This window comes from Ranitomeya variabilis, chromosome 8 (genome assembly GCF_051348905.1).
Source record: "Ranitomeya variabilis isolate aRanVar5 chromosome 8, aRanVar5.hap1, whole genome shotgun sequence".
Classification (NCBI taxonomy): domain Eukaryota; kingdom Metazoa; phylum Chordata; class Amphibia; order Anura; family Dendrobatidae; genus Ranitomeya; species Ranitomeya variabilis.
The window spans coordinates 8,424,082-8,496,170 of record NC_135239.1 but is presented as its reverse complement, the minus strand read 5'-3'; the positions used below and the strand labels follow the sequence as shown (position 1 = coordinate 8,496,170).

Sequence of the window (72,089 nt, the reverse complement as noted above, 5' to 3'; positions counted from 1 at the left end):
GTTATATCAGCATGCTCTAAACGCCTAACAAGGGTTGTTAGTCCTGTCGCCATTGGTAATTTGCAACCTAAATTTATTTTGTCTGTGACTTTAATTTGCTCATTGTCTTCCTACCCTGTTATGGCGTTTGTGGATTCAGGTGCTGCCCTGAGTCTTATGGATCTGTCATTTGCCAGGCGCTGTGGTTTTGTTCTTGAGCCGTTGGTAAATCCTATCCCTCTTAGGGGTATTGATGCTACGCCATTGGCGGAAAATAAACCGCAGTTTTGGACACAGGTAACCATGTGCATGACTCCTGAACATCGGGAGGTGATTCGTTTTCTTGTTCTGCATAAAATGCATGATTTGGTCGTTTTGGGTCTACCATGGTTACAGACCCATAATCCAGTCTTGGATTGGAAGGCAATGTCTGTGTCAAGTTGGGGCTGTCAGGGAATTCATGGTGATTCCCCGCCGGTGTCTATTGCTTCCTCTACTCCTTCGGAAGTTCCTGAGTATTTGTCTGATTTTCAGGATGTATTCAGCGAGTCCAGGTCCAGTGCTCTGCCTCCTCATAGGGACTGTGACTGCGCTATAGATTTGATTCCAGGTAGTAAATTTCCTAATTGAAGACTATTTAATCTGTCTGTACCTGAGCATACCGCAATGCGTTCGTATATCAAGGAATCTCTGGAGAAGGGGCATATCCGTCCATCCTCTTCCCCTCTTGGTGCGGGATTCTTTTTTGTGGCCAAGAAGGACGGGTCTTTGAGACCTTGTATTGACTATCGGCTTCTGAATAAAATCACTGTTAAATTTCAGTATTCTTTGCCTCTGTTGTCGGACTTGTTTGCCCGGATTAAAGGTGCCAAGTGGTTCACCAAGATAGATCTTCGTAGTGCGTACAACCTTGTGCGCATTAAGCAAGGAGATGAATGGAAAACTGCATTTAATACGCCCGAAGGTCATTTTGAGTACTTGGTGATGCCTTTTGGGCTCTCTAATGCTCCTTCAGTGTTTCAGTCCTTTATGCATGATATTTTCCGGAAGTATCTGGATAAATTTATGATTGTTTATCTGGATGATATTCTGGTTTTTTCTGATGATTGGGACTCTCATGTAGAGCAGGTCAGGATGGTGTTTCAGGTTTTGCGTGAGAATGCTTTATTTGTTAAGGGCTCAAAGTGTCTCTTTGGAGTACAGAAGGTTCCCTTTTTGGGTTTTATTTTTTCCCCTTCTGCGGTGGAGATGGACCCAGTCAAGGTCCGAGATATTCATGATTGGACTCAACCCACGTCAGTTAAGAGTCTTCAGAAGTTCTTGGGCTTTGCTAACTTCTACCGTCGTTTTATCGCTAATTTTTCTAGCGTTGTTAAACCTTTGACGGATATGACCAAGAAAGGTTCTGATGTTGCTAACTGGGCTCCTGCAGCCGTGGAGGCTTTCCAAGAGTTGAAGCGCCGGTTTACTTCAGCGCCTGTTTTGTGCCAGCCTGATGTCTCACTTCCCTTTCAGGTTGAAGTGGATGCTTCTGAGATTGGGGCAGGGGCCGTTTTGTCGCAGAGAGGCCCTGGTTGCTCTGTAATGAGACCATGTGCTTTTTTCTCTAGGAAGTTTTCGCCTGCTGGGCGGAATTATGATGTTGGCAATCGGGAGTTGCTGGCCATGAAGTGGGCATTGGAGGAGTGGCGTCACTGGCTCGAGGGTGCTAAGCATCGTGTGGTGGTCTTGACTGATCACAAAAATCTGATGTATCTCGAGTCTGCTAAACGCCTGAATCCTAGACAGGCCCGTTGGTCATTGTTTTTCTCCCATTTTGACTTTGTGGTCTCGAATTTACCAGGTTTAAAGAATGTGAAGGCTGATGCTCTTTCAAGGAGCTTTGTGCCTGACTCTCCTGGAGTCGCAGAACCAGTTGGTATTCTTAAAGAGGGAGTAATCTTGTCAGCCATTTCTCCGGATTTGCGACGTGTGTTGCAGAGATTTCAGGCTGGTAGACCTGACTCTTGTCCACCTGACAGACTGTTTGTTCCTGATAAGTGGACCAGCAGAGTCATTTCCGAGGTTCATTCCTCGGTGTTGGCAGGGCATCCGGGAATTTTTGGCACCAGAGATTTGGTGGCTAGGTTCTTTTGGTGGCCTTCCTTGTCACGGGATGTGCGGTCATTTGTGCAGTCCTGTGGGACTTGTGCTCGAGCTAAGCCTTGCTGTTCTCGTGCCAGCGGGTTGCTCTTGCCCTTGCCTGTCCCGAAGAGGCCTTGGACACACATTTCCATGGATTTCATTTCAGATCTTCCGGTGTCTCAGGGCATGTCTGTGATCTGGGTGGTATGTGATCGCTTTTCCAAGATGGTCCATTTGGTATCTTTGCCTAAACTGCCTTCCTCTTCCGATCTGGTTCCTTTGTTCTTTCAGAATGTGGTTCGTTTGCACGGCATTCCTGAGAATATCGTGTCTGATAGAGGATCCCAGTTTGTTTCCAGGTTCTGGCGATCCTTTTGTGCTAAGATGGGCATTGATTTGTCGTTTTCATCTGCCTTTCATCCTCAGACTAATGGACAAACGGAGCGAACTAATCAGACTCTGGAGGCTTATTTGAGGTGTTTTGTTTCTGCAGATCAGGATGATTGGGTGACCTTCTTGCCGTTGGCTGAGTTTGCCCTTAATAATCTGGCTAGTTCCGCTACTTTGGTTTCGCCATTTTTCTGCAACTCTGGTTTCCATCCTCGTTTTTCCTCGGGACATGTGGAGCCTTCTGACTGTCCTGGGGTAGATTCTGTGGTGGATAGGTTGCAGCGGATTTGGAATCATGTGGTGGACAACTTAAAGTTGTCACAGGAGAAGGCTCAGCGTTTTGCCAACCGCCGCCGCGGTGTGCGTCCCCGACTTCGTGTTGGGGATTTGGTATGGCTGTCTTCTCGATTTGTTCCTATGAAGGTCTCCTCTCCTAAATTTAAGCCTCGCTTCATCGGTCCTTACAAGATATTGGAAATCCTTAATCCTGTGTCCTTTCGCTTGGATCTTCCGGTGTCGTTTGCCATTCACAACGTGTTCCATAGGTCTTTGTTGCGGCGGTACGTTGTACCTGTGGTTCCTTCTGTTGAGCCTCCTGCTCCGGTGTTGGTTGAGGGTGAGTTGGAGTACGTGGTGGAGAAGATCTTGGATTCTCGTCTCTCCAGGCGGAGGCTTCAGTATCTGGTCAAGTGGAAGGGCTATGGTCAGGAGGATAATTCCTGGGTGGTTGCCTCTGATGTGCATGCGGCCGATTTAGTTCGTGCCTTTCACGCTGCTCATCCTGATCGCCCTGGTGGTCTTGGTGAGGGTTCGGTGACCCCTCCTTAAAGGGGGAGTACTGTTGTGAATTAGACTTTTTTGGCTCCCTCTTGTGGTCACTAGTGATATGACTCTGGGATTGTCTTTCCTCAGTTTGGCACCACCTGGGTCGTTAGTCCAGGGGTGTTGCTATATGAACTTCCTGAATTCTCAGTCTGGTGCTTGGCATCGTTGTAATCAGTCCTTTCTGTTTGCTCCTGTCTGCTGGTCTTGGTTCTTGCAAAATTAAGCTAAGTCCTGCTTCCTTGTTTTTTGGTTATTTGTATTGCTCTTATTTTTTGTCCAGCTTGTACTAAATGTGATTTCTGATTTTGCTGGAAGCTCTAGGGGGCTGGTATTCTCCCCCCGGGCCGTTAGACGGTTTGGAGGTTCTTGAATATCCAGCGTGGATATTTTTGATAGGGTTTTTGCTGACCGTATAAGTCATCTTACTATATTCTGCTATTAGTCAGTGGGCCTCTCTTTGCTAAATACCTAGTTCATTCTTACGTTTGTCTTTTCTTCTTACCTCACCGTTATTATTTGTTGGGGGCTTGTATCCAACTTTTGGGGTCTTTTCTCTGGAGGCAAGAAAGGTCTATCTTTTCCCTTCTAGGGTTAGTTAGTTCTCCGGCTGGCGCGAGACGTCTAGACCCAACGTAGGCACGTTCCCCGGCTGCTGCTATTTGTGGTGCTAGGATTAGATATACGGTCAGCCCAGTTACCACTGCCCTATGAGCTGGTTTTTTGTGTGTGCAGACTTGGTATTTATTTCTGAGACCCTCTGCCATTGGGGTCATAACAGCACAGCAGCCTACAAATGTAACAAGATGAACGCTGGGGGCGGCCTACTAGTGATGGCGCACAACAGCCTACAAATGTAACAAGATGAATGCCGGGGCCGGCCTACTAGTGATGGCGCACATCAGATTACAAATGTAACAAGATGAACACCGGGGCGGCCTACTGGTGATGGCGCATAGCAGCCTACAAATGTAATAAGATGAACGCTGGCGGCAGCCTACTAGTGATGGCGCACAGCAGCCTACAAATGTAATAAGATGAACGCTGGGGGCGGCCTACTAGTGATGGCGCACATCAGATTACAAATGTAACAAGATGAACACCGGGGCGGCCTACTGGTGATGGCGCACAACAGATTACAAATGTAATAAGATGAACGCTGGGGGCGGCCTACTGGTGATGGCGCACAGCAGCCTACAAATGTAACAAGATGAACACTGGGGGCGGCCTACTGGTGATGGCACACAGCATATTACAAATGTAACAAGATGAACACTGGGGGCGGCCTACTAGTGATGGCGCACATCAGATTACAAATGTAACAAGATGAACACCGGGGCGGCTTACTGGTGATGGCGCACATCAGATTACAAATGTAATAAGATTAACGCTGGGGGCGGCCTACTGGTGATGGCACACAGCATATTACAAATGTAACAAGATGAACACCGGGGGCGGCCTACTGGTGATGGCACACAACAGATTACAAATGTAACAAGATGAATGCTGGCGGCGGACTATTGGTGATGCAGCACAACAGATTACAAATGTAACAAGATGAATGCCGGCGTCGGACTATTGGTGATGCAGCACAACAGCTTACATACTTAACAAGATGACTCTAAACCCCCAAGGTAGAACCAAGTTGTGGAATTATACACCGTCATGTTCACTTTAAGGATCGTGTGAGTGCAGTGGGCGGCTCCTTGGATCATCTCTGTAGACTTCGATAGATCCCCTGTAATACTGTCATCTCTGTCAGTCTCTAGTGGTTCAACATGGAATAAATGGCACAATAATAATAAATAATAATAATAACATGCAGAGTCTGATGGGCACGGAGGTCTTCTTATGCTTGTATCTGACTGTCTAAGTGTGGCTCCAAACTAACTGTGTACGTGCACTCACCCACCGTAATCTGTTATGGTTCTCAATGGCAAGAGAACATAGCCCAGCATACATAGGAACTAGCTCTTGGAAGGATGGAAACTTAAACTGACCATGAACTAAACCTGCCGCACAACTAACAGTAGCCGGGTAGCGTAGCCTGCGTTTTATCCCTAGACGCCCAGCGCCGGCCGGAGGACTAACTAATCCTGGCAGAGGAAAATATAGTCCTGGCTCACCTCTAGAGAAATTTCCCCGAAAGGCAGACAGAGGCCCCCACATATATTGGCGGTGATTTAAGATGAAAATGACAAACGTAGTATGAAAATAGGTTTAGCAAAATCGAGGTCCGCTTACTAGATAGCAGGAAGACAGAAAGGGTACTTTCATGGTCAGCTGAAAACCCTATCGATACACCATCCTGAAATTACTTTAAGACTCTAGTATTAACTCATAACATCAGAGTGGCAATTTCAGATCACAAGAGCTTTCCAGACACAGAAACGAAACTGCAGCTGTGAACTGGAACAAAATGCAAAAAACAAACAAGGACAAAAGTCCGACTTAGCTGGAAGTTGTCTGGTAGCAGGAACATGCACAGAAAGGCTTCTGATTACAATGTTGACCGGCATGGAAGTGACAGAGGAGCAAGGTTAAATAGCGACTCCCACATCCTGATGGGAACAGGTGAACAGAGGGGATGATGCACACAAGTTCAATTCCACCAGTGGACACCGGGGGAGCCCAAAATCCAATTTCACAACAGTACCCCCCCCTCAAGGAGGGGGCACCGAACCCTCACCAGAACCACCAGGGCGATCAGGATGAGCCCTATGAAAGGCACGGACCAGATCGGAGGCATGAACATCAGAGGCAGTCACCCAAGAATTATCCTCCTGACCGTATCCCTTCCATTTGACCAGATACTGGAGTTTCCGTCTGGAAACACGGGAGTCCAAGATTTTTTCCACAACGTACTCCAACTCGCCCTCAACCAACACCGGAGCAGGAGGCTCAACGGAAGGCACAACCGGTACCTCATACCTGCGCAACAATGACCGATGAAAAACATTATGAATAGAAAAAGATGCAGGGAGGTCCAAACGGAAGGACACAGGGTTAAGAATCTCCAATATCTTGTACGGGCCGATGAACCGAGGCTTAAACTTAGGAGAAGAAACCCTCATAGGGACAAAACGAGAAGACAACCACACCAAGTCCCCGACACAAAGCCGAGGACCAACCCGACGCCGGCGGTTGGCAAAAAGCTGAGTCTTCTCCTGGGACAACTTCAAATTGTCCACCACCTGCCCCCAAATCTGATGCAACCTCTCCACCACAGCATCCACTCCAGGACAATCCGAAGATTCCACCTGACCGGAGGAAAATCGAGGATGAAACCCCGAATTACAGAAAAAAGGAGACACCAAGGTGGCAGAGCTGGCCCGATTATTGAGGGCAAACTCCGCTAAAGGCAAAAAAGCAACCCAATCATCCTGATCTGCAGACACAAAACACCTCAAATATGTCTCCAAAGTCTGATTCGTCCGCTCGGTCTGGCCATTAGTCTGAGGATGGAAAGCAGACGAGAAAGACAAATCTATGCCCATCCTAGCACAGAATGCCCGCCAAAATCTAGACACGAATTGGGTTCCTCTGTCAGAAACGATATTCTCCGGAATACCATGCAAACGAACCACATTTTGAAAAAACAGAGGAACCAACTCGGAAGAAGAAGGCAACTTAGGCAGGGGAACCAAATGGACCATCTTAGAGAAACGGTCACACACCACCCAGATGACAGACATCTTCTGAGAAACAGGAAGATCCGAAATAAAATCCATCGAGATGTGCGTCCAAGGCCTCTTCGGGATAGGCAAGGGCAACAACAATCCACTAGCCCGAGAACAACAAGGCTTGGCCCGAGCACAAACGTCACAAGACTGCACAAAGCCTCGTACATCTCGTGACAGGGAAGGCCACCAGAAGGACCTTGCCACCAAATCCCTGGTACCAAAGATTCCAGGATGACCTGCCAACGCAGAAGAATGAACCTCAGAAATGACTTTACTGGTCCAATCATCAGGAACAAACAGTCTACCAGGTGGGCAACGATCAGGTCTATCCGCCTGAAAATCCTGCAAGGCCCGCCGCAGGTCTGGAGAAACGGCAGACAATATCACTCCATCCTTAAGGATACCTGTAGGTTCAGAATTACCAGGGGAGTCAGGCTCAAAACTCCTAGAAAGGGCATCCGCCTTAACATTCTTAGAACCCGGTAGGTATGACACCACAAAATTAAACCGAGAGAAAAACAACGACCAGCGCGCCTGTCTAGGATTCAGGCGTCTGGCGGACTCAAGATAAATCAAATTCTTGTGGTCGGTCAATACCACCACCTGATGTCTAGCCCCCTCAAGCCAATGACGCCACTCCTCAAAAGCCCACTTCATGGCCAAAAGCTCCCGATTCCCAATATCATAATTCCGCTCGGCGGGCGAAAATTTACGAGAAAAAAAAGCACAAGGTTTCATCACGGAGCAGTCGGAACTTCTTTGCGACAAAACCGCCCCAGCTCCGATTTCAGAAGCGTCGACCTCAACCTGAAAAGGAAGAGCAACATCAGGCTGACGCAACACAGGGGCGGAAGAAAAGCGGCGCTTAAGCTCCCGAAAGGCCTCCACAGCAGCAGGGGACCAATCAGCAACATCAGCACCCTTCTTAGTCAAATCAGTCAATGGTTTAACAACATCAGAAAAACCAGCAATAAATCGACGATAAAAGTTAGCAAAGCCCAAAAATTTCTGAAGACTCTTAAGAGAAGAGGGTTGCGTCCAATCACAAATAGCCCGAACCTTGACAGGATCCATCTCGATGGAAGAGGGGGAAAAAATGTATCCCAAGAAGGAAATCTTTTGAACCCCAAAAACGCACTTAGAACCCTTCACACACAAGGAATTAGACCGCAAAACCTGAAAAACCCTCCTGACCTGCTGGACATGAGAGTCCCAGTCATCCGAAAAAATCAGAATATCATCCAGATACACGATCATAAATTTATCCAAATAATCACGGAAAATGTCATGCATAAAGGACTGAAAGACTGAAGGGGCATTTGAAAGGCCAAAAGGCATCACCAAATACTCAAAGTGGCCCTCGGGCGTATTAAATGCGGTTTTCCACTCATCCCCCTGCTTAATTCGCACCAAATTATACGCCCCACGGAGATCTATCTTAGAGAACCACTTGGCCCCCTTTATGCGAGCAAACAAATCAGTCAGCAGTGGCAACGGATATTGATATTTAACCGTGATTTTATTCAAAAGCCGATAATCAATGCACGGCCTCAAAGAGCCATCTTTCTTAGACACAAAGAAAAAACCGGCTCCTAAGGGAGATGACGAAGGACGAATATGTCCCTTTTCCAAGGACTCCTTTATATATTCTCGCATAGCAGCATGTTCAGGCACAGACAGATTAAATAAACGACCCTTAGGGTATTTACTACCCGGAATCAAATCTATGGCACAATCGCACTCCCGGTGCGGAGGTAATGAACCAAGCTTAGGTTCTTCAAAAACGTCACGATAGTCAGACAAGAATTCAGGAATCTCAGAGGGAATAGATGACGAAATGGAAACCAAAGGTACGTCCCCATGCATCCCCTTACATCCCCAGCTTAACACAGACATAGCGTTCCAGTCGAGGACTGGGTTATGAGATTGCAGCCATGGCAATCCAAGCACCAACACATCATGTAGATTATACAGCACAAGAAAGCGAATAATCTCCTGATGATCCGGATTAATTCGCATAGTTACTTGTGTCCAGTATTGTGGTTTATTACTAGCCAATGGGGTGGAGTCAATCCCCTTCAGAGGTATAGGAGTTTCAAGAGGCTCTAAATCATACCCACAGCGTTTGGCAAAGGACCAATCCATAAGACTCAAAGCGGCGCCAGAGTCGACATAGGCATCCGCGGTAATAGATGATAAAGAACAAATCAGGGTCACAGATAGAATAAACTTAGACTGAAAAGTGCCAATTGAAACTGACTTATCAAGCTTCTTAGTACGCTTAGAGCATGCTGATATAACATGAGTTGAATCACCACAATAAAAGCACAACCCATTTTTTCGTCTAAAATTCTGCCGTTCGCTTCTGGACAGAATTCTATCACATTGCATATTCTCTGGCGTCTTCTCAGTAGACACCGCCAAATGGTGCACAGGTTTGCGCTCCCGCAGACGTCTATCGATCTGGATAGCCATTGTCATGGACTCATTCAGACCCGCAGGCACAGGGAACCCCACCATAACATCCTTAACGGCATCAGAGAGACCCTCTCTGAAATTCGCCGCCAGGGTGCACTCATTCCACTGAGTAAGCACAGACCATTTACGGAATTTTTGGCAGTATATTTCAGCTTCATCTTGCCCCTGAGATAGGGACATCAAGGCTTTTTCCGCCTGAAGCTCTAAATGAGGTTCCTCATAAAGCAACCCCAAGGCCAGAAAAAACGCATCCACATTGAGCAACGCAGGATCCCCTGGAGCCAATGCAAAAGCCCAATCTTGAGGGTCGCCCCGGAGCAAGGAAATCACAATCCTGACCTGCTGAGCAGGATCTCCAGCAGAGCGAGATTTCAGGGACAAAAACAACTTGCAATTATTTTTGAAATTTTGAAAGCAAGATCTATTCCCCGAGAAAAATTCAGGCAAAGGAATTCTAGGTTCAGATATAGGAACATGAACAACAAAATCTTGTAAATTTTGAACTTTCGTGGTGAGATTATTCAAACCTGCAGCCAAACTCTGAATATCCATTTTAAACAGGTGAACACAGAGCCATTCCAGGATTAGAAGGAGAGAGAGAGAGGAAGGCTGCAATATAGGCAGACTTGCAAGTGATTCAATTGAAAGCACACTCAGAACTGAAGGAAAAAAAAAAAAAAAAAAAAAAAATTTCAGCAGACTTCTTTTTTCTCTCCTTTCTCTGCCAATTAATTTAACCCTTTGTGGGCCGGTCAAACTGTTATGGTTCTCAATGGCAAGAGAACATAGCCCAGCATACATAGGAACTAGCTCTTGGAAGGATGGAAACTTAAACTGACCATGAACTAAACCTGCCGCACAACTAACAGTAGCCGGGTAGCGTAGCCTGCGTTTTATCCCTAGACGCCCAGCGCCGGCCGGAGGACTAACTAATCCTGGCAGAGGAAAATATAGTCCTGGCTCACCTCTAGAGAAATTTCCCCGAAAGGCAGACAGAGGCCCCCACATATATTGGCGGTGATTTAAGATGAAAATGACAAACGTAGTATGAAAATAGGTTTAGCAAAATCGAGGTCCGCTTACTAGATAGCAGGAAGACAGAAAGGGTACTTTCATGGTCAGCTGAAAACCCTATCGATACACCATCCTGAAATTACTTTAAGACTCTAGTATTAACTCATAACATCAGAGTGGCAATTTCAGATCACAAGAGCTTTCCAGACACAGAAACGAAACTGCAGCTGTGAACTGGAACAAAATGCAAAAAACAAACAAGGACAAAAGTCCGACTTAGCTGGAAGTTGTCTGGTAGCAGGAACATGCACAGAAAGGCTTCTGATTACAATGTTGATCGGCATGGAAGTGACAGAGGAGCAAGGTTAAATAGCGACTCCCACATCCTGATGGGAACAGGTGAACAGAGGGGATGATGCACACAAGTTCAATTCCACCAGTGGCCACCGGGGGAGCCCAAAATCCAATTTCACAACAGTAATCCTTATGGTGGGCCTGAACTCAGGACTTACCAATCTGCGTCTGGTCTGTGTGTGTGTGCATGCTCCCACCGTAATCCTCATGGTGGGCCTGAGCTCAGAGCTTACCGACCTGTGTCTAGTCACTCTGTCGCTGCCAAGAGGAGCCCATGTGGACGATGGCTGTTTAACCAAGGGATGATGAGTTTCTAACAGTCCGTGGTGCCACAGCTGACTTACTGGAGGGCAAGTAAGTCAATGTCCTGGGGATTTCAGCTCCGAGGATGGCGCTCGATGGAGACGTTACATGTACTCCTCCTTTCAGCTCTCTTCATCAGGTCCACGCAACTGCTGCTCCCGGGTTGCAGATGACTCAAGAATTATTGGATCCTGTAGTCATGTATTAATCATTTGTCATTTGCTGTGCTACTATGGAGCATCCAGTAGGCTCCCAGAAGTGTTGGCAAATCTCCAAGCCAAAAGCTTTTGGAAATCAGCAGTTTTAGAAGTTTTTTTGTATGGGGGCATCTTGGAGAGATGTCAATATGGAGATGAGGGCATAAAATGGGTGCGGATTGGAGATGAGTCATTGAGGAACATTACCGTTAAAAGCCATGGCTCGTGTCAAAAATGTCCGCCAAGATTCTACACCACCTTGATACCAATAGAATTTAGCATCAGCCAAAGAAGGATTATGGGTGCAAGTGGACAGGCTTACCCATAACACCTTGCAGCTATCACTTCATAGGGTAGGATCCAATGAGGAGAGACTATCATTGTCTGTATAAAAGCACAGGCAGGGATTGCAGCAGCCATTATTCATCAATGACTTGTTTTTTGTGTGATGAGCTGACATTTATTTTTGACATTTTTATACCAATATTATATTCACGACGTTTATATATCCATATTTTGTTTACAACATTTATATACCAATTGTGGATAAAAATGATGCTTTGATTGCTTTTTATTGCATCTTTTAGGGAGATGAGGTGACTGAAAACCGCAATTCTGGCATTTATGGCATTTCCCATAGAGGTTAATTAATTTTGTATTTTGATAGACCGGGCTTTTATAGATGCAGCAATGCCAATTGTGTTTACTTATTTATTTTCTTTTTATTTATTGGGGAAAAGGGAAGGGATCTGAATGTTTGGACTGCACAAATACAACCTCCTACTAATGCCACCTAGTATATTATTAGGTTCTTCAGACACTGTTAGTTGTATCTCTTCCTGGGAAATCTAGGACTTTCAGCTTTCCCAGGAACATATGAGAATAACAGCAATTGAAGATCCTTTTAACGGAACAAGAGGCATTAGAGGGGAGGAAATATAGTTTGGGCCCCCCCAACTCCGCCCTGGTCACCACTCACCAGTACTTGCAGTGATCTGAGTGGAGCAGTCATATCAGTTGAGTTTGGTATCAACATGTAGCAGGGGCCCACCTGGATCCGATGGCACCAGAATCGCCTCCCTAGAACCGTCTAATAAGGAGTTATGACCCATCTTAGGTTTGGGAGGTTTTAGCCGCTAGAGGCAAAGGGAGGGGGTATAGGTTCAGCCCAGAGGGCAACGGAGGGTTACCTAAGGGTGATAAAGGCTCCTGTAAGGCCATGTGGCCTCTCTGTTATGCTTGTGGTTCACTTCGAAAGTGGTGGCTATGTCCAGTAACGTGCTGTGCAGGAACTACAAACCAGCTGGCAGTCCATGCCCCTGTGGCCAGGCATACACATGGTCATACATCAAAACAGTAATTGACATAATCCATCTGCTTATATCTTTTGTCCTACCACTATTTGTGTTTACATACATGACCATGATATATACTGTTTATAACAATTGTGTATATAGTGTATTGTCTAGTGTGCTCTTAAGGCGATTAAATACATAGTTTATCCCTTGGCTGCTATTTTATATCAATCCACGAATCCACACATGTGTATTCTCAGTTTAATTTTCCATGCTACCGAGGCTGGTTTCTGGCCCAGAATAATCCCCAGGGGGTGGGGAATGTCATATTGGTGCAAGTGGGGAGACCGCACTACGTGATTCTTCTGACGTAATGGTGATATCAGGTTTGGTGTTGAAGTGCAGGTCCATCACAGGCATGATCTGGGCAGAGGTCATTATATAAGGGGCAGGAGGAGAGCAGCTGTGTCCATTATCTGCTTCTATGGCAGCATGGTATGGACTGTGTGACAGATAAATAATTCCTTATGGAAGAATGGGGAGAAGGTAAGTGATGACATTACCAAATGTGCAGGAAATAAGGGTATAACCTGCACAGCGGTAATTGTGCATGGAGGGGATAAGTGAGCTGTGATCATCACCAATTGGTTTTATGGGACAGTGTTGTGGGCATTCTCTGTGACCTATGCAGAGGTCATTGTGCAGGAAGGGAGGAGGTGAGTTGTGTCTTCATCTTTTGTGAACGGTGGATCCTGTGTTGCCTACACATAGATGTAACTTGTCATTGTGACCTGCCTGTGATGGTAATGAGACTGCTGTGAAGTGATCTGTACAGAGCAGAAGGTGTCGGCAAACTACAAGATTGCAAAATATCATTTGTAACATACAAAACACAAAAGTAAAATATCAGAAAGTATAAAAATTATACACTAAATTTAAAGAAAAGGAGATTTTCTGTGAACAAATTCTCTTTAATTAAAACCAAATTTGAAATATTAAAAAAAAGCTAAAAACCCTACAATGTGCATTCTTTCTTCTTTTTCTTACGTATTCGTTTCCCTGCTCCGGAATATGAGCCTGACGTTTCCCGTTGTGTGTACTGCTGGAGGATTATTCAAAAATAGCTAACATTGAGAAACATAGCAGTAAAACGTGTAAAATGCTGTCACTTCTGTCACACAGTGTTCAATCATCCTCCATTTTACCTAGACGCGTTTCTTCACCCTGTCGCGGGCCTCGTCCTTCCCGTGTCACACAGTACAGGCAGGCAGACTCTCTTTAGAAGAAATAATCCTCCGATTCCCATCGAGTTCTGATGATTCCAGTCCCTGAATGCCGCCACCGATCGACGCAGCATCGCTCGCGGTTTCCGCAGGCAATAATGGCCTATCAGTTATCCACCCGTTCTCAGTGCCATCCTTCACCTGATTCTGAACTGTCTGTTCAGCCCTAGAATTGTTCGGACAACGTGTGCACAAACCTAAGACAACGCTTTAGAAAAAGCCATTGGGACACATAGAACAATGAGGGAAAACAAAGCTGAAAACTCCATTGAAAACTTAATGGAAGTGTTGGCAGAGAGAACCTTCTTTGTTTATTCAGCCAGATAAAGCGCAGACCCCAAGATTGACTGTTCGTTAATACTAAATATGTTACGGTGCTGGTTCCAGCGTCTCACCGGCGGTAGCACAAATGGAGCTATAATTTCTAAAAGCCGAAAGTTGTAATCATAATCAAAATAATATTCAGACCTTTTTATCCATCTCTGTATTTTTATTCTTTTCCATAGAACAAAGCTTTATTGTATCAGGTGCCACTTAATTAACAAAAAAAAAAAGATATGTATCTATTTTTTTCAACTTTTCGAAAATGAATAGAGGCAAGTACTGTACTTACAAAAAGAAAGAACGAGACACAAAACCTACACCAATCCCAGCCGGCATGTCCCCGAGCCGTTATTTTCTCAGTAAGCCCTGATTAATCAACATTGTTCTTTTCTCTTCATTTTCAATGTCATTTTCTGCAAATCTGACAGATACCAGCAGCAACAAGCCTCCGCTAAATAAAATGATTTTGATTTGGCATCGGTTCACTCAAGAGTCCTTTATCTGCAGACCCGGAGTCCACTTTCCAAGACACTTGTGAGATGCTTGAAACATAGTTGCAGACCTACTGACATCATTCTAATTAATAGCGGGATGTTAATATGTTATAATAGAACGGGATTGGGGAATGACAAAGGGAAGAATGTCGAGTTTACAAATTAAAAATAAAGTATTTGACATCTCTCATTTACTCGTACAATTAAAAGCCTATTCTGCCTAATTAGATATTTACAGAATTTTAATTAGGGATTGTAATACGCATATGCTTCTCTAATCTTGCGAGTGACTTGCTCTTTGGAGTAATTGGAGGTCCGTTCTGCTATAAATAAATCCGCATCGTGAGCGGAGCTTGTCCGTCGTAATGTAGGAATGCTGCGCAAAGATCGCGTGATTTATAAAAATTAGGAAAAGTTTGTGAAGAATTGTCGAAATGTGAAAGAGTTAGGGATCTGATTGCGGAGACTAAAATTGGACCCCCAAGAACAGTGTAAGGGGTTGATTTTGTTATTCCCTCTTTCTGTGACGCTTGGGACCATTTCTCACTGCCTATGCTAACAATGCGGTTACTATGAAGGGCAGAGTACCCAAAAGTAATAATAATAGTAATAATCAGGTGCAGGATTCTAGTCTTTAGCAACAGGTTCCCTTCCCAAATGTCATCCCCAGCACCCTCTAAGTGCAACCTGAGAGCCCCTTAATCTTATCTCCACTATCTGCAGTGCCCCCCATGCCTCATCTTCAGTGCCACTCAATGCACTAGTCCTTGTGCCCTTCTATCACCCCCAATGCCCTGCAAAGCGTCATTAGTAGAGATGAGCGGTGTTCGAGTCGAACTGTTCGCCAATTTCAAATTCAAGCTGTTTTGGGCGGTGTTCGAGTCGTTCGACGAACCCGAACAATTTGCTTAAAATTCGGCTCTTCGAGTTTCTGTTCGATATCTGTTCGTTCACCAAAAGCCTAGCTTGATTTGCACATTAAAACTGTTTATCATTGTTAATGGACTGTTTCAGTGTATAGTGGGCGGGGGATAGATCTGTGCTGAAATAACGCCGATCTCCATTTTTTTTTCTTTCCCGCATTTACAGAGGGGCGGGGCAGTCTCTGAGCCTATCAGCAGTGCACACACACAGCAATGTGCATGTGATGTACACAAGCAAGGGCATGTGTCATTGGCTGTGTATGTCACATGTCTCTCCTTGCCCAATGAGAACCAGCCATTTGCCCCGTCGTCATCATTTCCTCACTGCTGCAGCTTAGTGTTAGACGGCACCGCTGCTGCTGTGGGCGCTATACAGTCAAAGAGTCTTTTTTGCCAGCGAATTTTCTGAGAGATAGGTTTAGGGAGTTGGGAGTTGGGACTGGTTGTAATATCAGCCCTTTTCAGGGAAGGTTACGGCAGTTCATAGCACTGTTTGCCAGGCAGGTCTGAGCCAATGCTGTAACTCAGCATTTGGTGTAATCTAGCTCAGCCAATCCTTTTGGGCTAGTAGCATTGTCTGATAGTCATCTGAGTAGCCCGCCTGTGTATCTCAATTTTACCGGCATCCAGGACAACACCATTTGCATAGCCAGACTTCCGGGGCACACAGGTTACAGAGAAGAGCCGCGCATGCGCAGAGACGAGCTGTATGCTATGCCCACAGTTGGGCAAAGCATAATGCGCAGGCACGACATTAGACTTAACTGCGCAGGTGCAAAACACAACGCAAACGCCGGGAAGAAATTACTTAGGGAAAAGCAAGAGGTGGGGGAGAAACAGTGAATTCACAATGCCCATTTGACCAGACCGCCGTGATTGACAGGCGAAAAACGGAGACTTTACTAAGGTATTTTGGCAGCAAAGGTGGGGAATCAGGGGACAATAAAGACACAGTTATAAAGCACAGCTCAGGCCCTATTTAAAGCTATTTTTAGCTCATATTGAAAAAACGGGGTGACAGGTTCCCTTTAAGTTTATAAAGTGGCTGGGTTTGCAGCTTGAAAGAAGCAGCAATTTCCTGCTTCTGCAGCCGAGCCCGGGCAGGACTGCCCGTGGCAATAAGTGTGTCCCCGTCTGAGACAGAAGGGACCCCTGTCTGGGGAATGTGTGTGTCCCCGTTTGAGATAGAAAGGACCCCCGGCTGGGGAAAAGATTGCCACAGGACTGTCAGGCAATAAGAACGGGTACTAGGATTAAGGAGGTGCCCTCCAAGAGACTGTTATCTCCCAGGAGCTGATTGGGAGCTGCTGCTTCTGCTGCCGTAGTCGTTGCTGATGAAGCCGCATCTTTGAATGTCAGCTCTTTTGGAACTCCTAAGGTGAACCCACAGAACCATGACAACGAACCTCCCAAGGGCGAGCTGGCCAGGTAGACCACCCCCAATACAGGGAGCGTTAGGGGCAGGCCTGAGGGAGACTATTGCCGCAGAAGCTGATACCCGGGGACAGGAAGTAGGAGTGGAAAAGACGCAGAACTGGCTATAACGGAGACACAGGACTGACTGGCAATGACCGAGACAAAGAATAGGCAGGGTATGGCGGACACCCAGGACAGACTGGATATGGTGGGAACACAGGACAGGCAAGGTATGGCAGAAACACAAGACAGGCGGGTTACGGTGGGAACACTGGACAGGCAGGGTATGGCAGAAACACTGGACAGGCAGGGTATGGCGGAAACACAGGGCAGGCAGGGTATGGTGGAAACACAGGGCAGGCAGGGTATGATGAACGCACAGGACAGAGCAAGGAATGGCAAATGCACAGGACAGAGCAAGGCACAGAGGGACTTGGTTCAAATGAGGACAAAAGACAATCAGGCATGGAGCAGAGGAAGGAGTTACCTTAAATAGGAGAGACGCAAAAGGACTTCCGGGTCAGGGTCCTCCAGGGTCAGAGAGAGGAGGAAGGGAGCATCAGTAGAGCAGATGAAGGAAGTGCCCATGCGTGGAAGGAGTTGGAGGGAGGAGTGTGCACGTGCACCCGATGGGAGCCAGGGACCGGCGGCGAGACTGGAGGAGAAGAGACCAGAAGGCGCGCGCACACTGCAGGAGCGCGCCGGGTCGGGTAAGTATGCTGGCGAACAGAGGGCGGAGCGGAAGGTGGGGCGGCAGCAGCGGCGGTGCTGAGTGGCGCCGTGACAGTACCCCTCTCCTTACTCCCCCTCTTTCTAAGACCAGAATGGAATCTGGCTAAAATACGAGGAGCCTGTATGTTTTCACGGGGTTCCCAAGACCTCTCCTCGGGACCAAAACCCTTCCAATCGACCAAAAAGAGCGTTTTACCTCTAGACCTTTTCATGGCAAGAATATCTTTAACCTCAAAAACGTCCGGGTCAGAAACTGGCAAAGGAGTTTGAGCAGGAGAAGCATGGAACTGATTGAAAATGACTGGTTTCAGAAGGGAAACATGAAAAGAGTTGGGTATGCGAAGAGAAGCGGGCAATTTCAATTTGTAGGCAACGTCGTTAATACGAGCCAAAATCTCGAAAGGACCAATGTACCGAGGACCCAATTTATACGAAGGAATTTTAAGACAAATGAACCTGGAAGACAACCAGACCTTATCACCTGGCTGATATGACGGAGGATCCAGGTGTCTCTTATCGGCATGTCTCTTAATCCTGACCTGAGCCTGTTCAAGAGCGATTTTGGTCTCCTGCCAGACCCTGGAGAACTCCTCGGACAGAAGATCGTCCGCTGGCACACCCGAGACAGGAAGCACCGGCAGAGGAACTCCAGGATGTTGTCCATAAACGATGAAGAAGGGAGATTTGGACAAAGAGTCATTGATATGGTTATTGTACGTGAACTCGGCCCACGGAAGCAAATCAGACCAGTTATTATGATGACTGTTGGCAAAAATGACAGAGATAAGTCATTAGAATTTGGTTAGTGCGCTCAGCTTGTCCGTTGGACTGTGGATGGTAAGCAGTAGAGAAATCCAAAGTAACATTCATCGGCTTGCATAGAGCGCACCAGAATCGAGAGGTGAACTGGACTCCTCTATCAGAGACTATGTGTAGAGGAAAACCGTGAATCCAGAAGATATGGGCTATGAAGATTCTTGCCAACTCTGGAGCGGAAGGTAAACCAGGCAAAGGGACAAAATGAGCCATCTTGGAAAATCGATCCACGACTACAAAAATGACCAAATGTCCAGAAGAGCGAGGAAGATCCGTAATAAAATCCATGGTGATGTGTTGCTAGGGAGCCGAAAGAACTGGAAGCGGACGCAAGAGACGGGAGGGTAAATGTCTAATAACCTTGTTCCTTGCACAAGAAGAGGCGACAAAACTTTGGACGTCTTGAAGAAGAGACGGGCACCAATAATAGCGTATGATGAGAGCGAGTGTCTTCTTGTACCCTACATTGCCTGCTAATTTGGAGGCATGACCCCAACGTAGAACTCGAGACCTCTTTTTAGCCTGGACGAAGGTTTTACCTGGAGGTAAAGAAGATATTCTGATCGGACCTACAAGAATGATCTTGCTGGGATCCACCATATGTGAAGGTTCTTCTTCTACATCGGATGCAAGAAAAGATCTGGACAAGGCATCAGCTTTAAAGTTTTTGTTGCCAGGACAAAAATGTAATTCAAAGTCAAAGCGGGCAAAGAATAACGACCATCTGGCCTGTCGGGGATTTAGTCTCTGCGCAGAACGGATGTATTCCAGATTCTTGTGGTCAGTATAGATCTTGAAAGGGTGAACAGCTCCCTCCAGCAAATACTGCCACTCCTCCAGTGCCAACTTGATGGCCAATAGTTCTTTGTCACCAATGGTGTCGTTTCTCTCTGAGATGGAGAAGATTTTGGAAAAGAAACCACAAGTAGCCAATTGTCCGGAAGATGATCTCTGGGATAGTACCGCGCCAGCGCCAATGGCAGAAGCATCTACCTCAAGGATGAAAGGCTTGTTGACCTTAGGACGACAAAGTACAGGAGCGGAAGCAAAGGCTTGCTTAAGAGACCGAAATGTTTCTTCAGCTTCCGAAGTCCAGATGTGAGGATTAGACCCTTTGGGAGTCAAGGTAGAAATTGAGGAGATCAGATTAGAGAAATGTGGAATAAACTGCCGGTAGTAGTTTGTGAACCCGAGAAAGCGTTGAATTGCCTTTACCCCTTGAGGACGTGGCCAGTTAAGAACGGCAGACACTATCCGGATCCATCCGTTAGCCTGAGTCAGAGATGACATAGCCGAGAAACGGTAACGAAGATTGTTCAAAGACACACTTCTCGAGTTTGGCATAAAGATGATTCTGTCTAAGACGAGATAGGGCTTGGCGGACATCTCTCTTGTGGGAAGCAAGATCCGAGGAAAACACAAGAATGTCGTCTAAATACACCACCACGCAGGTGTAGAGTAGATCCCGGAAGACATCATTCACAAATTCCTGGAACACCGCTGGAGCATTACACAGGCCGAAAGGCATTACAAGATACTCATAGTGGCCGTCTCGGGTATTAAAGGCAGTTTTCCACTCGTCTCCAGAACGAATACGGATTAGGTTGTAAGCTCCGCGAAGGTCTAATTTTGTGAAAATTCGTGCTCCCCTATGGCGATCGAACAGCTCTGGAATAAGAGGTAGAGGATACTGGTTTTTGATCGTGAGATTGTTGAGGCTTCGGTAGTCAATACATGGACAGAGGGATCCATCCTTCTTTACGAAGAAAAAACCAGCACCAGCAGGAGAGGAGGACTTGCGAATAAAGCCTTTTGCCAAATTCTCCTGGACATATTCAGTCATGGCCTGGGTCTTGGTTGGAGACAACAGATAGATATGACCCCGGGGTGGAGTAGAGCCAGGTACAAGATCGATTGGGCAGTCGTACGGTCGATGTGGAGGCAGGATCTCTGCTTCTTTCTTGTCGAAGACATCCAAGAAAGACAAGTATGAGGAAGGTAAATTGGCAGGCACAGAACTTGTACGGGGTGGTTTTCGTGGCTGAACAGGAAGCAGGCAGTTACTCTGACAGAAGAGTCCCCAGTGCAGGATTTCACCAGACCGCCAGTCAAGACAAGGCTCGTGAGTCCTCAACCAAGGAAGACCAAGCAAAATAGTATGGGACAAGGAGGGCAGCACATAGAAGATGATCTTCTCCCGATGCAGGATTCCAATTTGGAGTTCCAACTCTTCTGTAACCAAGGTAACGGACTCCTGCAGAGGTTGACCATCGACCGACGCAATCTGTCTCCAGGGATCCGACCGGAATCCGCAACCTCCTAACTGCCTCGAGTTGGATGAAATTCCCAGCCACCCCGGAATCTATGTAAGCAAAATCAGAAAAACGCTTATTACCCAGATGCAAAAGAACTGAAAGAGTGAGGGGTTGAGAGGGTTCAGGGATACCTAGTGAGACCTCTCTTACCTGTCCTAGGTTGAGGCGTTTCCCGGCCTCAAAGGACAAGAACGCAAAAGATGAGCCGCACTGCCACAATAGAAACAAAGACCTTGAGCCAGTCTCTCCTTCCGGCGCTGTTCCGCCGGTTTGAGACGATTCACCTGCATGGGCTCTGGGACAGAAACAGCAGAAGTCATCACTGGAGACAGACGGGAAGGACACAGAGTAGCTGAAGGAAGACGAGGAACTCTCCTTTCTCTAGCAGATTCTCAGGTACGCTCTTGGAAGCGTAAATCTATGCTGGTTGCCAGGGATGTTAGATCTTCCAAGGTAGTCGGAGTATCCCGACCTGCCAATTCGTCCTTAATTCGAGACTAGAGACCTCGCCAAATGGCTCCCACCAATGCCTCGTTGTTCCATCCTAACTCAGATGAAAGTGTGCGAAACCGAATGGCGTATTGACCCACAGACAAAGAACCCTGATGAAGGTTAAAAAGAGACTCGGTGGTAGAGGTCATCGAATACTTTACGAAAAGTATCTAAAAAGATGGATAATTGAGAGACAAGAGGGTCACCTCGCTCCCAGAGGGGGTTTACCCAAGCTAAAGCCTCTCCCTTCAAGTGGGAAATTACAAAGGCAACCTTTGCTCGATCAGTAGGGTACTGCATAGGGAGCAACTCAAAATGGAGTTGGCACTGGTTCAGAAACCCCCTACATAATTTTGGATCCCCACTGTAACGAGGTGGTTTAGCCAGGCGAGGCGGTGGGTGAGGGACCGAGGGCTGAGAGGAAACAGGAGCAGGAGACTGGAGGACACGAAGGCGATCATCCACGGAAGCCATAAAATTAAGGATGTGAGTTTGGGTGTCACGCTGCTGAGCAAGCTCCTGTTGGAGACCTGCCAGCTGCGGAGCGCTCCCAGGGTCGGAGGCCTGCAGAGACGAGAGACGGAACTCCATGGATTTTAAGAAGGACATGATCCTAGACTGGTTCTCTCGGAGAAACAGTAGTTCCTTTTGGGCTGGAGTCGGGGTACCAGCGGGGTCCATGGCCTGATTGTACTGTCAGCTCTTTTGGAACTCCTAAGGTGAACCCACAGAACCACGACAATGAACCTCCCAAGGGCGAGCTGGCCAGGTAGACCACCCCCAATACAGGGAGCGTTAGGGGCAGGCCCGAGGGAGACTATTGCCGCAGGAGCTGATACCCGGGGACAGGAAGTAGGAGTGGAAAAGACGCAGAACTGGCTATAACGGAGACACAGGACTGACTGGCAATGACCGAGACAAAGAATAGGCAGGGTATGGCGGACACCCAGGACAGACTGGATATGGCAGGAACACAGGACAGGCAGCGTATGGCAGAAACACAAGACAGGCAGGTTATGGCGGGAACACTGGACAGGCAGGGTATGGCAGAAACACTGGACATGCAGGGTATGGCGGAAACACAGGGCAGGCAGGGTATGGTGGAAACACATGGCAGGCAGGGTATGGCAGAAACACAGGACAGGCAAGGTATGATGAACGCACAGGACAGAGCAAGGAATGGCAAATGCACAGGACAGAGCAAGGCACAGAGGGACCTGGGTCAAATGAGGACAAATGACAATAAAGCATGGAGCAGAGGAAGAAGTTACCTTAAATAGGAGAGACGCAGAAGGACTTCAGGGTCAGGGTCCTCCAGGGTCAGAGAGAGGAGGAAGGGAGCATCAGTAGAGCAGAGGAAGGAAGTGCGTGTGCGCAGAAGGAGTTGGAGAGAGGAGTGCGCACGCGCACCTGATGGGAGCCAGGGACCGGCGGCGAGACTGGAGGAGAAGAGACCAGAAGGTGCGCGCACACCTCAGGAGCGCGCCGGGATGGGTAAGTATGCTGGCGAACAGGGGGCAGAGCGGTAGGCGGGGCAGCAGGAGCGGCGGCGCTGAGTGGCACCGTGACATTGAATAGGGACAGCTCAGGAATTGTTATCTTCTTCCCCATTTCATCTTCATTAAACAAGTTGCCACTGTTGGCCTCTAAAAAGTGTGATGTGTGGTGCATCCAGAGGACGCCGTTCCAGCATGAAGAGCGTGTGACAGAGGTGGCCATCTGTGCCTTAGGGCTGGGACTTGAACTGTCTTTTCGTGTGCAAGAGGTTGCGGGGCTCACTAACTGTGACCTAGTGGACTTGCCCATGACTACCACCCCGTGCCACCTTGTTACATAAGTTACAGTGCCCCCTCTAGTGAATACCTTGGTGCCCTTCTAGATGTCATCAGGAGGGTCCCTCTCAGGTGTAACCACCCTTCCTCACATCCGCGCTTCGGTGTCCTAATTCTTCCCACTTTCTCTCATTTTCTCCTTCACCTTCTAATCTGTGATGACTTATTTAAGTGATTTCACTAAAATTACAATAAAAGAAAAATGTGATTTGTTATTTCTGCTAAAATGCTTTCTTGTAGTTAGTCTCCTGCAGGATGGATTTCATCATTGCCCCCGATCAGACCGTGTTCACATCATGTCTCTGAGTGACCGAGCTCCACATTTCTTCATAGGGATCAATGGTTGATGCTCCCTGCATTTCAATCTCAGCCGCCTCATTTGTAACTGCTGAAACCGCCAAGGTTCACACGATATGAATGAGCCCTGAGGACATGAACAAGGTTCAAAGGAGAAGCAGAAGAGATTGCAAAAATCAAAGGGTCAGAGACTAAAACTAATGCAAGAATGAGATATTGATGGAAAGTATAGAACAATAAGGGGGGAGCAAACCCGAAGCGAAGGACAATGAGCCAAGACATCACAATGATGGAGGAGCAGATATGAATGTAAAGAAGAGCGGGATCATGGAAGCCGAATATTAAAGAGAACTGTGTGGATTAGCAGAATGACTGCACTATATAGAGGGGCGACCTGTTTATGCAGGACGCAACATGTCAATTATTGAAAAGGTAGACCATTGATTTCCAATGAAGATGTGTAATGCTTCATTCATCCCCAAAAATAGAAGACATGCCGCTCGGATGATCAAAGCTTTTACCAACCACAATGAGAGCAATTTGGAGAAAACAAGGTCTTTTATCAACGCTCCCCATCACACCCTACGTGAGCAAGAACCAGCAAGAACTCATCCTCACATATCGTAAACCCCCCACAAAGTCATTGTGTCACGACTCAACTGTCGGATGACTCGGGACCAGGAGCTCCTTCTCTGACCCTACCGCTAGGGGGGCACCCTAGCTCGCCCTATTCCCCTGGATAATTCTGAAGTTGAAGATGCCGGGCCGCCGCCCTTGCCTTTTCTCCTGAGTTAGCCCTCTGTCTGTTCGCTTCCCACACCCAGGGAAGAGGAGCACTATTGCGCACCGCAGTACACTAACCCGACAAACAAGGCTAAACAAACAAGGGTTAACAGAAAACTCCAGGCATTCAAAATATTCACTCACATCTAACAGAGGAATGCACCAGGGTGTAGAAGATCGGGATTAAACAAAAGTAGAGAAGGGAAGGGGATTACCACACTTACATACCCACAATAGTCACTAATAACTCCTCCAACTCTGCTTCTCATATGAACACCTCTTCCTCATGAAGCCATGCAGCAAATGCTAGCTCTGGCATGGATTTGCATCAGAGCCCAGATTATAAAGGGGAAGGGAGTGGCTAACTGAGCTCAGCTGAGAGCACAGAGTTTTCAAACATGGCCGATTAACCCCTGTTCTGCCAAAAGGAATAAACACTATTAAAATGAAGAAGTGCTTTTTCTCAGCGCCAGAGTAAGAGCAATCAGACGCTGAAATCTTCTGGTTTCACACTGTCATGATAAACCCGTGAATCAATGGGCACCGACACAAAATGTTATGATGCGGAACAGGAAAGCATCCGATCTTCTGCCTACTGTGTTACAGGGTCTGTTCATAATGGTGCTGAGGTTCTAGAGCAAAAAGATTTACATTACCCTGATCAAGTGGCCACATTCGTGGTCTGATGCTGTCGGACCAGAGCTCAGTGACCTTCCTTTTACCTGTCGAAATCCCCGCCATCTCTTCTGATTAGCATGATGTCATGCATCACATCGCAAAGACCTACAACAGGTAGAAACGTATCTATGGCAGAATAAAGCATCTTTAATTTCTTCACCTGGACTGGACGCTGTTCTTAATTTTCTTGATTGCTGTTGCCTTTCCAAGTGGGTTCCTTGGCCCGAGAGTGCGCCTACTTAGTGAGTGCTGTCAGCTTTTCTTTTTATGTTTTTTGCAAAGAGGATGTGATCCTGGCCCTACCAATAAGAAGTAGCACCGGGGGCAGGTAGCAGGAGATTTGCAAGTCTTTGGTCTGATGGCCACAAAACACTGAGATGAATGTTGAACCAGGCTCCTGTGAATCTTATGGCCCAATTCCCTGGATTCTGCTCTGGCTCAGCCATCAGGATTTTTATACGCTATTTTTTAAGTATAGAATATTCTTGTTGCTAAAAAATAAAAACGGATTGCAATACAAGTCAGTGGGATAATTTGGGATCCATTTGTAAACAGATGCATCATGACATCACAAATGGTTCTGGAACAAATCCTCCTTTCGATAATCTCTTGGACATAAAGTGAAGCTACTGGGTTCACTGCAAAATGTATAACAGGACCACGACGTCTCATGTGTAAGTCATAATCCTGGTGTCTTCTTATGCTTAGGGCTTTAGGATACAGCTGCCTATGTAAGGGCTAAGGTCGCCGGCTGGGCACGACCAATCAGCGACAGGCACAGTGCCGCCCAGAATTGGCCCCTCCCTACTCCCCTCCAGTCAGCGCCCACATAGCGTTTTAGCAGTCCGTTAAACAGACTGCATTACATCGAGGTATAACGCGGTGTAACGCAGTCCTTTAACTCTGCTATTACCCCTGTAAGTGTGACCAACTTTTTACTATTGATGCTGCCTATGCAGCATCAATAGTAAAAACATATAATGTTAAAAATAATTTAAAAAAAATCATAATATTCTCACCTTCCGGCGTCCGCGGCAGCCTTTCCCGCTCCTCGCGATGCTCCGGTCCCAAGAATACATTGCGGCAATGACCCCAGATGACGTAGCAGGCTCGCGAGACAGCTACATCATCACGTGTTATTGCCGCAAGGCATTACTGGGAACAGAGCGTCACGAGGAGCATCGCTAAAGACCTGGGCTGGATCCGGGGGCCGCCGGGAGGTAGGTGAGTATATAACTATTTTTTATTTTCATTCTTTTTTAACAGGGATATGGTGCCCACATTGCTATATACTACGTGGCCTGTGTTATATACTGCGTGGGCTGTGTTATATACTGCGTGGCCTGTGTTATATACTGCGTGTGCTGTGTTATATACTACGTCGCTGTGCTATATACTACGTGGCCTGTGCTATATAATACGTGGCTGTGCAATATACTATGTGGCTGTGCTATATAATACGTGGCTTCGCAATATAATATGTGGCTGTGCTATATACTACGTGGCTGTGTTATATACTACGTGGGCTGTGTTATATACTACGTGGCTGTGCAATATACTATGTGGGCTGTGCTATATACTACGTGGGCTGTTATATACTGTGTGGCCTGTGTTACATACTGCATGGGCTGTGCTATATACTACGTGGGCTGTGCTATATACTATGTGGGCTGTGTTATATACTGCATGGGCTGTGCTATATACTACGTGGGCTGTGCTATATACTATGTGGGCTGTGCTATATACTACATGGCTGTGCTACACACTACATGGCTGTGCAATATACTACATGGCTGTGCAATATACTACGTGGCTGTGCAACATACTACATGGGCTGTGCTATATACTACATGGCTGTGCTTTTTTTTAACAGGGATATGGTGCCCACATTGCTATATACTAAATGGGCTGTATTATATACTACGTGGCCTGTATTATATACTGCATGGGCTGTGTTATATACTGCGTAGCCTGTGTTATATACTACGTGGCTGTGCTATATACTACGTGGCTGTGCTATATACTATGTGGCTGTGCAATATACTATGTGGCTGTGCTATATACTATGTGGCTGTGCAATATACTATGTGGCTGTGCTATATACTATGTGGCTGTGCTATATACTATGTGGCTGTGCTATATACTATGTGGCTGTGCTATATACTATGTGGCTGTGCTATATACTACGTGGCTGTGCTATATACTACGTGGGCTGTTATATGCCATGTGGGCTATGAGAGTCTTTTGCCCGAGGCCCTCAAAAACCTGGAGCCGGCCCTAGCTTCACTGATTGGTCGCGTCCGGCCGTATCCTGTGTATTCATTGCATTATTCTGAAATCTTCATAAATAAACTACATACATTTTCTACAATACCCAATGCAGTAGAATCGGGCCACCATCTAGTACTTATATAATGAGGGAACTTAGCGCACAAATTGCCTGATTTATTTGAGCCCACCAGCCATGACAAGGCGAACGCTCTCTGATGGGACCTTAAACCTAATATTCATCAGACTTGTCTCTTCCAGGCTAAATGCGACAAAAATATAATGTTTGTATTCATCTTCGCGCACACACAGGTGGCTGTATTCTTTGGTTTGTATATTATGCAGTCACAGCAGCTTGTACCTGTTCACACTTGATTTATTCTGTTAGGAGGTCCGGTCAGTTTTATGTTTTTTGCTGAGGGACTTTTTGCGCAGCTGTCGGACCTGGGTCTGGGGCTGAATTCTAGCTCCTCATAGCTTCGCTCTTGCAGTGTCGGACTGGGTTGCCGAGGGCCCACCAGTCCCCAACTCCAGACCCCACTTTTCAGCTACGTGCAAATGTGACAATATCCCCAATCACAAATGTGTATAACAATGAATTGGGTAGATAAATAAATGAGATGCCGCATGTGTCTGTGCATGGTGATTCCAGTATATAGTGCCAAGTACTGCTCATATAAGAGGGTGGTGGCCCACCCGAGGATTCTCCTGTTATCCTGTGGGCCAGTCCAAGCCTGCTCTCTTGCCATAGTTGTTCACTGTCCTTGATTTGCTGGAGTGTCTCTATTTATTGGATACAATCCCAGGCTGAAAGGAGACAAGGTTTCTGTAAACCCCTCCCAAGTGTGGGTAATCTCACTCAGTTTGGAGGAGTCGAGAGGTTTCTGAGCAGGTTTGGGCATAACTTGAGTGTCACAATTAAGGCTACTTTCACACTAGCTTAGGCCCCCCGAAGAAGGAAGGTCCAAACGCGCGTCGGGGCGGACGCGCACTGACCAGGCTGCATTCATTTGCCCTGCTATCAATGGTAATATTGTTTTTTTGTACCGCATGTTGCTAATTATGCATGAGTCTATGGCACTTTATTTATAGACTATCAAAGGTCATCTTGGTGCCGGTGTGGGCATATTGATGTTGGTACATCATGGCTATACCCCATATTTCGATATTTATAGGTGTTATAACCATATTTAGAGTTTGCATATAATATTTGGGGCACTTTGATTTTAATATAGCCCATAATTGTGAACTAGCCTATGAACTATTTGGTATCTAGTTTATTGCAGCCTTGGTCTCTGCGCGGCCTATTTTTTGCACCATTTTGTGTTACATTCCCTTGTGATTAATCCCTCACTTGCTTTGTCCTTTTTTGCTGTAATTGTATTAATAAATTTGGTATTTTGGCATAAATATAGACCTATAGATCATTTGTTCCGTCAGTGTTTTCACACTAGCGTCGTACGACGCACGTCGCAATGCGACGTGGTGACATACCAACGCATACTGTGAAAGAGCCGCACAACGGGGGCAGCAGATGCAGTTTTTCAACGCATCCGCTGCCCCATTGTGAGCTCCGGGGAGGAGGGGGCGGAGTTCCGGCCGCGCATGCGCGGTCGGAAATGCTGGACATGACGCACCAAAAAACGTTACATGCAACGTTTTTTTGTGCCGACGGTCCGACGCAAACGTCGCACGACGGTTGCGATGTGTGGCAATGCGTCGCAATGCGTCGCTAATGTTAGTCTATGGAGAAAAAACGCATCCTGTGGGCAATTTTGCAAGATGCGTTTTTTCTCCAAAACGATGCATTGCGACGTGCGTCGTACTACGCTAGTGTGAAAGAGGCCTTAGCTAAATGCAACATTGGTAAGAATATAATTTGTTAGTGCTCATAACTTTATATTTCGGGATATGCACCTCTCCAGGAATCAATCACCACAATATAGTGTCACTGCACTTACAGTGGAGAATCCCGACACTCCTGAACAGAAGTCATACATCACAGCTACTTTCGCCCATGCTCTCCTGTACCTCCAATACAGACATTTCCATCTCTATTCCTTCTGCTCCGCCACATACATTAAACTCTAAAGCCTCCGTAAAGCATTGTTATTCCGCATTGTTTTTTCTGTGTTTTTCTTACAACTGTTCCCTTTGAAATAAAACAGAGCTGGGATTCCTCAAGCTTGAAAACTATTAGGCAAAAGCCCAAAGGATATATATTACAAATGAAAAAATTGATGAAAATGTGCTAACACGGTAAAGTAAAAATGAAAATCTGAGGCGTGTGAAGCATACAAAATTACTTTACATGTGTCCTTCAAAAAGTTTAATACATGGTGAGGTCACATTGTTGCATATCATATTCTCCAGGTCCCGGCTGCCAGCAGCAATTACTTGAAAAAGAACATGTTTTCCCTAATGAAAAGCTATCTGGAGTTTTGGAGTGTACCTATGCTTAGCCCTTAGCAAAACACAACGAGCGTGCATTACTTCATCTGGATGTGGAATTAACAGGATCAGGGTAATAGATATATCTCCTGGCCCAGGGTGGTTTCCACACACGCCGCACTCTCCGTGTCCTGCTAAGGGCTGCAAACTAATTCCATTCTTCTTTGCTGGCCCGATCGCAGCCATTGTATCGCGCCAAGTACTGATTTGTAACCGCTAATAAGCCATCCGTCTGACGGAGCGGGAAATCCTGAATGTGCACAGACTGCGGATATTATGTATCGAGCATGAGAACAGTTGTTCTATAGGAGCCATCGTGGATGCAGCGAAGCTTCTGCAGGAACGTGCGGATGGTATCATAGCGGGAGCGCTCCCGGCTTGTTTTATCCTGGAATATTCCATAGATTATCATTCGGATTCAGATCTGCCGGAGATTAGAAATCAGCAAATTAGTTGGAGTCAAATTCAATTTGCTCCAAATTTTAACAAAACAATTGTATTCTCCAGAATTCACATTTTTGGGGGATTCGCTTTCTATGACTTCAGCAAAATGGCAGCCAGACAGGGAAAAAAATTGATGCTGCCCTCGCCGCTCACCTGTTCCACCTCTGTTGCAGCCAACCATCTAGTCCCTTATGTTTTCAGACTCATGATTTCATCTTTTGGGATCTTCACTCTTCTCGGGGGCCTCCAAGACTGAGAAATCCTCTAAGGTCACGATATAAGGTGCCATAGGGCTTGTCAGTGCTTTGGCTGGTGTATGTCGTGATGTCTGTCATCAGATGCACGCTCGACAAGTGAAGCTTCGATACAGACTGAAGATGCCCAAAGGATAAGTCGCGTACTGGAGGAAATGAGAGACCAAATTCAGTGGAGGACGGAGGACGTAGGGATGGACTACGGTGGATGCAACAAGTGAATGTAAATTTTTTTTTTACACCCTACTTCTACAGAGACAGAAAGAAAAGTAAGAGACATTGGATTCGAAGCTAAAAACTTTGATGCTAATAAAATTTCATTTGAAAATTCAAGTGGACTGCTGAGTGTGAACATCAGCAGATTCACTCGCAACCTCTGGAGAAACAGTCCACACCATGAACCCTTTGTCATGTTCAGCAAACGAGAAGAATTGCAATTCAGCAACCCCCATACAAAGGCATGTCTTATAACGTGGCCGCACAGTAATATCATGTCACCCGAATCTGTTGTGCCAAAGGACAAATTCTGGACCGTCATCTTCCACCAGTCTGTTGTTTCGATGCACAGGTCTCAGTGGCTAGGGGTCTACTAAGATATACACCCTCATTGCTACAAATAAGATCACCACCCAGTTACAGAACAAATCCACTAAGCCAAAACCAATATTATCAAAGACAAATATTACTGCCACACCATAACCAGCTATTACTACCCCATAGCCCCATTGGTACAGACTAATACATCCATACTGTTACTAATGTCCTAAAACTAAAATGACCCCTATAGTGCCCATATAGTGGTGGCTATCAGTGCTGCGCAGGTGCTCCATAGACCTTATACACAGATACAAGACAGTATCATCTTCTCCGGCTGGCCCAGTCCTCCATGAAGACTTCTTCAAGGCACGATCAGTCTGGGGAGAATGTACCACACACATCAGTGGCCTCGTGCTTTTTCAGCACATATTACCTCCACACAAACGCCCCATCCACAGAACCCTGAATGTAAACATGTCCCAGGCAGTAATAATGCCCCCTGGGTGCCCCACACCATAATAGTACTAGGCCAAATCCTATTTGCACTCATTATTTATATTGCCCCACACAACCGTCCTCTTCAGTTCTCCCCCTCATATTAATAATGTATTGCCAATTGACAGCCTGGGACACCCCGGGTACCATTGTACAGTTGGGGTACGTACCCCTGATGTTTGGGAGTACCGACACCACGAATAACCCTGGATATGAAGGATGGTAGTGTCCTGGAAAGACAATATTCGAGTCTCATCATATCCAGGCCCTGGAGCGGCAGATATTTTCAGAGTTCTCCTGTACGATCACATCGTCCACCATTTCTGCAAAGCTGAACGACGTCCATCTGATCCGTCTCACATGACACAATGATTACCTTCTGCAGCGATTCCTCTCATTATTCCGAGGAATCCAATCGTGTCGCCCCCACGGAGCTCGGAGTTCTCTGTATTGTGATGTCGGCTTTAACATCGTATTTAGACTTTTACTTTAATATTTAATGTCTTCTCGTGATTTTTGCTGTTCTCCTTTTGTTACATAATCATATAATGAAACACATTTAGAACATGCAGGGAAATAGCAGCACAGGGAGCGTGTGGAGCTGACGGCTCTGGATATATTCACGCTGCCTCCTGCCCGGCTCGCCGGATCACAACTCCAGTAAGACATGGAACGAGAACTGGTGTAGAAGAAGCAATTCCTGGCGTCCACCCCACTCCCGATCCTGGACGGCCATGTGCCCTGTGATAATCACTTGGGGAAGGAAAGTTATTCTCAACAGAGACTAACTAAATTTGCCAAAATTCCCAAAATTCAAGGATTCGGGTGAATTTGAATCTTGGGCAATTAACTTCATGGTAATCCAGTATAAGGGCAGTTATCCAACATTTAGCTGGATTTTAAGGGGCCAGAAAGGCGTTAAAAAAAATGTAAAAATATGACCACAACCTGTCCAGTCGCTCAACCCCTCTCTGCTCTGGTCGGCATCTTTGGCCCCTCAACACTTCACTTGGCCATAAAACGTCAAGACAAAGTCCTGCAAAGTCGAGGCATGCGTCACCCACACCCAGGATCTGTCTGCAAGTTGGAAGTTTTTTCAAGCCCGTGCCGCAGTCTGGATGATTTGTTCACAGTGGTGGATATGCTGCAAAGGTATTTCTATTACTTGTATTTATATACTGGATGAAATATTTTTGGATAAATTATGAAGAAAAACAACTTTTTGTGCCATTTTCTGTTTTGTATGTGTCACCCTGATGTCATGATGTCGCATGAGGCCGAGTGAAGCGCTGCGGCACCATGCGATGCTTAGTGAAGCCAAAGATGCCGTCACAGCAGACCGGATCGGAGCGGAAACCTGAAGACCAGAGAGAAACTGTTGGATAAGTAAGCCCTGGCACCAATATCGATTTTTTTTTTAACTAATTTTTCTACCTACCTTCATTTTGCTTTGGTGTCTGGAGAGATCGCAGAACGTTTCATTCTTAGCTTATAAATTGAACATGAATCAAATTTCCTGGCCAAATTCAAGTGCATCTGCTCAATCAAATTTCAGCGCATCTGAAATCAGGGCTCTAAAATGCCTCGTCAGAATGGAGCACATAGACCGCCCTGAAAGCTGCCAGCGGCTGCTCGGCAGTCCCATGGCCAGTGAATGGAGCGGTGGTGTGCACACGCGGACAATTCTGAAGAGGCGTTTTAGAGCCCTATTGTTGGGGTCAGTCGGGTCCCATTGGACAGACCCCCACCAATCGCAACTTGTAATGTTGGGAATAACCCTTTAATATATCCCAAGTCCATTGACAACTGTTCAAAAGCAGCGCTATAATTTCCCGAGCAATGGAAGCCCCATACTGTGACCTATATCTGATATATAAGCCGTTGAAAATGCCTTTTATCTCTTTTAGCGTTTAGTCGAAGATCTCTCTCATTTTATGCAAACAGCTTGAATATAAATGTTGAAAGACGAGACAAGTTAAACAGTTTTTCGACTTAATAATTGTGCTCGCAAAACAAAAGTCACAAACCAATAGCGAGGATTAAGTGTATCTGAAATACCCATTAAAAGTAAATTACGGACATTGCCTATTTAACTTTCCCTCTAATATTCCAAAAAGACACAATTTATCTACTTGTATTTATGTCCCATCTTTCAACATATTACAGCTAATTAGTGCCCCCTGATGAGAACCAGCCCGCTGATGGAAAAAGCATTTAGATAAGATCTAAATTAATAAATGTACCTCATTTGATATCATTTGTATAGCCAGATTATTAATAACGTATCATTATTCAGGAAGGACCGCGAACAAGAGCAAAAATAGAAAAAAAATACAAATAGCGCTATCGCATTTCAATCATTCTGCTACAGGAGAACAAAGAGAGGAGAATCTTGGATTTGTGAAGTTGAAGATTCCATTTCCAATCCTTAAATATTGCTACATTGTTGTGCGCATTCATTGCCGAGATGAGATGCACAGAATCCTCCGCTCGCCCCTAGCAGGAAGCGCAATAAAGAGAATTATTGGTAACAACGCAGGAAAAATACCCACATCCCTCTATTAATTGTGTTTCTGTGCACTCAGCAATTGTATATATAAATAGGGAATTAGGCTCAAACCCTTTATGAAACCCTTGTAGAATCCGTTACGTGATGAATTCTGCATAGGAAATAATTATTTCTCTCCTCCGAGCAGATTTCTCTGTTCCTGAATCACAAATTAATATTGTTGTACAGAAGGCATTATTGCTGCTTTATTCTATCGCTGTATAAACATGACTTATTAATAGCAGGGAAAGTTCAAGGAGCGGCTCAGTATGGAAAGGTGTCACATCCCAGGAGGTGCAGAACTTTCTGTTTCTTAGGGTTAAGTATCACCTGGTGAGTTGGATTTACTAATCTGTAGGCCTGGATGAGAAGAACAGAATGGAGACAACACAGCGGATACGGGTACTCCAGAAGTCACATGGAACAGCCGAGCTGGAGAAGGAGCTGGAGTGGTGTGGAACAGTGAGGATGGATATGCCAGATGGCAAGTGGAAGAGTGTGGAAAAGTGGAGTTAGATATGCTGGACGGCAGGTGGAACATCATGGAACAGTGAGGCTGAATATACTGGACAGAGCCTTTATGCAACAGACCCGAGTGTGCGGACAGAGCTGTGGAACAACAGAGCAGGATAGACATTTAAGCATCTCAAAGAAGTTCCATCCATATTATAAAGTTTATACAGAATGTGGTAGAGGGGCTGCTAGACATTTTGCTTTGAGGATTTAGAGCATCAAATTATTCCTCTGCCATCATTTATTAATTTTGCTTTTTACATATGGCGTCCATATAGAATTCATGAAACCACAGGCAGAAAAAAGGACAGGCAGTAATGTCTCTGGATCACTCACAGGGAGAGTCTCGGAGGTAATAGTACCCGTGACTGTCATTCAGAGAGATGGGCTAGCATACAGGCTTCTTGTACTTCTTTAATTCACAATGAAAGATTTGGGAGGTCATCATGATATTTGGGCATTCATCATTCGCCTGGAGAGACTGGGAGGCAGTTGTATCTGTGCCTACATAATTTACTGAACGAATCTGGAAGGCATTAATATCTGTTTTTAAATAATTCACAGAGTGAGACAGGGAGACAGCACTATCTGTGCTTATGTGATTCACAGGGAGGGGCTGATAAGCCATAGTATTTGTACTTTCATTAGTCACAAGAAGAAACTATGAGGCAACACTACCTCTACATCTGCTTACAATTTTCACAAGGTGAGACAGGTAGACAGTACAAGTGTATGTCTTATTACATAATTTATTAATTCATCATTCACAGGTGAGACACTGGGAGGCAGTATTATCTGTGCTTACCAAATTCATGGGGAGAGACTGGAGGAAGTTCTGTCTGTTCTGTCAGTAGCTACATCTTATATAGGGTGAGACTGGAATGTAGTACTATCTGTGCTTACAAAGACTGGGAGGCCGTATTATCTGTGCTTACCTAATTCATAAGGAGAAACTGGAGAAAGTCCTGTCTGTTCTGTCAGTAGCTACAGTATGTCTTATATAGGGTGAGACTAGAAGGAAGTAATATCTGTGCTTCCAAAGACAAAGACTGGGAGGCAGTATTATCTGTGCTTACCAAATTCATGGGGAGAGACTGGAGGAAGTTCTGTCTGTTCTGTCAGTAGCTACATCTTATATAGGGTGAGACTGGAATGTAGTACTATCTGTGCTTACAAAGACTGGGAGGCCGTATTATCTGTGCTTACATAATTCATAAGGAGAAACTGGAGAAAGTCCTGTCTGTTCTGTCAGTAGCTACAGTATGTCTTATATAGGGTGAGACTAGAAGGAAGTAATATCTGTGCTTCCAAAGACAAAGACTGGGAGGCAGTATTATCTGTGCTTACCTAATTCATAAGGAGAGACTGGAGGAAGTCATGTCTGTTCTGTCAGTAGCTACAGTATGTCTTATATAGGGTGAGACTGGAAGGTAGTACTATCTGTGCTTACAAAGACAAAGACTGGGAGGCAGTATTATCTGTGCTTACATAATTCCTAAGGAGAGACTGGAGGAAGTTCTGTCTGTTCTGTCAGTAGCTACATCTTATATAGGGTGGGACTGGAAGGTAGTACTATCTGTGCTTACCTAATTCATAAGGAGAGACTGGAGGAAGTTCTGTCTGTTCTGTCAGTAGCTACAGTATGTCTTATATAGGGTGGGACTGGAAGGTGGTAATATCTGTGCTTGTATAATTTACAAGGAGATAATGGGTTATTATAGCACTAACTGATTATATCATTCACTGTGAGAGACTGGGAGCCAGTAATATCTGTGCTTCCATAATTTATAGGAAGTTCTTTCTGAAGATTCATCACTTACAGGGTCATACTGACGGCCATCATCCAATGCCCCCACGGTAGACACCACCACATCGTGCAGATGATTACACAGGTACTGTTTGGCTCTGGGGGCAGCGGTTAGTGCCGGGGGCCAGGCTTCCCTGAGGTATTAGGGTAAAATGAGTCAGGCAGTAACAGACGTCTTCATTGCAGATAATCCGTTATTGCTTTACGATTGATGTTTAAACTTTTCTTTGTGTGCTGTTTGCTCTCCATCCGATGTATTTGGCTCCCTGATTTGTTTCCATGACTCCCTTTTATATTAGAATCCGCAGAGTATTTGAAAGCAATAAGCAAAATGAATCCAAACTATTTACTGCAAATGGAAAACTTTAAATATAGATCTGGATTTGCTGTTCCTGATTTGGCTGTGATTTGCCTTGTCTACTCCGTGATTAAACCTAAAACCTGGCCACCTGCGGAGCCGAGCCAAGAGTGGAAATAGCTCCATTTCCCGAATGCTCGCATGTTACACCGCAATCTCACATCAAGCCGATCTCACTGTGAACCTGAATAAAATTCATCTCTTTATGAAAACAAATCAAGGAAACAAAACTCTTTGAACATTTCTGGAAGAGAAACATTGATATTTTAGAGTTTATCATTGTCCGGGGAGTCATTTGTGCAGCGAAAATAAACTGTAGTATAACTCAGATAAAACTCCATCCGTGCTGGATACGGGGAGTCATTATGTAACAGCCAGGAGAGAGTTAAGGGAAATTAAACGGCTTTCTGTTCTCTGCTTGTTGTTGCAAATGTGTCTCTGGAAAACATGCATTTACATGCTTTTAACAAATTATATTACTGTACAAGAAATATTCCACTCGATTTACCGTATTAGCATTTGGAGGAGGTTGAATTTATCCTTGGTCTCGACACAAAACTAAAACTTAGTGATCGACAGAGTTTCATAGGAACTGAAGATACAAAGTACATTCTTATGATAATAGAAGTTTTCCCTTTTATTAATTTGTCCCCAATGACATTAGGAATCTGCTGAGGGCCAGAGCGAGCAACAGCAAGAATGGTTGGTAAAGGTCTTGCAAACGTAACATCCTGGCAGCTTTTCAGATATTAACCTCAGGTGTCCAGATAATGCAAAAATGCAATTGTTAAAGAGTTGTCCATGATTGGATACAGTAGCCTGACCTCTCTATCTCATATATGTCCAATACCCCATTGTGGACAGCTAGAGATGAGCGACTCTTTTGAAGTTCAAATTTACCATCTTTGTCAAATTTTTCACAAAAGTTTGATCCGCGGATGATATATTCAACTGTATTCAACACATTTCAAGCTCTTTGAAGCAAACACAACTTTAATAATATCAAAGTGACTTAAACATACATGTCATGAGTAAATAGATGGTAGCGGCTCTTCTCTGTGCCGTCTCACTCGCTATCTGTACCGTTTACTCAGAAATGTTTAGGTTTTTCTCCCTATTGATATTGTTGAGCTATGACATCCTCACACTAAAGCAGATCCACCCCAAAATAGCAACTGCATTCCCATCCCTTGCTTTCATACAGGCTATGATGTCTCTCCTGATTGGCTACACTACCATGTGATGTAATAGATATACGGTATTATTGGAAAGCCCACCCAGCAGCGCCCTATGTGATGTAAGCCGTCACTAGCTGATGTAATCTTACACAGGCATTTTTTATAGTTTGTGAGCAAATTGTCTGCATTAACTGGGCCCAGCGAATTCTCCAAATTTCTAAAAACTTGAAATGAATTTGATTTGCATCAAATTAATTAACTAATCTCTTGGGCACAAGACTCAGAGACCTGGTGGAAAAGCATATAGTGTTCTTGAGAAATGCACGTCATTAATGGCAGCACTTTCCATCTCTACGCGCACAAACAATGCAGAAAGTCGAGCCTCTATAACCACATGACCTCTCAGCTTCTTTCTTTCCTTATGTAACACAGTTTTATCTGCCAATGTAATATAACTGTATTTACGTTAATGGGGAGTAGCGCAAAACCAGATATAGCCTTTAGAGAAAAGTGTCGCTGTTTTATTCTTAATCCTAGACAACCACTTTATTGAGAATTGTGGCTTATGTTACACAAGTGATTGAAGTAAGTGACTGTTTCAAAATGTTACAAAAAATGTAATGTCCAGAGTAAGATTCCCATTAACAGAGAATGTCTCTAGTTTTAAACAAATAAGATAAAAAATATTATTTTTTACCATTCAATAATACAACTATTATAGATGGCATTGCATTAAAAATACTTTTTCACTTATGCTATCCATAGACGTAACAATAATCCTTAGTGATCCTCCTGATCAGGTGGTAATCTATTATAATTAGGTAAAATGTATCAATTTTTTATAGTACAACAGATATTAAGTAGGCACAAATATAACTGAATAACTATTATGTCAAATGATGTACATATAATATAAATATGCTTTTCTCTTTTAGGGAACAGTAATGGGCACCAGGTTTACCCCTACAATATGTAGACTAATATTAAAAACATAAAAGGAACAAATACATGCACAAGGACTCTAAATATATCAGCTGCTAAACATGTTATGGCATAAACTGTTTATTTAATATATGTGGCCACAAATGTTCAGAATGTAGGCTGTTGAGCATGAATAGTCTATGGCAGTCCCGCCTTTTTTGTAAAAATGATTTGAGGACCCCCTTGCAATTATGCATACATGGTTATATTGATTGCTGCTACTGTGAACTTTTAATAAACATTCAAGTAGATGCATAAAAATTCTCATATCTTTATTAATTGATTGAAATGTCATTTTCTTCAAATATTGAAAATCTGAGGGCCAGCTGATTAATGTGTTTTGTTGTTACTAGTTGTTACTAAACATATTGGGAGTCACTTATCATGTATACTACTGTATCTTTAACTTTGCTGAGCTTTGAAATTAGACATGTGTAGGTAAATGCAAATAGGATTTTGGTGGAAAAGTCAATGAAATGTTGATGCCTTGGACATGAATCTTTAGCCCTATGCTAGGCCTTAGACAAGTCATGAAAGGCAATTATATATATATATATATATATATATATATATATATATATATATTATTCTATCCATCATAGAGGAATATCTCTACTCCTGCCCATGGGCAGACATATCATTGGTGCAATCTGTGTGGCTGCACAGGCCTCAATAGATAAGGGGCCTATATATACCTCCGAAGCAGGTGATATTTTGCTTTTTTAGGATCTCTTGGGCTGCAAAGGGCCAATATATTGTTCTTGCCCAGGTGCCCTTTCCTGTCTGTGTCCGCCAGTGCTCCTGCCAACTGACCCAGCAAGTGGGGTCTGGAAACAAATCTGAACATACTGTATAAAGTTTGTGCTCAGATCAGTTTCTGTATGCTGCATTGGCTGTATAACTAAACACAACCTCAGTACAGTATTTGGTCGGCATTTAATCATTTAGAGGTAGAGTTGCCTCTTATGGACAAAGATGATCACGAGGACAAGGTGTCTCATGCACAGAGATTATGCTATAACATCAACATTAAAACCTAACTTCAAATTTAAACACCAATTTGGTGCAAAATTCTTTATCTGCTTTATATTTCTACAAATGGAGCCACTTTGGGGCAATATTTAGTATTGAATCTCAGTCTCAGAGGTTGCACCTAGCAGAGAGCACCTGTGGGCTTCTGCTGGTGCTATCTGCTAGTTACTACCTCCGCGATGTCTATATATTCAGCCATGTGATGTCTTCCTGGTACCCTATTGTACTATTGCACTTTACTGTTTAAACATATACTGGTATACTTTTGCTGGCTATATATTGCACATAAGACAGGGATCCACCAATACCAGACGGCAGTGATTTTTTTCTGGTAGTGCAAGTCCCATTTTCCTATTGCACCGTCTGAGGTACTCTATATTTATGTGGGCTCTATACCCTGGTATAGTTATTAATATTTTCATAATTGCACTGCCTCAGTATTTGCCTTTCTAGATCCTGCTGGTCCTTTTGACTTTAAAAAAAAAAATCTCTGTGTGTTTCATGGTTGTTGCAGATTTCCCATAATTTTGTATAATAAAGATGTTACCCTTTTTATTATTTATTGGACTTTCAGATCGTCTTTTTTCTTGTTTTGCTTTCTCACTTTGGAGGACACACATGTGTTTGGTTATTTTTGCAATTCAGACATACGCAAAATGATAGATCAAAGCATGAACGGCAACACCTTCATTTTTGTCAGCACAAGATGGAGCCCCTGATCTCGAGAAAGGGGAGAGTCTCAGACAACATTCACTTATTTAAAGGGGTATTCCCATATTAGACATTGCTGGAGGACATGCATACACGTCTTATAGATGCAGGATCGGGCCTAAGAAATGTGAATCTTAAGAAAGGCGAGTCCTTATTTTTAAAGCTGTGTTTCCATCTCAGATATTTATTGCACATCTTAGGCTGCACATTGAATTGCAAGGTGGTTGTGCCTACGTGGCTCTGTCCACCTACCTTCAAGATACAAGTAAATGAAGAATGAAGTATATACAGAATGGGAGGAATAGAACTAAGCAACAGCATGTGTGAAAATGACTTGGGTTTACTAATAGATCACAGACTGCATCAATGAGTGGAACAGGCTGCCATGAGAAGTGGTGCGTTCTCCTTCAATGGAAGTCTTCAAACAGAGCCTGGACAGACATGTTTGTGAGATGGTTTAGTGACTCCTGCATTGAGCAGGGGGTTAGACACGATGACCCTGCAGGGCTCTTTCAACTATGACATTCTTTGATAGGATTCTATGAAGAAACATGTGCAGACATCTCCATTCATGGTTGCACCCTCATTTTGGAAACGGAGCTACAACTGTCAGATATTTATAGAATATCCTACGGGAACATCCCTTTAAATAAATCTTAGAAAGGGATGAAGGAGGACAAAATATCAGTATGACAACAATACAAAAAACACACAAAGGCTGTCATCAATTATATAGCATTGCACCCAAGGAAAGAACCTGGATTACGGAATGACCCGTTCTTACGCAGAAGTGGCAATTTTAGTAAAATAGTGAGCTGTTCTTATTCTGAAATAAACATTTCTGAGCATCTCTGGTAAAATGATACCACCAGCGTTTGTCATTTCTGCGGTAAATCTTCCAGAAACAGATGCAAAGAGCTGGTTTTAGTGTCAGGTGAGGTAAAATGGAAAAAATACAATTTCTATACCGGCGGTATGTAATATTTCGAAATGGAATCTTAGACAATGCGGGCCGCCTCCATGCTGTGTTTTACATTTGTCATTGTGATAAGGGTATTTCAGCTTTGTGAGAGAGCAGCTGAAAGATACATGAGCATTTGCTGAATATGCCGGATTTTTTTTTCTCCCTTTTAGAAATTGTTCTGCTCGTTATTCTTGTGATTGTGAGAATGCAGCGTGCAGCCGAATCAAGGAAAGAAAAAAAGAGCGCCGTTTTGTCCAGCAAATAAAGTCACCTCCTTTTATAAGAAACCCCATCTGCCGGCTCATTATTACAAGCCAGGACTTAGTGGAGCCTATTTCACAATCCTTTGAATCTCAGAACCCCCATGGCAAATAATCTAAGGGTTTGGATCTTGTAAAAGTAACACAAAGGGTGTAACTCGCCAGAAAATTGACAGGTATAATACACATGTAGCTAGAAAAATCTATAGAAAAATCTAATGTATTCCAGCAGGAGCGGCCGCGGTGCGCGGAGAGCCCGAGCCACAAACACAATATCATCTCCTGCGTTCCTGCAGCTCCTGAGTTACCTCATGAAATTGGGGCAATTCCTCACAATGGAATCAGATATATTCCTCATCCCATCTGTATAGGAAGAAAGCCGGCGGAATATCAGTGTTTATGGAGAGCAAGAAGCTTCCGAACACATTATATATACTGGAGATCAGCGCGCGACATAAGTGCGCGGCGGGCGTAGACATCAGGGTCACACTCTGCTGAGGGATGGGTGAATTATTATATTACAGAATTTGTAGAAATTTAGAGAAATTCCTTAGTGTTATGGCATTTTCCAATACATGACTATTAAAGCACATGGGCAATGCTTAATCCAAAGGACCACACCGACACGGAGACACTCTGTCCCAAAAAGAAGTGGGCCAGAGTCACCCAGGCTTGCGTGGGTCATCGTTCACCATTGTCACCAATTTTTGGATTCCGACTTCTGGATATTTGTAAGCCCCAGCTAAGCTTTATTTGGATACATCAGAAATGACCCTTTCAAGATAAATCACGTCCTTTTCTGGTTTGGGAGGACTATTTCTGATAATGGTCTATGAGGACTGACGGACGGGCTCTTTCCATTAATTCCTGTATGCTATAATGTAGCATGCCATGCATGATTGGGTGACTCAGTTTTCTCACACTTTTGTCGGTCCATCAGACGGCACAACAAACACCAACAACGGGGATAGAAAAGAGAGAGGAAGGCTCTAACAATAGGGAATGAGAGATGGGGCACCTCCTAACACAGCCTGTGCCTGTCTCTAAGCTCCCCTTACACCCTATGCGGGTCCTTCCCCCCGCCGCTGTCACGTGCCTAGTCCCTAGCTGTCTCACAATACCCTGGCTAGTGCACTGGCCGGCAAGGATGCTAGCCTCACCACTGCAGATGGTGTAAATACAGGGGGTAGTGACAAATGCGAGACAGACAAAGACAGAACACAAGAAAACTTAGCTTTTGCTGCAAGCTACACACAGCAGAGGATACGGAACCAGGACCTCAAACAGCTGATACACTGCTGGCACCAGAGGGCTCCCAACTCCTCGGTTGGTCCCTAGAGAAATACTCTATCACCAACAGTCAGTTGATGCGTCAGGTGACTATTTAAAGGATGGTGGGAGTGGTCACCACCAACATCAGCTGACCAGCAAACACAGCAGCTGCCAGCAATAAAACTCACATTAACCCTTGCTGGCCCAAAAGTTAAAAGCCACGTTTAAATTAAAACAGAACCAGAGCTGTTTTTTTAGTGATATGTCATTTGCTTAAATAGCGCCTATCACCAATCCTGGGTGTTGGCAGTTCCAGATCATTTTACTAAATATAAGCTATTATCAAAAGTGCTCATAAGTGTCCCGATTACCCCCAAAAAGGGCCGGGTTTTCTAGCAAAATTCATGCCTGAACTTCATGGAGAGCAGGATCCCACAACAGTGCATGGCCACAGCAGTGAAAGAGCTCCTTATTCTCCAGACTTCTGCCCCTTATTCTCCACACTTCTGTCCTCCCCCCAGCAGCTGGATATCGGCTTCTCATCAGATCCTGACTGATGGCTGCCTGTTCTTGTCTCATCAGAGCTCAGAGTTATCAGAGTTATCAGATTTCCCTCCATGGATGAGAAGCCTCCACAAAATGTGAGTGACCCCCTCCATGGATGAGACGCCTCCACACATTGTGAGTGATCCCCTCCATGGATGAGAAGCCCCCACACATTGTGAGTGATCCCCTCCATGGATGAGAAGCCTCCACACATTGTGAGTGATCCCCTCCATGGATGAGAAGCCTCCACACATTGTGAGTGACCCCCTCCATGGATGAGAAACCTCCACACATTGTGAGTTACCCCTCCATGGATGAGAAGCCTCCACACATTGTGAGTGACCCCCTCCATGGATGAGAAGCCTCCACACATTGTGAGTGATCCCCTCCAAGGCTGAGAAGCTTCCACACATTGTGAGTGATCCCCTCCATGGATGAGAAGCCCCAGCACGTTGTGAGTGATCCCCTCCATGGATGAGAAGCCCCCACACATTGTGAGTGATCCCCTCCATGGATGAGAAGCCCCCGCACATTGTGAGTGATCCCCTCCATGGATGAGAAGCCCCCACACATTGTGAGTGACCCCCTCCATGGATAAGAAGCCTCCACACATTGTGAGTGATCCCACTTAATGGATGAGAAGCCCCCCACACATTGTGAGTGATCCCCTCCATGGATAAGAAGCCTCCACACATTGTGAGTGATCCCCTCCATGGATGAGAAGCCTCCACACATTGTGAGTGATCCCCTCCATGGATGAGAAGCCCCCGCACATTGTGAGTGATCCCCTCCATGGATGAGAAACCCCCACACATTGTGAGTGATCCCCTCCATGGATGAGAAGCCTCCACACATTGTGAGTGACCCCCTCCATGGATGAGAAGCCTCCACACATTGAGTGATCCCCTCCATGGATGAGAAGCCTCCACACATTGTGAGTGATCCCCTCCATGGATGAGAAGCCCCCACACGTGAGTGACCCCCTCCATGGATGAGAAACCCCGCACATTGTGAGTGATCCCCTCCATGGATGAGAAGCCTCCACACATTGTGAGTGATCCCCTCCATGGATGAGAAGCCTCCACACATTGTGAGTGATCCCCTCCATGGATGAGAAGCCTCCACACATTGTCAGTGACCCCCTCCATGGATGAGAAGCCCCCGCACATTGTGAGTGACCCCCTCCATGGATGAGAAGCCGCCGCACATTGTGAGTGACCCCCTCCATTGATGAGAAGCCCCCGCATATTGTGAGTGATCCCCTCCATGGATGAGAAGCCCCCACACTTTGTGAGTGATCCCCTCCATGGATGAGAAGCCTCCACACATTGTGAGTGATCCCCTCCATGGATAAGAAGCCGCCGCACATTGTGAGTGATCCCCTCCATGGATGAGAAGCCTCCACACATTGTGAGTGACTCCCCTCCAAGGCTGTGAAGCCCCCACACATTGTGAGTGATCCCCTCCATGGATGAGAAGCCTCCACACATTGTGAGTGATCCCCTCCATGGATGAGAAGCCCCCACACATTGTGAGTGACCCCCTCCATGGATGAGAAGCCCCCGCACATTGTGAATGACCCCCTCCATGGATGAGAAGCCCCCACACATTGTGAGTGACCCCCTCCATGGATGAGAAGCCTCCACACATTGTGAGTGATCCCCTCCATGGATGAGAAGCCCCCACACATTGTGAGTGATCCCCTCCATGGATGAGAAGCCCCCACACATTGTGAGTGACCCCCTCCATGGATTAGAAGCCTCCACACATTGTGAGTGATCCCCTCCATGGATGAGAAGCCCCCACACATTGTAGTGATCTCCTCCATGGATGAGAAGCCCCCACACATTGTGAGTGACCCCCTCCATGGATGAGAAGCCTCCACACATTGTGAGTGACCCCCTCCATGGATGAGAAGCCTCCGCACATTGTGAATGACCCCCTCCATGGATGAGAAGCCTCCGCACATTGTGAGTGATCCCCTCCATGAATGAGAAGCCTCCACACATTGTGGGTGAGCCCCTCCATGGATGAGAAGCCCCCACACATTGTAGTGATCTCCTCCATGGATGAGAAGCCTCCGCACATTGTGAGTGATCCCCTCCATGAATGAGAAGCCTCCGCACATTGTGAGTGATCCCCTCCATGGATGAGAAGCCTCTGCACATTGTGAATGACCCCCTCCATGGATGAGAAGCCTCCGCACATTGTGAGTGATCCCCTCCATGAATGAGAAGCCTCCGCACATTGTGAGTGATCCCCTCCATGAATGAGAAGCCTCCACACATTGTGAGTGAGCCCCTCCATGGATGAGAAGCCCCCACACATTGTAGTGATCTCCTCCATGGATGAGGAGCCCCTGCACACATGAATGGTCTGAAGAGGTTTTACTGTTGGCAGACACAGGACTCAAGGCAACGTCTCTTCTCCAGACAATCATTGTTCTCAATGTCCCAAACAGCCCGAAGGGGCTTCATCACAGAAGGTAACGTTACCCTTGCCCTCTGTAGTGTGATCACTGTGCTTCCTGCAGAGTGTCAGTCTGTCCTTGATGTTTCTCTGGGAGAGAATTAGCTTCTTTGCTGCTCTTCACACCCAGCCGCCTCGATAGTCCTTTGCCTCACTGTGTGCAGAAGCACTGACACCTGCCTGCTGCCGCCCCTGAGCAAGCTCTGCACTGGTGCTGACCCAATCCTGCAGCCATATCCTCCTTAGGAGATGGTCCTGGCACTTGCTGGATTTTCATGTTCATCCTGAAGCCTTATTTGCAGCAATTGAACCTCTCTCTTTGAAGTTCTTAACAAACTGATAAAATGGTTGATTTTCATTTGGAATTCATCTGATCGCTCCTCATAACAATCTAGAGTTAATATAAATAAATTACCAATATAAAAACTGAAGCAGTAAACTTTGTGAAAGCCAACATTTGTGTCACAACTTCTGGCCATGTCTGTGCAACTACTGAGGAACGTTATCTTGTGCTATTTCCACAAATTTTAAATAAATGCTGTAGCCGACCCCGGCTCGTTACAAATTAGGAATGTTGTGTCTGAGGCTTGTATAAGAAGTGGACTAGTGGTCATTTATAAAGGAGCTAGGACATTTCTATCCTTTTCAGTCCTGTGAATTTGCCTAATTTTTTGAGATTTCCTAATTCATATTGAAGTGCAATATTACAGTTCTGGAGACATAAAACCGGGTCCAGGACCATGAATATTGATGTTATCGAGGGAAAATAACAGTTGCATCTGGGGCATATTATGTCTGATTTGAATGTGTTGTCCCAGCTGATTTCATTCCCAGGAGCCGAGCAAGAAAATATTTAGTAAAAATAACAAAAGATGAGTTGGTTTATTATGTAAATGTCGGCAGAAGGAGGAGGATTGGGTCTGCTATTATTGCGTGGTTCTGCATACATTGTCACATCCACTCTCTGGAAATTGCACTTTATTATCATTTTTAGATGAATATTTGAATATTGTACAATATTTCCCTTTTTATCTCATTTTTTTCCCTTGTTTGTGGAGCAAAAAAGCGTTCTTTAGCTGTTAATGAGAATATCTGTAGACCATTATCTGAAGATATTTTCACTAAATATATTCATGTTCTCAGCTTTATATGCATTGGGAATACGAAGAAATAAATGACTTTAAGAAACTTCTGGGGCTTTTTATGTAAGTTTTTCTATACCATCAAACATTTAAGAAGAATTTGTAAAGTCTTTAAAAGACCAGGAGGGGAAGTGATTTGTAGCCACCAAGGTAATTCGAGGGACATAGGTTTGCACTCAGTCTAACATTGTGGTAAAAAATTACAATGTTGCCAATTGTCATTGTGAGTGCTCATTATTACTTACAGGGTTGCTAGCCATCAGCTGATCAGCATGGACCCGGCTCCAAAAAACCCCAGTGACCGGCTCTTATTCAAAGAAAAAGCTGTAGGTGTGCAGTATTACATGCCGGGAAATGGAATGGATGGCATGTAGAGTTTAACAAAAACATTGTCAGGACGGAGTCGTATTGGTAGCCCAGACAGTAGCCCTCCAAAGCTCCTCCTAGCTGCTGGTATCCCAAGCGCCTCTTCTGATCAGTAGCCTCAGCGTGATGCCTTGTGTTATGCCAAAATAATGTACCAAAAAGAAGTGAAGGACAGCATCCAATCCAGGTGAAGTATAAAAATTCTTTATTGTGCCAGATGCAACGTTTCAACCATAGAAGGTCTTTTTCAAGTATGTAATTTTCCATTGGGTCCAGTGGAACTAGGACGGGCATCCCTACATCGGTTGAGCTGTCGGCTATTTTCTAATGTATGCCAAAATAATGTGTCTACTAATCAGAAGAGGCAGTGAGTACACCAATAGGTAGGAGGGCGGTGGTATGGTGGCCAAGTCAGAGTCCAGACCTCAATCCAATCGAGAATCTGTGGAAAGAGCTGAAAACTGCTGTTCACAAACGATCTCCATCAAACCTCACTGAGCTCGAGCTGTTTGCCAAGGAAGAACGGGCGAGAATTTCAGTCTCTCCATGTACAAAACTGATAGAGACATACCCCAAGAGACTTGTAATCGCAGCAAAAGGTGGCGCAACAAAGTATTAAGTTACAGGGGCCGAATAATATTGCACCCCCCACTTTTCAGGTTTTGAATTTCCACAAAAATTTTAAATAACCAATAAATTTCGTTCAACTTCACAATTGTGTTCCACTTGTTGATTCTTCACCAAAAATTTACATTTGGTACCTTTATGTTTGAAGCATGATATGTGGGAAAAGGTTGAAAAGTTCAAGGGGGCCGAATACTTTCACAAGGCACTGTATAGAAAATTATCCATCATACTGTAGGTCAGAACACATCAAACACCCCAAATTCAGTGGTGGCCCTGAGGACGTCGCCTTTTTAACTTACACTATCTCAGATACCTAGGAGGGAATTTATCAAGGTACATTTGTCGCTCCTCTGGTGTAAAAAAAGGAAAAATTATTGCAGCAATTTGTAACTTTGCACTTCCCCGAAACGTATAAAAGTGATGAGAGAAGTGGATGAGGGCCTAGAAATGCACCATAATCAATGCCATAATTTACGGAGTCATTGGAGTGGACACGTGTGCAACAGATTGGTACATTTACTAAAGTTGACTTTTATATATTTCATTCCTTCATTATTGAAAGAGGAAATGATACATCTTTATATGCACTTTAAGCACTTCATGTAGGTGTTGGTGGTGGCTTTGTTATTCCACCCTGGTATACGTTGTCGTTATTCCACCCTGGTATACATTGTCATTATTCCACCCTGGTATACATTGTCATTATTCCACCCTGGTATACATTGTCGTTATTCCACCCTGGTATACATTGTCGTTATTCCACCCTGGTATACATTGTCGTTATTCCACCCTGGTATACACTGTCGTTATTCCACCCTGGTATACATTGTCGTTATTCCACCCTGGTATACATTGTCATCATTCCACCCTGGTATACATTGTCATTATTCCACCCTGGTATACATTGTCATTATTCCACCCTGGTATACACTGTCATTATTCCACCCTGGTATACACTGTCATTATTCCACCCTGGTATACACTGTCATTATTCCACCCTGGTATACATTATCGTTATTCCACCCTGGTATACATTGTCGTTAGTCCACCCTGGTATACATTGTCATTATTCCACCCTGGTATACACTGTCATTATTCCACCCTGGTATACATTGTCGTTATTCCACCCTGGTATACATTGTCATTATTCCACCCTGGTATACATTGTCGTTATTCCACCCTGGTATACATTGTCATCATTCCACCCTGGTATACACTGTCGTTATTCCACCCTGGTATACATTGTCATCATTCCACCCTGGTATACATTGTCATTATTCCACCCTGGTATACATTGTCGTTATTCCACCCTGGTATACACTGTCGTTATTCCACCCTGGTATACACTGTCGTTATTCCACCCTGGTATACATTGTCGTTATTACACCCAGGTATACATTGTCATTATTCCACCCTGGTATACATTGTCATTATTCCACCCTGGTATACACTGTCGTTATTCCACCCTGGTATACATTGTCATTATTCCACCCTGGTATACATTGTCGTTATTCCACCCTGGTATACATTGTCATTATTCCACCCTGGTATACATTGTCATTATTCCACCCTGGTATACATTGTCGTTATTCCACCCTGGTATACATTGTCGTTATTCCACCCTGGTATACATTGTCATCATTCCACCCTGGTATACATTGTCATCATTCCACCCTGGTATACATTGTCATCATTCCACCCTGGTATACATTGTCATTATTCCACCCTGGTATACATTGTCGTTATTCCACCCTGGTATACATTGTCGTTATTCCACCCTGGTATACATTGTCATTATTCCACCCTGGTATACATTGTCATTATTCCACCCTGGTATACATTGTCGTTATTCCACCCTGGTATACATTGTCATTATTCCACCCTGGTATACATTGTCATCATTCCACCCTGGTATACATTGTCATTATTCCACCCTGGTATACATTGTCGTTATTCCACCCTGGTATACACTGTCATCATTCCACCCTGGTATACATTGTCATTATTCCACCCTGGTATACATTGTCGTTATTCATCACTGTGGCTGTGATGATTTCTGTGTGATTTTATGTGTTATGTGTATTGTATTATTATTGGTTTTTGCTTAAAGGGCTCCATATATTTTATTAAAATGTATTAAAGGTTACATTTTAATCAGCACTTCTACCTTGCTTGTTCATAAACTATGGACAAAGTTTAAGAATCACTCCCAGATATGTTTTATTTCCTACACCTTTCTAAATACAGAAGTGCAGTACACACTTATTTATCACCATCTTTCCTGATTTCCACTTACGTGACTGGAGTAGTGCAGGATCACGCTGGGGTTTGTGTGAGCCGGGATCCCTTTTATAATGTAAGTCTATGGCTCATCAGAACGAGGGGCGGCTCCATAGACTTCATTTGTAAAAGCGATTTCTGGTTCACACATGAACCCCAGTGTGATCTGGCAGAATGTCAGTCCTGTGAGGGACTCGGACCACAGCCAGGGGCAGATTACAATAGGGTCAATCTGGGCGGTAGCCCAGGGCCCAGTGGTGTGGGGGGACCCTGGGCTACCGCTCAGATTGCCCACCGCCATCAGGGCATTACTGGGGGCAATATGCTGGACACACTGGGGGCAATATTTACATATTTATTAATGACCTTGTAGGGGGCATTCAGAGTAGAATTTCAATATTTGCAGATGACACTAAACTCTGCAGGGTAATCAATACAGGGGAGGACAATTTTATATTACAGGATGATTTATGTAAACTAGAAGCTTGGGCTGATAAATGGCAAATGAGCGTTAATGGGGATAAATGTAAGGTCATGCACTTGGGTAGAAGGAATAAGATGTATAACTATGTGCTTAATTCTAAAACTCTGGGCAAAACCATCAATGAAAAAGACCTGGGTGTATGGGTGGATGACAAACTCATATTCAGTGGCCAGTGTCAGGCAGCTGCTACAAAGGCAAATAAAATAATGGGATGTATTAAAAGAGGCATAGATGCTCATGAGGAGAACATAATTTTACCTCTATATAAGTCACTAGTGCGACCACACTTAGAATACTGTGCACAGTTCTGGTCTCCAGTGTATAAGAAAGACATAGCTGAACTGGAGCGGGTACAGACAAGAGCGACCAAGGTTATTAGAGGACTGGGGGGTCTGCAATACCAAAATAGGTTATTACACTTGGGGCTATTTAGTTTGGAAAAACGAAGACTAAGGGGTGATCTTATGTTAATGTATAAATATATGAGGGGACAGTACAAAGACCTTTCTGATGATCTTTTTAATCATAGACCGGAGACAGGGACAAGGGGGCATCCTCTACGTCTGGAGGAAAGAAGGTTTAAGCATAATAACAGACGCGGATTCTTTACTGTAAGAGCAGTGAGACTATGGAACTCTCTGCCGTATGACGTTGTAATGAGCGATTCATTACTTAAATTTAAGAGGGGACTGGATGCCTTTCTGGAAAAGTATAATGTTACAGGGTATATATACTAGATTCCTTGATAGGGCGTTGATCCAGGGAACTAGTCTGATTGCCGTATGTGGAGTCGGGAAGGAATTTTTTTCCCCATGGTGGAGCTTACTCTTTACCACATGGGGTTTTTTTGCCTTCCTCTGGATCAACATGTTAGGGCATGTTAGGTTAGGCTGTGGGGTGAACTAGATGGACTTACAGTCTTCCTTCAACCTTAATAACTATGTAACTATGTAACTATGTAATATGCTGGAGTCAGACACTGGGGCAGATTGCCGGACACACTGGGGGTAATATGCTGGACACACTGGGGCAGATTGCTGGACACACTGGGGGCAATATGCTGGACACACTGGGGCACATTGCTGGACACACTGGGGCAGAGATGCTAGACACAGTGGGGGCAGTAAGCTGGAGACACTGGGGGCAAAATGCTGGACACACTGGCGGCAGGATGCTGGACACACTGGGGGCAGGATGCTGGACACATTGGGGTAGAGATGCTGGACACATTGGGGGCAGGACTGGAGACACGGGGCAGAATGTAGACACGGGGCATGATTGGAGACATGGGGCAGAATGAAAGACATGGGGCAGGATTGGAGACAGATCGTGCAGGATCATGGGGGAGGATGGATACGATGGAGACAGATGGAGCAGGATAGGGAGATCTTAAGGGGCAGGATGGGGAGATCATATGGGGCAGGATGGATACTCATGAGGGCAGGATGGGAGAACATATGGCTGGAGCCAGGAATGAGATACACAGGGCCAGGATGGGGGATATTATTATTACCATAGGGGCTAATTAAGGGATATTATTACTGCAGTGATGTATTTATTTTATTTTTTGAGGACACTGTTTTAAATGGGGGGGGCGGTCCTGTTACTGTGTAGAGTGACACTATGTCGCCTCTTTTTCTTCATGTGGTGTAATGTAGTTAATGAAGTTGGGAAAAATTAAGTAATGTGTTCTGCAAGCGGAGCTCGAGATAACTGTGTTATTTCCTGCAGAGACGAGTCCTGGCTGGAAGAAATGATGGCGGTCTGTGCTGGATGAAAGATGAAGGACTTCACCTAGAGACGTCACTGGTGAGTCAGTGTGTTACCTATACACTGACACTGTACACTGTAAACTATATACTGAACTGAAGGGTAAATTGACTAGATCAATGGATGTTTGACAGGTTATAGTTTCACACAGCAACTATTTTTCTGGAATAATCTGGTTCAGGTATATGATGACCCTGTCACATGACCAGGGGGCCCACAGTGTCTGAACAGCCTGGGGCCCCGGCTACCCTTAATCCACCCCTGACCGCAGTAAGTATTCTATGGCACTTACATTACCTAACTCACATATTTATACAGGTTTAACAGAAGCAATGTCTTGGGAGTGTTTCTCGGAGGGGTATTCTCAAGTTATTTAATTGCTTTACTTAGCATAAAAATAAGCAAGTTTGCAATTGACTTGCTGTGTTTCACCTGCAATGAGAAGTTTTATCTTTCATAGTATACAGCTGTTTCCATGGAGCTTGGCCACTAATGTGTGCCAAGACCCTGCTTACACAGTAGCTACATTCCATGATAAGGGTTAATTCCAAACATCCAACCAGCTCTCTTTAGCCCATCGATTTGTATACAGCAGTTTTCTGCTCACCTCCTTCTCAGCTCCTAACAAGATGCTGTTATAAACCTTGCAAAATCACCAGTCTCCGGCATCGCTTCTCCCAGAGCGGTTCCTCTAAAAATGGCTCCCAGTTTCCTGAGCTATGTGCTTATTCAAATGGTATGTTATGTCTTTAGGCAAATAGAGAAATAACAGGGTAGAGTCAGAATAAACCACTGATTACTGAATGTTTTACAGCAGAACTGGTGATGAGCTTTATAGCTCTATTAATACTACAGCTCTGCTCAGAACTGTCAATCAAAGAGAAGTATCCGCCCTACCAGAAACCGTAAAGTAAGGAGACTGTACGGAGACTGTAAGGGGACTGTAAAGAGACTGCAGAGCCTTGAGCTGCTCAAGACCAACCCCTTTAACACTCGAGCGCCTGACCTCTGCCAGCTGGTTTCTTCAGGATCAATCACATGACTTGTAAGGTGTCGTGCAGAATTTCCAAGGCCCGATGTATGAGCTTTGGCTCCGCACTTCGGCTTCAGGCCTCTCCGGCAGACGATGGGTCTGTAGCAGGTTGTAAATTATTAAGAGCGCCCGATGCATTGGGCTGTTTGATGTAGACCGTAAAGAACGCGGGATCTTTGATTTATATTACCATTTCGCCGGCCATATGCCATGCTTGTGTGCATGAAAGGGGGCTCTGATTGGACCCCCATCCTAGTATTATTTCTGCAAACGTGAGGAAGTTTTTCTTCAAAAGCCCAGGTTATTAAACACCCCCACAGCAACTGTTCCTGCCCGGAGTGTGAAGCGGGAACGCTGCCAGTCATATCTCTTTCACTCAGCACATTTGGGTACAATGCACAGAACATATGGAAAGGAACAGCAGTTTAGAGTAAATGTCCTTCATGAAGGCTGAAAACAGGAAAACCTGCAAGAATAACAATCGTAGGGGATAAAGACGTAACATATGTAGAGCGATTATTATCAGCCGCTATTTTCCACTGGTATCAGTCTCCCAGTATAAACATGGCTGTGCTAGCCAGGGATGGGGATGTCGGATACGCAGCGTAGCAGGCGCAGCGGGGCCTCGCCAATAAAAGCTTATGCCGTCATATATTAGTCTACCACATGCAAGCTTCTGTTTGTGCAGAGTACTCAGGGGGTCTGTACCTGGCAAAGAGGACCACCAAGAAATCCTCCAATCACAAGTTCACTCTTTAACCCTCTAAGAACCAGAACATTTTTTTTTTCATCCGAGCTTTTTTTTTCAAGGGCCATAGCTTGTTTTTTTTCCCATCAATGAAGTCATATAAGCTCGGAACCACTTTTGCAATTTTTTTTGTTGCGTCATTTACCTTACTCTAAAAGATGAGGAGAAAAATATTTCTTGGGTGAAATAAAAAAATCCTCACTCTTACCAGAGTCTGTTGGGAATTACTCAATAAACCGAAATTCTGAAAGTAATCCAGCATTCAACAAGCAGGATTAATATCAAGGTATTCTGATAGTAAAGACGTTATAGACGCCGGAGTATGTATATATAGTGATAGTAAAGACGTTATAGACACCGGCCTATGTATATATAGTGATAGTATAGACGTTATATACCCTGGAGTATGTATATATAGTGATAGTATAGACGTTATATACGCCGGAGTACGTATATATAGTGATCGTATAGACGTTATATACGCCGGAGTACGTATATATAGTGATAGTATAGATGTTATATATGCCAGGATATGTATATATAGTGATAGTATAGACGTTATATATGCCGGAGTATGTATATATAATGATAGCATAGATGGTATATACGCCAGAGTATGTATATATAGTGATAGTATAGACGTTATATACGCCGGAGTACGTATATATAGTGATAGTATAGATGTTATATATGCCAGGATATGTACAGTGGGGCAAAAAAGTATTTAGTCAGTCAGCAATAGTGCAAGTTCCACCACTTAAAAAGATGAGAGGCGTCTGTAATTTACATCATAGGTAGACCTCAACTATGGGAGACAAACTGAGAAAAAAAATCCTGAAAATCACATTGTCTGTTTTTTTATCATTTTATTTGCATATTCTGGTGGAAAATAAGTATTTGGTCAGAAACAAACAATCAAGATTTCTGGCTCTCACAGACCTGTAACTTCTTCTTTAAGAGTCTCCTCTTTCCTCCACTCATTACCTGTAGTAATGGCACCTGTTTAAACTTGTTATCAGTATAAAAAGACACCTGTGCACACCCTCAAACAGTCTGACTCCAAACTCCACTATGGTGAAGACCAAAGAGCTGTCAAAGGACACCAGAAACAAAATTGTAGCCCTGCACCAGGCTGGGAAGACTGAATCTGCAATAGCCAACCAGCTTGGAGTGAAGAAATCAACGGTGGGAGCAATAATTAGAAAATGGAAGACATTCAAGACCACTGATAATCTCCCTCGATCTGGGGCTCCACGCAAAATCCCACCCCGTGGGGTCAGAATGATCACAAGAACGGTGAGCAAAAATCCCAGAACCACGCGGGGGGACCTAGTGAATGAACTGCAGAGAGCTGGGACCAATGTAACAAGGCCTACCATAAGTAACACACTACGCCACCATGGACTCAGATCCTGCAGTGCCAGACGTGTCCCACTGCTTAAGCCAGTACATGTCCGGGCCCGTCTGAAGTTTGCTAGAGAGCATTTGGATGATCCAGAGGAGTTTGGGGAGAATGTCCTATGGTCTGATGAAACCAAACTGGAACTGTTTGGTAGAAACACAACTTGTCGTGTTTGGAGGAAAAAGAATACTGAGTTGCATCCATCAAACACCATACCTACTGTAAAGCATGGTGGTGGAAACATCATGCTTTGGGGCTGTTTCTCTGCAAAGGGGCCAGGACAACTGATCCGGGTACATGAAAGAATGAATGGGGCCATGTATCGTGAGATTTTGAGTGCAAACCTCCTTCCATCAGCAAGGGCATTGAAGATGAAACGTGGCTGGGTCTTTCAACATGACAATGATCCAAAGCACACCGCCAGGGCAACGAAGGAGTGGCTTCGTAAGAAGCATTTCAAGGTCCTGGAGTGGCCTAGCCAGTCTCCAGATCTCAACCCTATAGAAAACCTTTGGAGGGAGTTGAAAGTCCGTGTTGCCAAGCGAAAAGCCAAAAACATCACTGCTCTAGAGGAGATCTGCATGGAGGAATGGGCCAACATACCAACAACAGTGTGTGGCAACCTTGTGAAGACTTACAGAAAACGTTTGACCTCTGTCATTGCCAACAAAGGATGTATTACAAAGTATTGAGATTAAATTTTGTTTCTGACCAAATACTTATTTTCCACCAGAATATGCAAATAAAATGATAAAAAAACAGACAATGTGATTTTCTGGATTTTTTTTTCTCAGTTTGTCTCCCATAGTTGAGGTCTACCTATGATGTAAATTACAGACGCCTCTCATCTTTTTAAGTGGTGGAACTTGCACTATTGCTGACTGACTAAATACTTTTTTGCCCCACTGTATATATACACTCACCGGCCACTTTATTAGGTACACCTGTCCAACTTCTTGTTAACACTTAATTTCTAATCAGCCAATCACATGGCGGCAACTCAGTGCATTTAGGCATGTAGACATGGTCAAGACAATCTCCTGCAGTTCAAACCGAGCATCAGTATGGGGAAGAAAGGTGATTTGAGTGCCTTTGAACGTGGCATGGTTGTTGGTGCCAGAAGGGCTGGTCTGAGTATTTCAGAAACTGCTGATCTACTGGGATTTTCACGCACAACCATCTCTAGGGTTTACAGAGAATGGTCCGAAAAAGAAAAAAAATCCAGTGAGCGGCAGTTCTGTGGGCGGAAATGCCTTGTTGATGCCAGAGGTCAGAGGAGAATGGGCAGACTGGTTCGAGCTGATAGAAAGGCAACAGTGACTCAAATCGCCACCCGTTACAACCAAGGTAGGCCTAAGAGCATCTCTGAACGCACAGTGCGTCGAACTTTGAGGCAGATGGGCTACAGCAGCAGAAGACCACACCGGGTACCACTCCTTTCAGCTAAGAACAGGAAACTGAGGCTACAATTTGTACAAGCTCATCGAAATTGGACAGTAGAAGATTGGAAAAACGTTGCTTGGTCTGATGAGTCTCGATTTCTGCTGCGACATTCGGATGGTAGGGTCAGAATTTGGCGTAAACAACATGAAAGCATGGATCCATCCTGCCTTGTATGGAGCATCTTTGGGATGTGCAGCCGACAAATCTGCGGCAACTGTGTGATGCCATCATGTCAATATGGACCAAAATCTCTGAGGAATGCTTCCAGCACCTTGTTGAATCTATGCCACGAAGAATTGAGGCAGTTCTGAAGGCAAAAGGGGGTCCAACCCGTTACTAGCATGGTGTACCTAATAAAGTGGCCGGTGAGTGTAGTGATAGTATAGATGTTATATACGCCGGAGTACGTATATATAGTGATAGTATAGACGTTATATACGCCAGGATATGTATATATAGTGATAGTATAGACGTTATATATGCCGGAGTATGTATATATAATGATAGCATAGATGGTATATACGCCAGAGTATGTATATATAGTGATAGTATAGACGTTATATACGCCAGAGTATGTATATATAATGATAGTATAGACGGTATATACACCAGAGTATGTATATATAGTGATAGTATATACGTTATATATGCCAGAGTATACAAACAAAATCCAAAGACACCCCTATACGGTAAGTTTGGGAGAGAAACTCTCTCCCCAAATGCCTCAAGGGCTCCTTAACAGGACAACTCCAAAAATAGTATGACAAGAAACAACGGAGTAAAATAGTCCCAAACAACATATTAGCTGAAAATACACGTTTTATTTATATAATCACCATAACATATACAACATATACACATATATGTATGTCTGCTGTACGCAGCACACATCAAACAGGAGTATACACAATGAAGGACCTGGCGGTACTACAGGGAAGAATGTGGCAGGGAACCATCCCTATGGTGTGCACTAAGGTAAACCAAATGCTAGGCTTAAAGGGAACCTACCACCCCGTTTTTTAAAAATTAGATAAAAATAGTGTGAAATAGGGGCAGAGCTGGGCTTTACATTAGGGCCTTTTCGGTGCCTTTACACCCCCGTTAGGCTGTCCAAATACCTTTGTGAAGTGGCCGTTTTCTGCTGTCACTCAAGTGGGTCAGGTCGGATGGGCGTGGTCACAGCGCTGTTTGTCCCCCAGGATCCTGCTCATCTTTACGTTGGTGGCGTAGTGGTGTGCGCATGTCCAAAGAAGATCCACTGCCCAGGAGATGAATAACGGCGCGGTCTTCGCTATTCAGCCGTTTACCGGTGGGCGCGGCCATCTTTCCTGTGGCCGCGCCTGCGCAGATGGAGCGCTCTGCTGCCCGGGACTTCAGGAAAATGGCCGCCGCGATCTCCATCTGCGCACGCGCGGAATCCCGCGGCCATTTTCCTGAAGTCCCGGGCAGCAGAGCGCTCCATCTGCGCAGGCGCGGCCACAGGAAAGATGGCCGCGCCCACCGGTAAACGGCTGAATAGCGAAGACCGCGCCGTTATTCATCTCCTGGGCAGTGGATCTTCTTTGGACATGCGCACACCACTACGCCACCAACGTAAAGATGAGCAGGATCCTGGGGGACAAACAGCGCTGTGACCACGCCCATCCGACCTGACCCACTTGAGTGACAGCAGAAAACGGCCACTTCACAAAGGTATTTGGACAGCCTAACGGGGGTGTAAAGGCACCGAAAAGGCCCTAATGTAAAGCCCAGCTCTGCCCCTATTTCACACTATTTTTATCTAATTTTTAAAAAACGGGGTGGTAGGTTCCCTTTAAGAGGATGGCATTAATAGCTCAAAGAGCATTAACAAAACATGTCAAGCCATCCCCCATAATTGACCTACCGCAAATAAACGGCCAAAGAAAGTGCACACTTACCCATAATACAAGGAGTACCTCGCCACACGCCACCTGATGACCCTGGACGCGCGTTTCGCGTTGAGCTTTTTCAACAGGGAACAATATATTGTGTGTCTTTACTGTTTATATACGATTAAAACCGGAAGTAAAGCCGGGGGAAATGGCGCATGCGCAGTCGCGACCCGCACGTAATACTCCTCCCCTTATCCGGCCGTCATAACGGGGCGTCCATGTGGGCGGAATGCCGCCTGATGACGTCACAAAACATGGGCGCGCCGCTCATACTGATAGCCGTCAGGGGGGTGTAAGTGCTGCATAGAGGCAACCGCGCATGCGCACCTCCAGCCGACATCTTTCCGGAGACCAGAGGCACAACTAAAAAGACTATATTACAGGTAAAGAGAAATCGTGCTACTTTTAAAATAAAACAGGAGTTAACAAATGCAAACATCGTATGTAATATAATATAACCATTATAAAGTGCAAATAGTGCATAAAAGTGCAATGTACCAAAAAGCTCACTAAGGCTACTTTCACATTAGCGTTTGAATCTGCAGCGTTTAATCCGCAAACGCAAGGACACGAAAAACGCATGAAAACGCGTGTAAACGCAGCGTTTTTAAAACGCTTACGGTTACCGCATGCGTCATTAAAACGCAGCGTTTACATGCTTTTGCTTGCGTTTTCTATGCGTTTGCGTTTTTTGTGCGCATGGCGCAAAATTTCACCAGAGAAAAATTCTAGATGCAAGAACCAGCCAATGGGACTACAGAGGGCGTGTATTATGTGAAATCTATATATAGACCCTAGGACAGCTGAAATCTTCAGATTTTGCTCCTGTGTCCTGTGAGAAGATGGATCTTCACATGGATAGCTATTACTTTAAACTGGATCTGAGCATCAAGAATTTTCTGGCATGTGCGTTTGCTTGGGAGCAACACCGAAACCGGGAAAGACAGAGAAGGACAAGGCGTAGGCGGTTTTGGCAACACCCCATTGTAGAACTGCGTGAGAGCCGTGGTACATATCACACCCTGTATGGCGAGCTCAATGAGAACCCAGAAAAATTCCCAGAATATACCAGGATGTCACAAGACTCTTTCCGGGATTTGCTTGATCGTGTCCAAGGAGCCATCCGGAGACAGGACACACAGCTCCGTAGAGCCATTCCACCAGCGGAACGTCTCCTGGTTACCTTAAGGTACGTAATAATTCTAAACAAAAGCTAACCAAAATTTTTTGCAGGTCTGATGTTTTTTTGCCTATTTTGTAAATTATTTATTCTTACTACAGATTTCTTGCAACTGGAGAGAGCTTGTCATCCCTTCATTTCCAGTACCGCCTTGGGATTTCCACGCTGTCCGGAATTGTTTTTGAAACCTGCCGGGCTTTATGGACCATTCTCCGTGAGGAATTTATACCCATACCCACGGAGGACATGTGGAAAGAAATTGCTGACAAATTTTGGACTGTTTGTGATTTTCCCAACTGTTTGGGTGCGGTGGATGGGAAGCACATCCGGATTACCAAACCAGCCAGAACGGGATCACAGTTCTTCAACTACAAAAAATATTTTTCTGTAGTTCTTATGGCAATAGCCGATGCGGACTGTCGCTTCATTGCTGTGGACATTGGTGCTTTTGGCCGTGGCAACGATTCACAGACTTTTAAAACCTCTGATATGGGCCGACGTGTTTATGGCAAAAATTTTAATTTCCCACAGCCACGACCACTCCCCTACACTCAAGGCCCACCGCTGCCATTTGTAATGGTTGGGGATGAGGCCTTTCAGATGAGTGAAAATCTCCTGAAGCCCTATTCAAGTCGGGACTTGAACCGCACAAAACGGATCTACAACTACAGACTAACCAGGGCACGCAGAACAGTAGAGTGTGCCTTTGGGATTATGGTGTCCAAATGGCGCATTCTAGCAACTGCAATAAATCTAAAAATGGAGACAGTGGATGAGGTAGTTAAAGCCTGTGTGGTTCTCCACAATTTCATTCTGGCTAAGGAGCGACCCACCATAGAACTTGATGAACCTGTTGCCAACCCTTTGCCTGATTACCGTCATCATCCGCTGCGGTCAACAGTTGAAGTAGGCCACATGCGGGACCAATTTGCAGCGTTTTTTGATTCTGACATTGGACGTGTGCCATGGCAGGACAATATGGTGTAAAATGTACTGCTGGTTTCGGGTCTGCAAATTTATGTTTGGAATGTTAATGTTTTTTCAAATAAAATAATTGTGTTTTACTTTCTTCACCATGTCTCCTATCTATTTCCTTAACAAACCACTTTGGGTTTTTGGGCTTAGGTTGTTGACGTGAGTCCTGTCTTGGTTCACCATTAGCTTTTTGCCGCAGACTGTATAGACGATGTCCGTTATTGTCGCAGTATTTGTCCAGTACTTAACATCAGTATTTGTAAGCCTAAACCAGGAGCGGTAGTTAAATGCTTTTAGTGGTGCATATCTGTTTAATGTACTTTTCCTCACATAGTTCCACTCCAGGTTTTGGCTTACAAATAGTGCTGTAAAATACAGAGCGAATACTGACAGTGTGATGGCAGCCTACACCAGAGATCTATAGTCATCAAGTCACGTGTCTGAACTAATGAATTCATGATGCTATTTGCTCTTGAATTCATTTTTCCTGACACTTGTCCGGGTGAGTATAGATATGCCATGTACATTGTTCCTTCACTTTGTGTGAAATATATGTATATGTACCAATAAGATAAAATGGAGGTAATACAATGCATTTCTAAAATCAGCAGGTCAGGGGTCATAAATAATGTTTCGGATAAGAAAGGACCTGTTGAGTATAGTTGTGCTGTGTATTACCACCATTTTGTCTTCTGTGTGCGACCAAAAGTCACGGAGTAAACAGAAAGAACTGTTTTTGGAGAAAATACAAGTGTTATTTTGGGGGGCAACCTCATATCTCTCAACCAAACACACCAAGCTTCAGTGTTCTGCTAAGTAGGTACTGGAGGTTGGAGGTGGCCCCCAAAAATGTGTTTGACGCATAATTTGTTATTGGCGCAGGCTGTGTGGTGACGGTGGCGAAATACACAATTAACCAAACCTTATTGGGGCAAAAAACACAGGTTTATTAAACACACACAAACCAAAAAATTAACTGCGCCTGCTTGGGGTTGAGTGCCGATATTGTGGGGTGTTGAGTAGTGAGGTCTGGCTTACTGTAGCCGACATAGGGGTGGCAGGAGAAGGCGCTATGAAACTACTGGGGTCAGGATATTCAGGGATAGGGCTAGACACATGAGAGGGTTGAGACACACTGGAAGGGTGAGACAAACCAGACATTACAGACACATTGGGAGGTGAGGGGGGAGGGATAGCTATGGTTTTTTGTTTTTTTTTGCCTTTCCCCTTTCTTGTTTTGCGCGGGCACGTTGTCGTGGTGGCAGGGAACGCCAGGGCAGGGTCCGTCAACGGCAGTCTGGTGGTGGTGGTGCCAGGAAACGCCAGGGCAGGGTCCGTCAACGGCAGTCTGGTGGTGGTGGTGCCAGGAAACGCCAGGGCAGGGTCCGGCAATGGCAGTCTGGTAGTGGTGGTGCCAGAGAACGCCAGGGCAGTGTCCGGCAATGGCAGTCTGGTAGTGGTGGTGCCAGAGAACGCCAGGGCAGGGTCCGGCAATGGCAGTCTGGTAGTGGTGGTGCCAGGAAACGCCAGGGCAGGGTCCGGCAATGGCAGTCTGGTAGTGGTGGTGCCAGAGAACGCCAGGGCAGTGTCCGGCAATGGCAGTCTGGTAGTGGTGGTGCCAGAGAACGCCAGGGCAGGGTCCGGCAACGGCAGTCTGGTAGTGGTGGTGCCAGAGAACGCCAGGGCAGGGTCCGGCAGCGGCAGTCTGGTAGTGGTGGTGCCAGGAAACACCAGGGCAGGGTCCGGCGGCGGCAGTCTGGTAGTGGTGGTGCCAGGAAACACCAGGGCAGGGTCCGGCGGCGGCAGCATGCTGGTGGCAGTGGAGGAGGCCCAAGCAGGAGCAGCAGTTGTCATGGTGGTGGCGGTGGGCTGACCCACTGCACTGGGCATGGTGGTGGTGCTATAATACGGTCCGGAAGTGTTTGGAATGGAGGTGGCCGTGCAGTGGTATGCAGCAGATGTCGGCATTGATGTAAAGCGTGACAGTGTGGTCACTGTTGGAAATGCCCCCACTGTCTGCTGAAAATACCGACTCTGCTGCATAGCCTGCACGTAAGCAGCATTGCAGGCCTGCATAATAGTAATCTGGAGCTCAGGACTAAGGTGTTCCGACATGCCCTGTTCTATCTGATTAAAAAAATGATGTGCTGGCCTCTGGAGGTCGGCTTTCACTTGGGCAAGGGCTGTGGTTACCTCCTGGATACATGTGCTCATATGACGAATGGCAGTATCCAGTCGGTCACCCATCGCCTTGAGTCCCTCATGGAAGACCGAGCTCAAGTGCAAAAACTCGGGCATGAGTGACCTGTCCGCGGCCCTCTGCCGCTGCCGGGAGGAGCCCATAAAAAATTGGCTAGAGGCAGAGGACTGGGGAAGGGGAACATCTGATGGACCAGCTTCCTGGTCTCCAGGTTGTGTGGCAGGCCCACTTGCTGCAGCGCTGGAGGATGGCTGGGACGGGTCCGTGGCTGACTGATGAAGGACCGCTCCAGAACCTGGGCCAACAGTGGAGCTCCAAGTGCTGCGGAAAAAAAAAAAAAAAATATTACAAAACATTTACAAAAAGATAACTGAACAGTTAGATACACATTCAGATAGGGAAAGGTCACACTACTATTTGTAGTGAATTTTACATCAGAATTTTCAAGCCAGGAGTTCAACAGTAGGAATAAAAGTTTCATAAAACAACATGCTATACTTCTGCATGCATCGACCAGTCCTTGGGGATTACAAAAACTGATGTAAACTATGAAGAGACGATGGAGGCAATACAAGCCATATCTCTATACAAGGTATTGGTAAGCCAAAACCTGGAGAGGAACTATGTGAGGGAAAGTATTCAAAGAACACGTACCCCACTGCTGCATCTATCAATCAATCAAGGTTTCGGATTACAAATACTGATGGGAAATACGAATTGACGACAGAGGACATACAAGCCACCTGTATACTCACCAGGACAAGTGTCAGGAAAAATGAATTGATGAGCCATTGGCATCCTGAATTCATTATTTCTGACACCTAACTTGCTGAGTATAGATCTGTTGTGCAGGCTGCCATCACACTCTCAGTATTTGCTCAGTATTTCAAATCAGTATTGGTAAGCCAAAACCTGGAGAGGAACTATGTGAGGGAAAGTATTCAAAGAACACGTACCCCACTGCTGCATCTATCAATCAATCAAGGTTTCGGATTACAAATACTGATGGGAAATAATGACCAACAACAAATTGCATTATACACCATTTTTTTTTCTTTTTTAACCAATATACTTACGTTCTTCGTGCAAGGACTGGTCTCAAAAACGCAAGGATGCGGTGGTACTTGTATTTGCGTATCCTTGCTGCAGAACCACTTGGAAGCCGGCTCTCTTGGCGCAGGTCCTTGTTGAAGCGGTCCTTCATCGATCTCCAACGTGTTTTCACTTTTGACACTGTTGGCAAAACAAAACATAATAGTTAGGACAATGGTCTTTTGACCATGGTCACACAACTGTATGTGCTGTGAAAAAGTAATGACTTTCTGACATCATACACAGTTGTGTGAGCATGGCCAAGGTATTGACTACATCACACTGCATTGCGATACTTACCAAATGCAGAACGGACCCGAGCCGGGGCATTGGCCCAGCCATCCCACAACGCTGCGGCCACCTCATTCCAAAGCCTCCGGATCGTCACATTGTTGGCGTGCAGTGGATCCCTGGTGTCCCACAATGCGACTCGCTCGTGAACCAGGGAGATGAGGTGTTCATTCTCAATTAGGTCCTCATCCTCCTCTGGAACCTAACAACAAAAAGGACATTAATATAGGAGGCGTTCACATACGGAAGACAGAAAACAGAATCAGAGGAATGGCATGAATATTGAAATAAAAAAAAACACTGGTGCTGAAGCCAAAGGGAAAGAAAGAGAGAAGTAGAAAGAAATGAAGATTCCAGAATTATAAAGTGAGGATACAATACACATTCAGCCAGCTATACTTACACGATGCCGCCGTGTTGCCCGGCCGTGACTACGCTGCTCCTGCCCAGTCTCCTGCTCAGTGTCTTCCGCTGTAGAAGAAGTGGTCTGAAAAAGGGAAAATATACATTGTCATATGTGTAGATGTGACAGTGAATACTTACCAATCTGAGGAGGTGAATACTCACTTCGCTGACATGTTCCCCTTGTGCAGGCCCAGGCGTTTCCTCATCAGAAGAAGAAGACATTCTGATGTGTGCAGAAAGAAAGGAATGACAGAAATTAGGGCACATAGACACAGATTATAGAAAAGAAATGCTTTGGATAGGATATACTCACATAGTTCTGAGGCTTGTTTGCTGATCCAAGGGGCTGTGGGGCGTCTCGTCTGCAAGGCAGTCTGATGAGTAGTGACCTGCACCTGTCCACACCCTCCCTTTATCACCTTGTATGTGGGGGGTGGCTTATCAGTGTCTAGACATGTTTTTCTCAATTGAGACGCATGCGTCGGTAAACGCAAGCAAACGCATGTACTGGAAAACGCATGCGTTTACATAGACTACAATGCGTTTTTTGGGCGCAAACCTTGCGCAATCAGCCGCATGCGTTTCCAGGCGGCAAATTGACGCCTCTAAAAATTACTACATGTTGCATTTCCGCGCCAAGACGCAGACGGCTAGACGACGCATGCGTCGTCAAACGCGGCAAAACGCGAACATAGAAAAACGCATGCGTCCATAATGTTAAAGATAGGAATACACAACGCATGCAGATATTTGCGGAAGAAACGCTGCGGACACAACCGCAAATGTGAAAGCGGCCTAAGACAATGCAACAATCGAGCGTATGACGAGGAGCTCCAGTTGAAAACTCTATCTCAAAACAAAAGTGCAATAGTTTAAAAATACATGAACAGTTACAATTAACCATCTCAAGTATTCACAGTGAATAAAACATCTTCATTGTTCAGTGAACTGTGTGATGACTGAAGAAAGTCTCTGTATGTAGCTTGCAGCCTCGGGACGCCGTAGATAAGTATAGAAAAATGCGAACAAACTGAAAAAACACAAAAAAGACAACATAAATACAGAAGCTATTTAAAATTGAGTGGAGATCAGGGGATAATTCACAGAGAGAGGAAAAATTCCAAAGGGAAACAAATTACTTGATATATAATACATAGTACCACACAGACGGGCGAAAGAGAGGGAAGAGAGGGAAGGGGGCGCCAACCCCTTTGACAGGAACAGTCACAAAAAAGGACTGAAACTAAGTTGTTCATTCAGTCCCTTTGGGGCAATGGTGTCAAGGGTGACAATACATCTGCACTCACGCTGTGCCAGGATTTTAGTCAGGTTGCCACCCCTGACACCCCCATGAACTCTATCAATACCCCTAACTTTCAGGCCACTGGGGTCAGAGCCATGGTACATCCGGAAGTGCCTCGGCAAAGTTTTTAGGCTAGACAGATCCTTGACCTCCTTAGCAGCCGCAATATCACGTACATGTTCGCGTGTCCTAACTTTGAGCTCTCTTGACGTGAGACCAATATATATTAAGGAGCAGGGGCATGTTGCATAATATACCACAAATGTAGAACTGCACGAAATATAATCACGGATCTTAAACTCCCTGCTCCCATCAGATGTTATAAAGGTCTCACATCTCAAGATGTTAGGACACGCGACACAATCCCCACAAGGGAAACACCCCTGTCGTGGTTTGCTAGTGCCAAGGAAACCTCTGGTTTTGGCCACATAGTGGCTTCTCACCAAGTCATCTTTGAGGTTCCTGCCTCTCCGCTGCGTCATTAAGGGGGATCTCGGGAGCTGTGCTGCCAAAATTTTATCAGTCATCAGCACAGGCCAATGTCTGTTAAGGCTCTCACGGATCCGACCCCAGTGGCAGTTAGAGGTAGAGATAAACCTGACCCCTGACTCACCAGACGACTCCACTCTCCCAGAATGTGAGAGTAGATCCCCCCTACGTGTTATTTTCGCTCGTCTATATCCTGCCCTATACAACGACGACTGTATCCACGATCTTCAAACCGCCCTGTGAGGATGGCGGACTGTCTCTCAAAACGGGCCTCGGTAGAGCAAACCCGCCTGTTCCTCAAAAACTGTCCAACTGGGATGGCTTTGATAACCGAATAATTGTGTGCTGATGATGCATGTAGAAATGAATTGACTGATGTTTCTTTTCTGAATAGGTCAGTTTCAATAAGTCCATTATGACCAACATGTAAGGTGATATCCAAAAAATCTATTTGACTCTTGTGCCATGTATAAGTGAATTTTAAATTAAAGTCATTGTTGTTGAGTTCCTGCATAAAACTGGATAGGCTGGCCTCGTCACTGCTCCAAATCATGAGCACGTCATCGATGTAACGAAACCAGCCCACCACCTGGTCTGCGGCATGTGCCCCGTCCCTTTGAAATATGTGTCTCTCCCAATAACCCAAAAATAAATTTGCATAAGACGGGGCACATGCCGCACCCATTGCAGTACCCTGCAACTGTAAATAAAATCTATCTTTAAACACAAAATAATTGTGAGTCAAAATAAATTCTAATAACTCCAAAATAAACTCAGAAAAGTGGCCATCCCAGTTGGTACTGTCGAGGAAGAAGCGGGCCGCCCTCAGACCATCAGTGTGCCTAATAGATGTATATAATGATTCAATATCGATGGTTACCAAAAGCATACCCGCCTCGAGAGACAGCCCATCCACCCTCCTCAGGACGTCGGTTGTGTCTCTGACATAAGAGGGCAATGTCTCCACCAAAGTTTTGAGATGGAAATCAATAAATTTGCAGACATTTTCACAAAGCCCCCCCATGCCAGAGACAATAGGCCGACCCGGTGGATTGACAGCGTCTTTGTGCACCTTGGGCAGGACATAAAACGTAGCAACCCTGGGAGAGTGGGGCAGAAGGCCATCCCTAATCTTCTTAGGGACAAGACCTGACTCGTAGGCCCCCTCTATCAGCCGCTCCAAATCATTCTGGAATACCTGTGTGGGATTTCTTGGTAAGATCTGATATGTGTCCCTATTCCTCAATTGTCGCAGTGCCTCTTTTTCGTACTTCTCGGTTGGCCAGATCACCACATTCCCCCCCTTGTCTGCAGGTTTAATAACCACAGTATCTAGGGATTGTAATTCCCTCAGGGCTCTCCTCTGGTCACTAGTAAGATTATCATTGTGGAGTTTCCCTGGTATTCTCATAAGGTCCTCCGTTACCAGTCTACAAAAAATCTCTATTTGTGGACACAGAGACAAGGGGGGGAAGACGGTAGATCTCGGCACAACCGAGGATGGAAAATTACCTATGTGGTCAGGTTGTTGTTCTTTGAGTAAATCCTCCAAAGCAGACAAAGCCACAGCCTCTGCATCATTAAGCTGATCATCATTAAGTTCTCTCTGGCCATGCAATTTTTTCAACAGCAATTTGCGGCAAAAAAGTTGGGTGTCCTTCAGGGCTGTGAAAAAATCAAACCGGTTAGTCGGTACAAAGTTGAGCCCTAGTTGTAAAACCTCGTTCTGAGTTCTAGAGAGTGGATAAGAGGAAAGGTTAATCACCTCTAAATTAGTAGTTTTAGCTTTACGCTCGTAGCTTGATGGAGAGGTTCCCTTCCTTTTATTCACCCCATATTTCCCCTTCACCGATCTTCCTGGCTGGATCTTTCTTGTTGTTTCACCACTGGTCAATATAGATTACTGTGATGGAGGACGATTCTTAGACTTAAAGGACTTCCATCTGAATACCCTGTTCTCACGATAATCCAGGTTATCCCTCTGTAGTTTTTTAGTTTTAGTGGTACTAATCTCTTGTTCCCACTTTAAAAAGTCTTTTTCTAAGTCCCCATTTAATTTGTCTAGGGCCTCTGATGTCAGTTCATTCCTAATTCCTGTCTGGAGACCATCAATTTCTTTTTCTAGATCTGTCAATTTAGTTTCATCCAGTTTAATTAATAATTCGATGAAACCTCTGGAACATTTAGTAGCAACTTCCTCCCACTCTCCCTTAAATGTCTCGTCTTCAATTGGGAATGATGGGAAAATTTGGACTCTCAATCCCCTGGGAATTAGGTTATGAATTAAATATTGACTCAAGGTCGCCTTATTCCACCAAAGTTTCGTCCGTCTGTGCAGCAATGTTCTGAGCTTGGTGATCCTCTCTCTGTGATCCCCACCACTCAAAGTACTAGTACCACCAATGTCCTCCTTGAACACCTCCTGTATACGGGACAACCAAGTTTGATCCCGTGTGCGAAAATCCATGGGTTTTGGATGGGCTGTGAAAAACACAGAAAAGTCAAATATACAAACAAAATCCAAAGACACCCCTATACGGTAAGTTTGGGAGAGAAACTCTCTCCCCAAATGCCTCAAGGGCTCCTTAACAGGACCTTCATTGTGTATACTCCTGTTTGATGTGTGCTGCGTACAGCAGACATACATAAATGTGTATATGTTGTATATGTTATGGTGATTATATGCCAGAGTATGTATATATAGTGACAGTATAGACGTTATATACGCCAGAGTATGTATATATAGTGATAGTATAGACAGTATATACGCCAGAGTACGTATATATAGTGATAGTATAGACGGTATATACGCCAGAGTATGCATATATAGTGATAGTATAGACATTATATACGCCAGAGTATGTATATATAGTGATAGTATAGACGTTATAGACGCCGGCCTATGTATATATGTATATATAGTGATAGTATAGACGTTATATACCCTGGAGTATGTATATATAGTGATAGTATAGACGTTATAGACGCCAGAGTATGCATATATAGTGATAGTAAAGACGTTATAGACGCCGGCCTATGTATATATAGTGATAGTATAGACGTTATATACCCTGGAGTATGTATATATAGTGATAGTATAGACGTTATATACGCCGGAGTATGTATATATAGTGATAGTATAGACATTATATATGCCGGAGTATGTATATATAGTGATAGTATAGACGTTATATACGCCGGAGTACGTATATATAGTGATAGTATAGATGTTATATATGCCAGGATATGTATATATAGTGATAGTATAGATGTTATATACGCCGGAGTACGTATATATAGTGATAGTATAGACGTTGTATACGCCAGGATATGTATATATAGTGATAGTATAGACGTTATATATGCCGGAGTATGTATATATAATGATAGCATAGATGGTATATACGCCAGAGTATGTATATATAGTGATAGTATAGATGATATATACGCCAGAGTATGTATATATAGTGATAGTAAAGATGTTATATACGCCAGAGTATGTACATATAGTGATAGTATAGACGGTATATACGCCAGAGTATGTATATATAGTGATAGTATAGACGTTATATACGCCGGAGTATGTATATATAGTGATAGTATAGACATTATATACGCCGGAGTATGTATATATAGTGATAGTATAGACGTTATATACGCCGGAGTACGTATATATAGTGATAGTATAGATGTTATATATGCCAGGATATGTATATATAGTGATAGTATAGACGTTATATACGCCGGAGTATGTATATATAGTGATAGTATAGACGTTATATACGCCAGGATATGTATATATAGTGATAGTATAGACGTTATATATGCCGGAGTATGTATATATAATGATAGCATAGATGGTATATACGCCAGAGTATGTATATATAGTGATAGTATAGACGTTATATACGCCAGAGTATGTATATATAATGATAGTATAGACGGTATATACACCAGAGTATGTATATATAGTGATAGTATAGACGTTATATACGCCAGAGTATGTATATATAGTGATAGTATAGACAGTATATATGCCAGAGTACGTATATATAGTGATAGTATAGACGGTATATACGCCAGAGTATGTATATATAGTGATAGTATAGACATTATATACGCCAGAGTATATATATAGTGATAGTATAGACGTTATATACGCAGAGTATGTATATATAGTGATGGCATAGACGTTATATACATCAGAGTATGTATATGTAGTGATAGTATAGATGTTATATACGCCAGAGTATATATATATTACGATAGTATAGACGTTATATACGCCGAACTATGTACATATAGTGATAGTATAGATGTTATATACACCAGAGTATATATATATAGTGATAGTATAGATGTTATATATGCCAGGATATGTATATATAGTGATAGTATAGACGTTATGTATGCCAGAGTATGTATATATAGTGATAGTATAGTCGTTATATACGCCAAAGTATGAACATATAGTGATAGTATATATGTTATATATGCCAGGATATGTATATATAGTGATAGTATAGACGGTATATACGCCATAGTACGTATATATAGTGATAGTATAGACGGTATATACGCCAGAGTATGTATATATAGTGATAGTATAGACATTATATACGCCAGGATATGTATATATAGTGATAGTATAGACGGTATATACGCCAGAGTATGTATTTATAGTGATAGTATATATGTTATATATGCCAGGATATGTATATATAGTGATAGTATAGACGGTATATACGCCAGAGTACGTATATATAGTGATAGTATAGACGGTATATACGCCAGAGTATGTATATATAGTGATAGTATAGACATTATATACGCC

The 72,089-nt window shown here is 44.7% G+C and overlaps 1 protein-coding gene across 1 annotated transcript; it reads right to left on the bottom strand.

Annotated features, from left to right (window-relative positions):
• Positions 1–34,285: 34,285 nt before the first annotated feature.
• Positions 34,286–65,572, bottom strand: LOC143788218 (uncharacterized). Its single transcript, XM_077277716.1, has 5 exons — positions 65,462–65,572; positions 64,752–65,260; positions 63,001–63,996; positions 36,355–36,475; positions 34,286–34,381 (listed from the first exon to the last, which is right to left on the bottom strand). The coding sequence occupies exons 2-5, from the start codon at positions 64,877–64,879 to the stop codon at positions 34,286–34,288; spliced, it is 1,341 nt and encodes a 446-aa protein (XP_077133831.1). The 5' UTR covers positions 64,880–65,260; positions 65,462–65,572.
• Positions 65,573–72,089: the final 6,517 nt, after the last annotated feature.

Excerpts from the sequence above, each read along its gene's own strand:
- LOC143788218 (XM_077277716.1), bottom strand. The coding sequence starts at position 64,879 with ATGAAGGACCGCTTCAACAAGGACCTGCGCCAAGAGAGCCGGCTTCCA. Across the intron at positions 63,997-64,751 it reads CCAGTCCTTGCACGAAGAAC|CACTTGGAGCTCCACTGTTG; the intron begins GTAAGTATATTG and ends TTTTTTCCGCAG. Across the intron at positions 34,382-36,354 it reads ATGGCCGTCAGTATGACCCT|GCCTACAGATTAGTAAATCC; the intron begins GTAAGTGATGAA and ends CTTCTCATCCAG.